The sequence below is a fragment of the Coffea arabica genome, chromosome 6c (genome assembly GCF_036785885.1).
Source record: "Coffea arabica cultivar ET-39 chromosome 6c, Coffea Arabica ET-39 HiFi, whole genome shotgun sequence".
In the NCBI taxonomy this organism is placed as follows: Eukaryota; Viridiplantae; Streptophyta; class Magnoliopsida; order Gentianales; family Rubiaceae; genus Coffea; species Coffea arabica.
In genome coordinates this window covers 45,790,053-45,862,141 of record NC_092320.1, presented here as the reverse complement: position 1 = coordinate 45,862,141, position 72,089 = coordinate 45,790,053, and the positions used below count along the sequence as shown (strand labels likewise).

Sequence of the window (72,089 nt, the reverse complement as noted above, 5' to 3'; positions counted from 1 at the left end):
CTCCGATAAGGAAAACGAGCGAGTGTGGCTACTCAATAGCCTTAGCACGCTAGTTTTGCCTTCTAATCAAAGGGAAAATAGAAGTCGAAAAGTTAGGAGTCAACCCCCGTACCCGACTTGTTGCATTCCTCTAGGGTCATACTTTCATTTTTTATCACCCACATACTCTTTTAACCACATTTTTTCACATTTCTCAAACCATACTTTCTCACTACATTTTTCCTATCACGCGCTCATTTTCACCTCACAAATGGAATTCCACTTTACCTTATATATCTATTATTCTATTTTCACACAAACACTTAGATTTTTCATACAATTTCACACATGCACCTTTTCATACACTTGCACACAAACACTTGGATTTTTCATACAATTTCACACGTTCACCTTTTTATACACTTGCACACTTGCACTTTAGCCATCATTTGCATTAATCGACCTCTATAAGGTTTTCCTTTATTGGCCGCTACAATTCATGTGGTTGGGACCAAAAACCTTGCAAGAGACATTTTAGAATTTAGGTTTGCATTTTTTCTTCATTTTGCATTCATGTAGTGCATCCAAATGTAATAAATTCTTTGATTAAAACAAGAAAATCTTTGATTAAATCATGCAACTAGCCTTGGCTAGGTCAAAGGGGTGCCTTGGATTTTATCCTTGCCTTCCCCTTTGTCAAATGTGACTCCCGAACCTTTTTCTTTGGTTTACGTGGGCTAGGAGTCGTTTAAAAAGGGTTTCTCACTACTTTTTTCCTATTTTTCTTAAAAATTCATTTTTTGGTGACTTGGTACACCTTAACTCATTACCAAGTGGCGACTCCGTATTTTGTTTTCAAAAAAAAAAAAAAACCCTTTTTAAACTATAATTTTGGGTCAAATCGTCGCATTCTCAAACCCCCATTTAGACCCATTTTTCTTTTAAATCACAATTCATTTTCCAATCACAAATTCAATCACAAGAATACATTTTTAAAACCATTTATTTATTTCATCAAAAATGGGGCGCGACAAGGCTTTGTACCTCGATTTCTATCAATGTAAATTATAAGCTTGAATTGCGGATATTATTTATGGTTCATGGATGTGTGTACATGACTCGATTGAGATAGTGAGTGAGTCCTGGCGAGAGCTGGGCAGGCGCTCCGCCGAACCCTTTGGTACGCCTTAGGGGGAGGTGGGGTCGTCACAGTGATTCTTGAAGGGGAGAGCTTGTGCTACTCTTGGTGACTTTTATTCAAGGTAAGAGAGTTTATCTCTCCAAGTTTTACTTCTAATCTTGTTATATTAAGCCTAGTAACTTGATTTTATGGTGAGATTATGGATGATGAGCATGTTTTAGTAGTTTTCCCCAATTTATTTGATGAACTAGGGTTCCTGATTTTCTGCTCAAGTTGATGTATGATGCATGAATGTTGCAATTAAAGTTATATAAGGTTGTTTAGTGGTGATTGGAACCAGAAATTTGAGGAAACTACACTTAGAGCTAAAAATTCCAGATTTCTGGAAAATTTCCCAAGCATTCTGTCCGAAATTGTATCTGTATTTTAGAGGCCGAATTGGCCTTTGGTCAAAGAAGGAAAGTTGTAGAGAATGGTGTTTTATAGGTGCCTACAAAATTTCAGCTCAATCGGAGCAACGCAGAACGTGAAAAGTCCAAAATACCCCTACTGCTTTAAGAATTTCCCAGTAGTCCGTTTCTTCAGTTCAGTCCAGTTTATTACGATTTTTGACCAGGATCCATTCTGATTTAGCTCTGGACCAAAACATGAAAGTTGTAGTGCTCTGAAGTATCTTTAAAATACCTCTAAGAACACCTGATTCGGACTTGTGTACACTGAGTTATGTCCGTTACAGTGTTCTGCATTTAAACAGCCGGTGAATTGATTTCTGGTTTGGTAATTGGAGAATTTGACCAATTTACATTAGAAACTGGACTAAGTGACCTTCATGAACATTGTAGCTCTGTGTCTTAGCTTCGAAACGGCATAGGTTACGCCTCAATCCGATAAGCGTAGCCTCGGATATGTCATTTCCGTATTTGTACGTCAAATCTGTTTTGTGCCACATTGAACTTCTGTACTTGCTACTGTTGTGAATCTTATTATTATGATATTGTGAGCCTATGGAACGGCTCTTGACATGAATGGCTGAGATGTATAATGTTGGGTTGTGTTTGAGAAAAACAATGAAGCCTAAAAGGCTGGAAAATTAGGTAAACACAAAGGGCATGCTGCCCAAATTTACGCTCGAAAACTAGAGAACTACTTGCAACTTGAGTAAGGGTTAAGAGTGATTACTGCTTGAACCATCTAGGGTACTTGAGTATTCTTGTTCCGAGGTATATAAGGAAGGACTTGGCCGAGCTTGTACCCTTGAGAAATGTAATAATGACTATTTGGAATATGTTTCTCTTGTACTTTCGACTCGTATGGCATTTTCAAGTATAAATGTTACAAAGTTTTACCGTTTAAAAAAGTGAGCAAGTGTTTCACGACTACTATCCGAGTGAATTTCAAATTCTTGATTTTATTGAACGAAACGTCTAAGTTTCGAACTCTAGTCATGTTTCAAAGTTCTCAAACTGAGTTTTATCGCAGATTTGGACTCCGAACTCGGAATATAACCTGAAAGTGACCAGTAAAGGCACTATATCTTTTGGTGAGTGCTTTCAAATACTGAATTGAACTTGATACTTGTACTTGATACGTGCCAATATGATTACATGCCACATGCGTGAATTGTTAGGGCAAGAGTGTACTTTATCACACTTGCCCTTACGTGATATACTTGTTTATTGTTGCAATTGACTTGATATACTTGTTTATGATGCGCGCACTTCCTGGAATTCCAGAAACCCTGTGGCGAGTTACTCTAGTCGAGCCGGCAAGGGCTTGGTCGATTGGGTAACGAACCCTGGGTCTCTTGTATTGTCGAGTGGAGTGATATCTCCTCGACTAATCGGTATACTCGAGTATTACCACCCGTGTTCTTGAGGATTTTGGGCCCAGTTGGGGGTTGAACGGTGGACGGAGAGTCGTTTAAGTGGTGTTCTACTGGATCGGTTTCTTTACTTGAAAGTTGACGGAGTGTCAACTACTACGTGATCAAGCTCCTGATGATGAATGGAAGTTGGCTCCTGAGAGCTATCCGTATCCTTATGCTTGAAATGATTATTGTTTATTGGATGATTGTTTCTTATGAAAAATTTTTATACTCGCTCATTTTGAGATTGCTACTTGAAGTGTTATTGCTCACTTTTATGAACTCTTCATGCTCGTTACCTTGCTAAATCGAAAACTTGTATTTATAAATAATGGTCAATTTGCTATTTGGAACCTCACTGGGCTTTTAGCTCATACCACGTTATTTGTTCTCCTTACAGGGGGTACGAGCGAGGCATAAGAGATGTAAAGGCTAGCGTAGTCTAGTTACTTTAGACTGTGTTTTGAATTTTGGTTTTGTACTCGCGCTATTCCTCGAATGGAACATTTGTACTTGGATTGTATATATTTTGAACTAGTTTAAGTATATCAAGACTTTGTACTTTGGTTTCTATCAATGTAAATTATAAGCTGGGATTGCGGATATTATTAATGGTGCTTGGGGTGTGTGCACATGATTTTAGTGAGTGAGTCCTGGCGAGAGCTGGGCAGGCGGTCCGCCAAACCCTCTGGTACGCCTTAGGGGGAGGTGGGGTCGTCACAGATGGTATCAGAGCTTAGGTTTCAGATCTCTATAGTGTATCCTAGACTTGAAGTTTAGGATGCCGGACTGTGGGTTTGGTTTGCAATAGTAGTGATTCTTGCGGGATGTCTTGACTTGATTGGTACAAGAGGGAATGTCGACGACGACATTCTTTTAAGGAGGGGAGATTGTGACGCCCCGGAAAAAAATGAGTTTGAGAACCCGAAAATTTTCTAATTTTCTAGGGTTTATTTATTTAATCGCCCGCCTTTTCTACATTTTCTTGATTAGAAAAATTCCCCAGATAAAGTTTATGAGCAAAGATAGTTTTAAAATGATTTTTCTAGTATCGGTTAGTTTTTGAGAAATTAAGAGCGTATTTTGAACGTGGGACCCGCAAGTGCGGTAAATGTAATATATTTTTGATAACTTGTTGGAGTTTTGTGCTAAGTGATATTTTTCTACAAGGTGTTAAGAGATATTTATGGATTGGTGTGAGAGGGAACAAAGAGATAGAGATTCATTATTTAAGTGACAAGTGTCGCTTGGCCATTGGGTGGAATTTTTGACTTTTATGCCATGTCTTACCATTTGACTTAATAAACTAAAACTTTACCAAAAATTTGCTCCATTTCCAAGCTTCATGGCCGAACCTCTCTCAAGAAAGGAAGAAAGGAAAGCTTTCATCTTACTTCTTCATTTCTTGCTTCAATCAAACAATTTAACCGATTAAACTTGGATTTGCTCCATAAAAACCTTTCTCTTGGTAGTATTAAGGTGTGTAGTGAAGTGGTTTGAGAAGCAAAGGTGCTAAGTTAGGTCTTTTCTTGGGTTTGTAAGGTAAGTGACTAAGGAACCTTTCCTTTGATCTTGATAATGTTCAATTAGTGATTGGTGGTGGTTGATGTAAGTCCCAAAGACAACCAAGAGGGGGGGTGAATTGGGTTGATTAAAATCCTAACCAAATTTATGCACTTTTTCTTTAATAAAAAATTTACCTTCTTTTCTAGTAATGATTAACCAAGTAGATTAGAAGACAGGAGCAATATTGATCAGAAAAATAAGTATAGAAAAGCAATGAGAATTTTATTAAACAGAAAAGTAAAATAGGGAATCAAACCAGGTGTCTACCAAGCTATCCTCAAACTTGAAGACCAAACACTAGGAAGAGCAACTTCTCTTTGATGAAAGAAGATCAACTAGATGTACAATGGAGGGAGCACTTCCTCCTCGCCCTAAGCCTCACTTAGTCAAGCTAGGAAGTTTTACAATCACTCAGAAAACCCTCAACAAAGCTACACTAAAGATCCTTTCAACCACAAAAGAAATGCTCAACAGAAATTCACACCACTTTAATACAAATCTGCTTTGGAGACTATTTTCTAGCTAAAATATCTCTTGAGAACTTGTAAACAAAGTGTGCAAAAGTTCCTACTTCGTTCAGACCAGTTTAATTTTAAAGGGAACCAGAAATGGGCTTCATCAATGCTTCCAACGGATAGAAGGCAGCTGAAGAGTCAACTAGCCGTTGGGGCTGTCGGACGTCCGACGATCGAATCATCGTCCGAACCAATCGTCCGATGATAGCCATGTTGAGGTTCGGACGTCCGATGAGTTTTTTGTCGTCCGACAGCACAGCGTCCGACCTTGGGCCGAGAGCTAGCAAGTTATCTTGGAATTTTTCGGACGTCCGATCTGGTTGATATGCGTCCGAGGTGTGCGTCCGATCCTTCCGGACGTCCGATGCTCCCATATGAGCGTCCGACAGAGCTTCCTTCCTGATGTTCTTCATCCTTTCGGACGTCCGACAGATTCCTTTCGGCCGTCCGACCTGATTGTCCTGTTTTTGCTTCACATTTTGGTTGTTTTGCTTTTGATGACATATTCGAACCTGATTCTTGGATAGACAAAAACACTTGTTTTCGAAGAAGGTTAGATAAACATTTCAAAGTGCCAAGAATGACACACAAGACACACTTAAAAGACAGTATCTTTGATCGGAACAAAACAATTACTAAATTCATTTATATTATTTCAATCTTGTTTGCCACATCCAAAGCATCGTAGACTGGAGTCAATCAGACATATGCTTTCCTTGTTCCATCAGGCCTGATCAAAGTGTTCACTTTCTTGGTCTGTATAAACGAACTTTTGTGATCATCAAAACCAAGAATAACATTCTCCCCCTTTTTGATGATGACAAAACAAAAGTTTGAAATGAAATTTGATGATTGCAATGAAAACTCCCCCTTTCAAAATAGACAAGAACTCCCCCTGCCTTAGTGAATCATAAAAAGTTTGAAAACCTCCCCCTCACTAGACTGCCCAACCGAGTTTAGACAATTATCCAAAAACATGACAATTAAGCAACTCACAACCAACATATCACCAATTCAATCCATCAGCAAAATCCAAATTTAATTAAACCATCAATCAATTCAACATATCCAACATCATCAAATCCTCATCAAATCCAACATATCAATCAATTAGTATATCATTTCCATTCTCCCCCTTTTTGTCATCACAAAGGGCAACCAATTACATCAACACATCAACACATCCACAAATACATTCATCAATGAAAACCAAAAAAAAAAATTCATTATATTCACACAATTAGAATAGACAAACAAACATCCATCAAGACAGTGCTTAAACATCCATCAAAACATAACTTAAACATTCATCAAAAACATACCAAAAGAAACTTAAAATATCCATTACATTACATATTCATTGTTGAATACCACAAACACATAAACGAGACAGACAACATGCAAATGTCCTAAATGATGAACTAAGTGGATCCAGGTGTCCTCCGAGAGAGCTGATATTGGTCAAGATCCTCCTCTTCAGTCTCTTCATCATCTTCAGCAGCCTCTTCAACTGGTGCCTTGCCTTTATCTAATGTAGAGGTGCCAAGAGGAGTCACAGGGGTTGAAGAACCAGGATCCGGAATTGATGAACTTGGATCAGTGGGGTGTGACTCTTTGTCATGGGAAACTTCCTCAACCACAGGTGGAGGAAAAAGAAGATTCTTTTTGTCAAGAAAGGCAGTTTGTTGCTCAGAAGACATGGTGAGCATTAGGCCATGTTCTAGAAGAAGAACATGCTGTTTGAGTTCATGAAGAAGCTCAATTACTTCATTACTTGAAGAGGAAGATGCTTTAGTGGCAGACTTCCTAGGGTGAATGGGAGTGAGTGAAATGGGTGAAGGATCATGTATAGTCTTAGACCTCTGTTCACTAGATGATGCCCCCTTATATGCCCACAGATTATCTTTAAAAACAAGATTTTTCCTTTCAAAATATGCTCTGGTAAAAGCATAAGAAGATGCTTCTTTGGGACAAACACCTAAAATTGGAACTTTGTAAAATTCAAAAATCTTTTGAAGAAACTTTCCATAGGATAGTTTTCTTCGAGAGTCAGTAGCATAGCGAAGTAAAAACTTGCACATGACAAAACCAAAATCAATCCGGATTTTTTCTCGAAAACAATAAAAGAGATACAACTCCATTTTGTTTGCATCAGTTCTGTGGCCATCAGTGGGCACAAGCAGGTTTGAAATGATAGAAAAGGCAATTAAATTCACAGGGGCCAGATCATTCAACTTAGCATCAGCAGGTGAGGAAAAACTTCTTTTGAAATAAGTTAACATTTTTGTCCCATCAAAATGATTTGCAGCAGTAGGGAGCTCTTCATAGGAAAAGAAATTAGCAACCTTATCTTTGCATAAACGTTCAATTGTAGTTTTTAAAATGGAATTCACAGTATCAGAATCAAAGATGAGGTCTACCCCATTTACCCTAGACATGATCTCAGTTTGGTCAGTTCCTTTCCTAAGGTTGGCAAAAAATTGATGCAGCATATCAGGATAGTAGACATTGGGCATGGAAATGAGATGTGACCATTTCTGGAAAGCAAATAGATTCAGAATGGATTCTAAACCTATGGAGCGAAATTCAGAGGGGTTTACAGTTCTTTGAGGGATGACACCCTTCTGGGATATCCAGGCGTATCTGTCTTTCGCAGCATCATCAAAGAATGGAGGGAGAGGGACTGATTTAGGAGGCGGTTGAGAAGAGGTCCCCTGTCCAGATTCTGGTTGAGAAGTGGGTTGTGGAGTAGGTCGTGATATCTGACCCTTGATAGCTCCCCTTTTGAAGCGCTTGGATGTCCGTTTGACAGTAGGAAGATCCTCATCCTCATCCCTGAGTGGATACTTGCGTCCGGCAGTAACTTTTCCTCCCCTTAGATTCACCATTTTTCTAAATGTGTGGAATGGAGGATGCAAATGATGCACACAGCAGTAGGGAAGTGAATCGCACAGAAATTTTGGGACAAAAACACCTTGAACGAGATTTGACAGAGCGGTTATGCAAGAGTAGGGTTGTGAGGAAAATTTGGGGATTTGCGAAATGTTATTCAGTTTGGTGAAATGATCAGGAGAAATGAAACGCAAACGATGGGGAAATGTTTTGGTTGAGTCAATTTGGGAATGGTAGCCACAAAATGGTACGAATTTGAGAGTGAGGGAAGAGAGAGTTTTCGTCCGAGAGGAAATAGGATGGGAAGAGTCTGAAGCAAATGCGGAAGAAAGTTGTTTTAAAAAATGAGCCGTTGCACTGTCGGACGGCCGAACGAAGTTGTGCGTCCGACAGTTGCGTCCGAACAGACGCAATCTGGAGAATGGCTGAAGAACATCATCGGACGTCCGTTCATCTTCTTTCGGACGTCCGAAGACCCAAAGAAAATTAAGATGATTTTTCGATTATTCCTAATTTTGATCTTAGATGAATGAACTGTTCTAATGGCAAAGCTTTCGTAAAAATATCAGCAAATTGATCTTTAGAACAAACATAATTTACACATATTTCACCTTTTTGAACAAGATCACGAATAAAGTGATGCTTTATATCTATGTGCTTTGTCCTAGAATGATGAATAGGATTTTTGGTCAAATTGATAGCACTAGTATTATCACAGAATACAGGCATGCAGTCATACAACAATCCAAAATCATTCAAAGTGTGCTTCATCCATAGAAGTTGAGCACAACATGCACTAGCGGCAATATATTCCGCCTCGGTGGTAGACAAAGAGATTGCACATTGTTTCTTGCTAAACCAAGAGACTAAACAATTTCCAAGAAAATGACAAGTTCCACTCGTACTCTTTCTATCCACATGACAACCTCCAAAATCAGCATCCGAATAACCATATAGAGCAAACTCATTAGATCTAGCATACCAAAGACCATAGTCTAATGTACCTTTCAAATACCTAAAAATTCTTTTTACAGCATTCAAATGTGATTCTTTTGGACAAGATTGAAATCTAGCACACAAGCAAACAGCAAACATAATATCAGGTCTACTTGCGGTTAAATAAAGTAGGCTTCCGATCATACCTCTATAATGCTTTTCATCCACATGATTACCTTCTTCATCTTTGTCAAGCTTTGTAGAAGTGCACATTGGAGTTCCAACTTGTTTTGAGTCCTCCATGCCAAACCTTTTCAGCAATTCCTTGGTATATTTTGCTTGATTTATAAAAATTCCCTCAAGAGCTTGATGTATTTGAAGTCCAAGGAAGAAATTTAATTCTCCCATCATACTCATTTCAAATTCACTTTGCATAGTGGTGGAAAACTCCTTACATAGATACTCATTAGTAGCACCAAAAATAATATCATCAACATATATTTGCACAATAAGAAGGTCATTCAACACATGCTTAGTAAACAGTGTGGTGTCCACAATACCTCTTTTGAAACCTTTTTCAATCAAGAACCCACTTAATCTTTCATACCAAGCTCTTGGAGCCTGCTTTAAACCATATAAAGCTTTAGAAAGTTTAAACACATGACTTGGAAATTTTGTATTTTCAAAACCGGGGGGTTGATCCACATACACTTCTTGATCAATAAAACCATTTAAAAAGGCACTTTTAACATCCATTTGAAACAATTTGAAACCTTTGAAGCAAGCAAAAGCAAGAAGCATTCTAATAGATTCTAATCTTGCTACGGGAGCAAATGTTTCATCAAAATCAATGCCTTCTTCTTGTGCATATCCTTTAGCAACTAATCTGGCTTTATTTCTTACTACAACACCTTTATCATCCAACTTATTTCTAAAAATCCACTTTGTGCCAATGATAGGTTGATTTTGAGGTCTATCAACAAGTGTCCAAACTTCATTTCTCTCAAATTGATTAAGTTCCTCTTGCATTGCCAAAATCCAGTTTTCATCCTTTAAAGCATCATTGACATTTTTGGGTTCATAAAGAGAAACTAAAGCAAAATTGTCAATCAATTTTCTAGATGAGGAACGAGTGTTTACCTTCTCGGATGGATCACCAATTATAAGCTCTTTTGGATGATTTTGGTTGAATTTCCAAGCCTTGGGAAGATCTTTGAGTGGATCATCATTTTTGTCTTCATCTTCCACTTCTTGATCATTATGAACTTCATTTTCCATTTCAGTTGCTGCTGGTTTAGAACTTCCTTCATTTCCAATTGATAGTTTTTCCATTCCTTCTCGAACACCTACATCATCATCCTCACACAAACTTTTGGAATTATCATCATTGGCTTCATCAAATGTTATATGTATAGCTTCTTCAATCACAAGTGTTCTTCTATTAAAAACTCTATATCCTCTTTTATTCTCACAATACCCCAAAAATATTCCTTCATCAGATTTTTTGTCAAACTTACCAAGATGTTCCTTTAGATTCAAAATAAAACATTTACAACCAAATGCTTTGAAGTAACCAACCGTAGGTTTCTTATCAAAAATCAGTTCATAAGAAGTTTTCTTCAAAATAGGTCTCAAGAGGATTCTGTTCATCACATAACATGCGGTGTTTACCGCTTCAGCCCAAAGATATTTAGGCAGCCTACATTCATTCAACATAGTTCTAGCAGCCTCTTGGAGAGTCCTATTTTTCCTTTCTACAACACCATTTTGCTGTGGAGTCCTTGCAATAGAAAACTCATGTGTTATACCATTATGATCACAAAATTCTGGAAAACCACAATACTTGAATTCTGTTCCATTATCACTTCTAATCCTAACAATTTTTAACCCAAGCAGATTTTGCACTTTAGCAAACATTGAAGTAAAATTCTTGAAGGCATCATCTTTATGAGCAAGAAATATCACCCAGGTGTATCTAGAATAATCATCAACAATTACAAAACAATATTTCTTACCTCCCAGGCTAGTGATTTGAGTGGGACCAAATAAATCAAGATGCAAGAGTTCCAAAGGTTTTGAAGTAGATACACACATTTTTGGTTTAAAAGAAATTTTAGTTTGCTTCCCAAATTGACATGCATCACATATTTTGTCCTTATCAAAACTAATTTTTGGCAAGCCTCTAACCAACTCCTTTTTCGAAATTTCCTTTAGTAAATCCATGTTAAAATGACAAAGTCTTCTATGCCACAACCAAGGATCTTCATTTGAAGCTTTGAGACATTTTAAGCTAGAAGAATCAACTTTATCGAGAATCACAATATATATGTCATTAAACCTCTTACCTTTGAACACAACATTATATTTGGAATCAAGTACAATGCATTCATGCTTTTTAAACAACACATACAAGTCTTTATCACACAATTGACTAACACTAAGCAAGTTATAACCTAAGTTATCAACCAAGAGCACATTATGAACAAAAGTTTCACCATCCTTACCAACATCACCTATTCCAATTGTCTTAGCTTTCACATCATCACCAAATGTTACCTTTCCACTTGATTTTGATTTCAGCTTTATGAACAAGGAAGGATCACCGGTCATGTGCCTTGAGCAACCGCTATCAATGAACCATTTGGACTTGTTTGAGCATTTTTCCTGAAAAGAAAAGGTGTTTGGTACCCTTTTTAATTTTTGGGTCCATAATAGTTAGCATTGTATCTAACTAACCACATGCACTTCATCCCTTTGTTCAGATTTCTTTTCACATAGCAATTACCTTTCAAATGCCCTCTTTGACAACAAAAACCACACATAATGGAAGAGTCCTTAACATGTACTGGTTTGATATATCTCAATCCACCTCTTCTATATGTTGTGAACCCATGTGCAATTTTGTTGTGTGCAAATGTTCTTTGAAAAGTAGTAGGATGGGTAAATAACATGTTCCTTTTGCTAAACTCCTGCTTTCTTGCTTTCAGAGTCTCATCCAAGTTGTCCATTCTTTTTTTCAAATCACCCTGTCTTTCCTTCAGCATTTCACAAATATTTGTCTTTCTATCAAGCTCATCTTGAACATTACATCCGGCTCTTACTAGACTTTCATTGTCGGTCTTTAGTTGTTTATTTTGTTGAAAAAGACTTGCATTTTCTTGAATGAGAAAAGCCATTTTCTGTTTTAACTGCTTGTTTTTATCATAAGATTCCTTCAAGGCATTATGCAGTTTTTCAACAAAGGATTCAAGATCATCATCTTCATCATTATCACTTTCAGATTGAGAGTGTGTGGAAGTTACCTCATTATTTCCAATAGCCATGAAGGCCATTTGAGCAGATTCTTCTTCTTCTTCAACTTCCCCTTCGGAGTTGCATTCATTCCAAGTAATCTGAAAATTGTTGAATCTTGGCTTTCGATCAGCTTTTCCATCTTTCATCTTCTTCATAGGGCATTCGTTTGCATAATGTCCAATCTGTCCACATTCGAAGCATTTGTCCAACTGTTTCTTGTTGAAATCTTGTTTACCTTTATACTTTGCGATAGATGGCTGATTCTGGAATTGATTGCTAGATCCTCCCCTTCTAAACTTTCTTTTATTCAAGATTCTTTTGAAGCCTCTGGTGATGAGAGCAAGATCATTATCGTCACCATCCGAGTCTTCATCATCCAGGTGAGCAGTATCATCTTCACCTTGAGTAGTCTTTAGAGCAATGTTTCTCTTTGCTCTAGCATCCTCTTCCTCCTGCACTTTAGATTTCAGTTTCAACTCATAAGAGGTTAGTGAGTTAATGATAGATTCAATAGGCACAGAACTTAAATCCTTGGCCTCCTCTATTGCAGTCACTTTATTTTCCCATTCTTTGCCCAAGGCATTGAGAATTTTCCTGTTCTTCTCTCCCAAGGTGTACTCTTTGCCCAACGCCTCGAGATCTTTGATCAAGTCAGTGAACCTGCAATACATTTTGTCAATATCCTCAAGAGGTTCAATTTTAAATGATTCATATTTCGTGACCAAGATGGCCTTTTTCTGTTCTTTCACATTGTCACCACCCTCATGGATTTCTCTTAGTTTATCCCACATTTCTTTAGCCGATTTGCAGCCTTTTACTCTGATTGATTCATTTGAATCTAGGGCACTATAAATAACATTCATGGCCTTGGCATTCAATGTGAGGTTAGTCCTATCTTGAGCATTCATTTCAACTCTTGTTTTTGGCCGAAGCAACCCTGTATCTGCATCAAGAAAGTTAGCTTCATGCGGTCCTTCACTCACAATAAACCATAATTCAATATCAATAGATTGCAGAAAGATAATCATTCGTTCTTTCCAGCTAACATAGTTGGAGCCACTGAACATGGGAGGCCTAGTAACAGATTGCCCCTCAACAAACATAGCATGACTGGTTGTCATCTTTACTCCAAGCCGTTAGAGCTTAATCTCAAGGAGACCAAGCTCTGATACCAATTGTAAGTCCCAAAGACAACCAAGAGGGGGGGTGAATTGGGTTGATTAAAATCCTAACCAAATTTATGCACTTTTTCTTTAATAAAAAATTTACCTTCTTTTCTAGTAATGATTAACCAAGTAGATTAGAAGACAGGAGCAATATTGATCAGAAAAATAAGTATAGAAAAGCAATGAGAATTTTATTAAACAGAAAAGTAAAATAGGGAATCAAACCAGGTGTCTACCAAGCTATCCTCAAACTTGAAGACCAAACACTAGGAAGAGCAACTTCTCTTTGATGAAAGAAGATCAACTAGATGTACAATGGAGGGAGCACTTCCTCCTCGCCCTAAGCCTCACTTAGTCAAGCTAGGAAGTTTTACAATCACTCAGAAAACCCTCAACAAAGCTACACTAAAGATCCTTTCAACCACAAAAGAAATGCTCAACAGAAATTCACACCACTTTAATACAAATCTGCTTTGGAGACTATTTTCTAGCTAAAATATCTCTTGAGAACTTGTAAACAAAGTGTGCAAAAGTTCCTACTTCGTTCAGACCAGTTTAATTTTAAAGGGAACCAGAAATGGGCTTCATCAATGCTTCCAACGGATAGAAGGCAGCTGAAGAGTCAACTAGCCGTTGGGGCTGTCGGACGTCCGACGATCGAATCATCGTCCGAACCAATCGTCCGATGATAGCCATGTTGAGGTTCGGACGTCCGATGAGTTTTTTGTCGTCCGACAATTACTAAATTCATTTATATTATTTCAATCTTGTTTGCCACATCCAAAGCATCGTAGACTGGAGTCAATCAGACATATGCTTTCCTTGTTCCATCAGGCCTGATCAAAGTGTTTACTTTCTTGGTCTGTATAAACGAACTTTTGTGATCATCAAAACCAAGAATAACAGAAAATTATTATTTATTAAAGCTCTACTATCCAATTGTTCAACTATAAGAGTAAATAAAGCTAGAAAATAAGGTTTTACACTTCGGTTTCAAGATTTGAGCAAAATTAGGGTTTTGTGATTTTTCCGCCGGATGAATTTTCGGTACTGGCCAAGAATCAATTTGATGATTAAAAGTGACTTTTAAGTGAGAAATAATATGTGAGTAGTAGCAATGAGGTAAGGTTAGTGAATGGAAAGTAAAAACTCTAGTACGGGTGTTTTTAAGAAAAACGGCGCGAACCGACGGGTCCCGCGCATTACCGATTGAACGCACCGCTTGACCACCATTTTTGCTTACCAAACAAATTTATTGAACTTGAACAAAATATCTTCCCCCTCATGATTATAGCTTGACCGAAATTGTGGCTCAAATACAAGGAAAGAAAGAGAAAAATTTTGTGGACAAGAATAGGCCAAGTGTTGGCCAAAAATTGTGGACACAATTACCCTTAACCTCTTACTTCCATATAAGACAAACCAAGCCTCATCTTCCTCCATATTTCCGCATAAGAACCGAGAGAGAGAGAGGGGAGGAACAACAAGAAGAAAAAAAAAACTCCTTCATTTCATCTTCAATCCAACAACTTAGGGAGAAATCAAACAAAACAAACCGATTAAACTTGTTCTTGAGTGACTAGCTAGTGAGTTGTGGTGTGATTCTTGAAGGGGAGAGCTTGTGCTACTCTTGGTGACTTTTATTCAAGGTAAGAGAGTTTATCTCTCCAAGTTTTACTTCTAATCTTGTTATATTAAGCCTAGTAACTTGATTTTATGGTGAGATTATGGATGATGAGCATGTTTTAGTAGTTTTCCCCAATTTATTTGATGAACTAGGGTTCATGATTTTCTGCTCAAGTTGATGTATGATGCATGAATGTTGCAATTAAAGTTATATAAGGTTGTTTAGTGGTGATTGGAACCAGAAATTTGAGGAAACTACACTTAGAGCTAAAAATTCCAGATTTCTGGAAAATTTCCCAAGCATTCTGTCCGAAATTGTATCTGTATTTTAGAGGCCTAATTGGCCTTTGGTCAAAGAAGGAAAGTTGTAGAGAATGGTGTTTTATAGGTTCCTACAAAATTTCAGCTCAATCGGAGCAACGCAGAACGTGAAAAGTCCAAAATACCCCTACTGCTTTAAGAATTTCCCAGTAGTCCGTTTCTTCAGTTCAGTCCAGTTTATTACGATTTTTGACCAGGATCCATTCTGATTTAGCTCTGGACCAAAACATGAAAGTTGTAGTGCTCTGAAGTAGCTTTAAAATACCTCTAAGAACACCTGATTCGGACTTGTGTACACTGAGTTATGTCCATTACAGTGTTCTGCATTTAAACAGCCGGTGAATTGATTTCTGGTTTGGTAATTGGAGAATTTGACCAATTTACATTAGAAACTGGACTAAGTGACCTTCATGAACATTGTAGCTCTGTGTCTTAGCTTCGAAACGGCATAGGTTACGCCTCAATCCGATAAGCGTAGCCTCGGATATGTTATTTCCGTATTTGTACGTCAAATCTGTTTTGTGCCACATTGAACTTCTGTACTTGCTACTGTTGTGAATCTTATTATTATGATATTGTGAGCCTATGGAACGGCTCTTGACATGAATGGCTGAGATGTATAATGTTGGGTTGTGTTTGAGAAAAACAATGAAGCCTAAAAGGCTGGAAAATTAGGTAAACACAAAGGGCATGCTGCCCAAATTTACGCTCGAAAACTAGAGAACTACTTGCAACTTGAGTAAGGGTTAAGAGTGATTACTGCTTGAACCATCTAGGGTACTTGAGTATTCTTGTTCCGAGGTATATAAGGAAGGACTTGGCCGAGCTTGTACCCTTGAGAAATGAAATAATGACTATTTGGAATATGTTTCTCTTGTACTTTCGACTCGCATGGCATTTTCAAGTATAAATGTTACAAAGTTTTACCGTTTAAAAAAGTGAGCAAGTGTTTCACGACTACTATTCGAGTGAAATTCAAATTCTTGATTTTATTGAATGAAACGTCTAAGTTTCGAACTCTAGTCATGTTTCAAAGTTCTCAAACTGAGTTTTATCGCAGATTTGGACTCCGAACTCGGAATATAACCTGAAAGTGACCAGTAAAGGCACTATATCTTTTGGTGAGTGCTTTCAAATACTGAATTGAACTTGATACTTGTACTTGATACGTGCCAATATGATTACATGCCACATGCGTGAATTGTTAGGGCAAGAGTGTACTTTATCGCACTTGCCCTTACGTGATATACTTGTTTATTGTTGCAATTGACTTGATATACTTGTTTATGATGCGCGCACTTCCTGGAATTCCAGAAACCCTGTGGCGAGTTACTCTAGTCGAGCCGGCAAGGGCTTGGTCGATTGGGTAACGAACCCTGGGTCTCTTGTATTGTCGAGTGGAGTGATATCTCCTCGACTAATCGGTATACTCGAGTATTACCACCCGTGTTCTTGAGGATTTTGTGTGACGGCCCCACCTCCCCCTAGGGCGTACCAAAGGGTTCGGCGGGTCGCCTGCCCAGCTCTTGCCGGGACTCAGTCGTTCACTACAGTCCTCAATTAAATTACAATATAAAAATCAAATATGTATCAAATTCTCCAAGAATTACATATCACGAACCCACTTAAGTCCAAACGTTCATACACTAAAAGCTCAGCGAGTAACCAATAAAATCGGTAAGCAAATCAGTTTCACAGTCGTTCATTTCAGTGATGTCATGATTCTAAGATCAAATGTACATTTATTGCTCTCGTGAGCCAGTGAAATCGTTGTACTTAAACACCCAACGCTCCAAACAAACATTTAACAGTAAACAGTCAGAGGGGGAGCCATTTGCTCCAGATGAACAGTACACAGAGGTGGAGACGTTGGTGTTCAGCACACGAATTCCAAGTACTCATTTAAGCCAAAACATGTCATGGGCCACATGCAAGCACTCATGATATGCAATCAAGTAAATAGTGCAAGAAACGGTTCATAAGTAACTTTGGAAAGAGTTTAGGGTCACTCACCTCCACGGCTCAGAAACTATCCATCATATATCATTACCTTGCCCGAGTCCAAGCTCTAAATCACAAACTCAAAGCAATCATACATTCTCAAAGTTCGGACAACATTTCCCCATAAATGCTTCATTTCCAACCTACAATATATTACCGATCACACATACGGTTAATAAGCAATAAAATATATCCAATTAGGCCACAATATCCCTCAATCAAAGCTAATTAGAAGCTTAAAAGCCACCACTAGAAAAACCCCCAATTAAACCCTAGAAACCGGAATTCATTCCCTCAAGCGTAAATTTGGGCAGCATGCCCTTTGTGTTTACCTAATTTCCAGCCATTTAGGCTTCATTATTTTTCCTCAACCAATCCCAAAGTCATATATATCATAAATGCAAGTCAATAGCCGTTCCATAGGCTCATAACAATACAAGGACAAAATTTAAGCTAACAACAAGTGTGGAAACGAAGTTTACAAAAGACAGTTTTGACGGGTTTTTGCGGAATGGGTACATCTGAGGCTACGCTTATCGGATTGAGGTGAAACTTATACCGTTTCGAAGCTAAGACACAAGGCTACAATGTTCATGAAGATCACTTAGTCCAGTTTCCAATGCAACCTAGTCAAATCCTCAATTTACAGAACCAAAATCTCACTCGTCGGCTGTCTAACCGCATTGTACTATAATGGTCATATCTCAGGTTACAAAAGTCCGATTCAGGTGTTCTTAGAGGCGTTTGAAAGCTAAGTAAGAATACTACAACTTTCATGTTTTGGTAAAAAACTAAATCAGTACGGATCCTAATGGAAAAACGTGATAAACTGGATAAACTGACCAAACGGACTGCTGGGGAAAAACTTAAAACAGTAAGGGTATTTTGGACTTTTCACTACCTACGTTGCTCCGATTGAGCTGAAATTTTGTAGGTACCTATAAAATACCATTATCTACAACTTTCATGCTTTGACCTAAGGCCAAATCGGCCTCTAACATAGGGCTACAAAACCGGACAGAACAGAGCTGAAAATTTCCAGAAACCTGGAATTTTTGGGATTCAATGAAACTTTCTTCATTTCTTGATTCAATCATCACTACAACCACTTATATAAGCTTAGATACAACATATATCATCCATATAGCAAGTATAGGCAGCAAATACCTCAACAAATGAAGCTTGCAAGAGTAATACTTCACCTCCTCTTGGAATTCTTGGTTCCCCTAGCTTCTCAAGCTCACAGCTCACACTTTAATCGGTTTAGAATTTTAATTCCTCACTTGGACGGCTCAACTCAAGAAGAAGGAAGTTGGTTTCTTGCTCTCTTTCTCTCCTCTCTTGTCTCAGCCAAGTAGCAGAAAAATGAAGAAGAAAGGTTGCCCAAGGTGATAAGAAGGTAAGACAAGTTGTCTTGGTCAAGGGCCCTTAGGTGGCCGACAAGTGTCCTCACCACCCTCCACTCATTTTTTTGTTTCTTTTCCTTGTTATTTTGGTCCATAATTTCGGTCAAAGCTAGCTGGAATTGAGGGGATATTTTGTTCAAATATTAATGAGCTCATGTGGTAAGAAAGTGGTGGTCAAGTGATGCGGTCAATCGGTAGTGATCGATACCCGTCGGTTTGCACCATTTTTCCTTAAATCACACATACTAGGGTTTTTACTTCCTATTCACTAACTTTATATCATTGCTTCTAATCACATATTATTTCTCACCCAAAAGTCACTCTTAAACACCAAATTTGATCCTCATTCGGTACCGAATAATTACACTACGGATACACGTGAAAACCCTAACTTGCTCCAACTTGAAAACGAAAAGTGAAACCCTACTTTCCAGGTTCATTTACACTTATCGTGGGGTGATTGAGTAGTAGGGTCATAGTAAAAGAATAATTTCCAAATAAAAGGTCATTTTTGAGAAAATATAAGGAATTTGCGAGTCCTCACACTCAACCTTTCGGGGCGTCACAAACTCCCCTCCTTAAAAGAATGTCGTCCTCGACATTCCATCTTGTACCAATCAAGTCAAGACATCCCGCAAGAATCACTAATATTTCAAACCAAACCCACAGTCCGGCATCCTAAACTTCAAGCCTAGGATACACTACAGAGATCTGAAGCCTAAGCTCTGATACCAACTGTGACGGCCCCACCTCCCCCTAGGGCGTACCAAAGGGTTCGGCGGATCGCCTGCCCAGCTCTTGCCGGGACTCAGTCGTTCACTACAGTCCTCAATTAAATTACAATATAAAAATCAAATATGTATCAAATTCTCCAAGAATTACATATCACGAACCCACTTAAGTCCAAACGTTCATACAATCCCTAATAACAACTATTACACAAGATGAAATCCAAAACTCAAACCATACATGAGATAATCCATCCGGTCACATGAATACGTGCTACAAGCACTTCCTTCGTCTCGAGCCCTGTGGAGGGGAATAAAACATTTTGGGGGTGAGCTAAAAGCTCAGCGAGTAACCAATAAAATCGGTAAGCAAATCAGTTTCACAGTCGTTCATTTCAGTGATGTCATGATTCTAAGATCAAATGTACATTTATTGCTCTCGTGAGCCAGTGAAATCGTTGTACTTAAACACCCAACGCTCCAAACAAACATTTAACAGTAAACAGTCAGAGGGGGAGCCATTTGCTCCAGATGAACAGTACACAGAGGTGGAGACGTTGGTGTTCAGCACACGAATTCCAAGTACTCATTTAAGCCAAAACATGTCATGGGCCACATGCAAGCACTCATGATATGCAATCAAGTAAATAGTGCAAGAAACGGTTCATAAGTAACTTTGGAAAGAGTTTAGGGTCACTCACCTCCACGGCTCAGAAACTATCCATCATATATCATTACCTTGCCCGAGTCCAAGCTCTAAATCACAAACTCAAAGCAATCATACATTCTCAAAGTTCGGACAACATTTCCCCATAAATGCTTCATTTCCAACCTACAATATATTACCGATCACACATACGGTTAATAAGCAATAAAATATATCCAATTAGGCCACAATATCCCTCAATCAAAGCTAATTAGAAGCTTAAAAGCCACCACTAGAAAAACCCCCAATTAAACCCTAGAAACCGGAATTCATTCCCTCAAGCGTAAATTTGGGCAGCATGCCCTTTGTGTTTACCTAATTTCCAGCCATTTAGGCTTCATTATTTTTCCTCAACCAATCCCAAAGTCATATATATCATAAATGCAAGTCAATAGCCGTTCCATAGGCTCATAACAATACAAGGACAAAATTTAAGCTAACAACAAGTGTGGAAACGAAGTTTACAAAAGACAGTTTTGACGGGTTTTTGCGGAATGGGTACATCTGAGGCTACGCTTATCGGATTGAGGTGAAACTTATACCGTTTCGAAGCTAAGACACAAGGCTACAATGTTCATGAAGATCACTTAGTCCAGTTTCCAATGCAACCTAGTCAAATCCTCAATTTACAGAACCAAAATCTCACTCGTCGGCTGTCTAACCGCATTGTACTATAATGGTCATATCTCAGGTTACAAAAGTCCGATTCAGGTGTTCTTAGAGGCGTTTGAAAGCTAAGTAAGAATACTACAACTTTCATGTTTTGGTAAAAAACTAAATCAGTACGGATCCTAGTGGAAAAACGTGATAAACTGGATAAACTGACCAAACGGACTGCTGGGGAAAAACTTAAAACAGTAAGGGTATTTTGGACTTTTCACTACCTACGTTGCTCCGATTGAGCTGAAATTTTGTAGGTACCTATAAAATACCATTATCTACAACTTTCATGCTTTGACCTAAGGCCAAATCGGCCTCTAACATAGGGCTACAAAACCGGACAGAACAGAGCTGAAAATTTCCAGAAACCTGGAATTTTTGGGATTCAATGAAACTTTCTTCATTTCTTGATTCAATCATCACTACAACCACTTATATAAGCTTAGATACAACATATATCATCCATATAGCAAGTATAGGCAGCAAATACCTCAACAAATGAAGCTTGCAAGAGTAATACTTCACCTCCTCTTGGAATTCTTGGTTCCCCTAGCTTCTCAAGCTCACAGCTCACACTTTAATCGGTTTAGAATTTTAATTCCTCACTTGGACGGCTCAACTCAAGAAGAAGGAAGTTGGTTTCTTGCTCTCTTTCTCTCCTCTCTTGTCTCAGCCAAGTAGCAGAAAAATGAAGAAGAAAGGTTGCCCAAGGTGATAAGAAGGTAAGACAAGTTGTCTTGGTCAAGGGCCCTTAGGTGGCCGACAAGTGTCCTCACCACCCTCCACTCATTTTTTTGTTTCTTTTCCTTGTTATTTTGGTCCATAATTTCGGTCAAAGCTAGCTGGAATTGAGGGGATATTTTGTTCAAATATTAATGAGCTCATGTGGTAAGAAAGTGGTGGTCAAGTGATGCGGTCAATCGGTAGTGATCGATACCCGTCGGTTTGCACCATTTTTCCTTAAATCACACATACTAGGGTTTTTACTTCCTATTCACTAACTTTATATCATTGCTTCTAATCACATATTATTTCTCACCCAAAAGTCACTCTTAAACACCAAATTTGATCCTCATTCGGTACCGAATAATTACACTACGGATACACGTGAAAACCCTAACTTGCTCCAACTTGAAAACGAAAAGTGAAACCCTACTTTCCAGGTTCATTTACACTTATCGTGGGGTGATTGAGTAGTAGGGTCATAGTAAAAGAATAATTTCCAAATAAAAGGTCATTTTTGAGAAAATATAAGGAATTTGCGAGTCCTCACACTCAACCTTTCGGGGCGTCACATTTTGGGCCCAGCTGGGGGTTGAACGGTGGACGGAGAGTCGTTTAAGTGGTGTTCTACTGGATCGGTTTCTTTACTTGAAAGTTGACGGAGTGTCAACTACTACGTGATCAAGCTCCTGATGATGAATGGAAGTTGGCTCCTGAGAGCTATCCGTATCCTTATGCTTGAAATGATTATTGTTTATTGGATGATTGTTTCTTATGAAAAATTTTTATACTCGCTCATTTTGAGATTGCTACTTGAAGTGTTATTGCTCACTTTTATGAACTCTTCATGCTCGTTACCTTGCTAAATCGAAAACTTGTATTTATAAATAATGGTCAATTTGCTATTTGGAACCTCACTGGGCTTTTAGCTCATACCACGTTATTTGTTCTCCTTACAGGGGGTACGAGCGAGGCATAAGAGATGTAAAGGCTAGCGTAGTCTAGTTACTTTAGACTGTGTTTTGAATTTTGGTTTTGTACTCGCGCTATTCCTCGAATGGAACATTTGTACTTGGATTGTATATATTTTGAACTAGTTTAAGTATATCAAGACTTTGTACTTTGGTTTCTATCAATGTAAATTATAAGCTGGGATTGCGGATATTATTAATGGTGCTTGGGGTGTGTGCACATGATTTTAGTGAGTGAGTCCTGGCGAGAGCTGGGCAGGCGGTCCGCCAAACCCTCTGGTACACCTTAGGGGGAGGTGGGGTCGTCACAGTCGAGATGGGGGTAGAGGGCGAGGACAAGGAACCGAAGAGGTAAAAAATGAAAATGTAAATAGACAAGCCGAAACCCAAGTAGCTATAGCCATACAGCGAATAGCTAATTTGTTAGAACAAATGATTAACCAACAGGGTCAAAACCAGGTACAGCATCTTGGAAATCATGAGGGAGAGGACCGTGCCTTAGAACGGTTCCAAAAGTTCCTACCGCCTAAATTTTTGGGTGGACCTAACCCTGATATAACGGAGAGTTGGTTGGATCGAATGTTAGATATTTTCGTTGCATTAGGATACCCGGAGGAACGGTAGATAGATTTTGCTGTTTTTCAGTTTGAGGGGGTGGCTCGTGCCTGGTGGAATGTGATTCGAGCCAAATAGGATAGAGAGCAGACCCCCTGGACTTGGGTTAATTTCACTCGTGAGTTTAATGAGAAGTATTTACTGCTACTTGTTCAAGAAAGGCAAGAGGATGAGTTCATACGACTACGTCAAGGGACTATGAGTGTGGCGGAGTATGAGACACAGTTTACCAAATTCTCTCGTTTCGCTCTGGATTTAGTACCAACAGACCAAAAAAAAATTCGTCGGTCTGTCCAGGGCTTGAATGTGGAGATTCAAGAAGCACTGGCGGCTGCTCAATTGGAGACATATAGTCAAGCTATTGAAAAAGCACAAAGAATCGGGAATACTAAGAGTCAAGTAAAGGCTTTTCATAATAGGAAAAGAAGACAACCTAACACAAGTAATTATATTGAGGGACAGGGCTCAAGGAGCGAGCCACCATCTAAGATAGCTCGAGGAGTAGGTAGTCCACGACCAATAGGGATCCCGAATCAAGGAAATTTTGAGAAAAGTCAGGCAGGAAGGGAGACCCAGAGGGGTACCTCACGTGGAGGTCCGACATCAGGACCCAGAATGACATGTGGGTTTTGTGGGGCAGCTAACCACATGGAAGATAATTGTTGGAAGAAAGGGCAAGTTCGAAAATGCTACCGATGTGGTAGTGCTGAGCACCTGATTGCTTAGTGCCCTCACTTGCCAAAAGAAGGAAATTTGCTAAGGGCAGAAGGGAACACTTCTAAGCCGACCAATGCAGCGGGTAATCGACCGAAAGTGCCGGCAAGGACCTATGCAATAAGACATCAAGAGGTGACAAACCCATTGGCAATCATCGAAGGTACCCTCCCTACCTTCCATTGTGTTGAGGTTTCCTTCTATTCATTTTAAAAGATTACTACCATTAAGGCCGAGTACAATGGAATTATTATGTTGTTAAGATCTTATGGAATTCGATCTATGAGACGTTCAGCGTTCATTAAGAATGCGTAAAGACCATTGAGACTTTGAGATAAGGATTACACGGTTGGTTCTTGGATTGGAATACATAGAGTGACAAACTTTTGAGGTGAATTTTATTATCAATGATGAACTCGTTAATGCGGCATTAAAGTATTCTAACCCTTAGCTTGTGAAAAGATTAAGAAGATTTGACTTAAAGGTTGCAATTTCGAGGACGAAATTCTTTTAAGGAGGGGAGATTGTGATACACCAAATTTTTTTTTAGTCTCAAAGAGGATATTACGGTTTCTTTATTTTATTTTTGTTTTAAGGCATTGTTTTGTTTTAAAGACTAGAAACCCTACTTGTACTCAAAACCCTAGTTTTACTTGAGACCAACAGGTTTTTTTTTTAAATCTCTCATATTTTAATCGAAACCCTAATTTTAATCTATGGAGTTGTAAAATTCCTCTTATTTTTCTTAAAATTCCGTTTTACTTGGAATCCATTATCTTATAATAGCTATACTACTCATTTACATCCCCAATGGTTGGAATAAAGAATAGAATTACGAGTTTTCCCTTTTCATTCATCGTTAGGGTAAACTAAGGTTTTTACGTCTTTTCGTAGTGTGAGTAGTTGGTACGGAGTGTGTACTAAATTTGGTGATTAAGGGTGACTTTTAGATAAGAAAAAGTGTGTGATTAGAAGTAATAATAATAAGTTAGTGAATGGCAATTAAAACCCTAGTACGTGCTAGTTAAGGAAAAATGGTGTGTACCATTCACTACCGACTGAACACACCACTTGACCACCACTGTATTAACTTAGTATATATCATTGTTATTAGTGCTAAAATATCAGCCTTTTATCAGCTTTCGTTGGCCGAAAATATTGACCAAAATAAAAGGGAAAAGAAGAAAAATTTGAGATGGAATCTCACGGCGACACTTGGCGAAGATCAACCCAACTTTGGCCAAACTAAAATCCTACCTTCTTATCTCTATTTGAGCTTCATTTCATCCTCCTTTTCTATCATTGTGGCGAGAGCAAGAGAGAAAAAAAAGGCAAGAAACACTTCATTTCCATCTTGAGTTTTGGCATGATTTGAGTGAAATCTAAACTTCTAAACCAATTAAACTCTCCCTTTAGTACTTAGGCAGCTTTGTGTGGCAAAGTTTTGGAGGAAAGGTTGTTGTTCTCTCTTGCAAGCAGCCTTGGTGAGGTATTATGGTTTCCTATCCTTTTCTTGCACTTAATCTTGTTAAAGTTTAGTTAGAAGCTCTTAATCTTGCCTTATAACGGTTAATTGGTTAGTTTTGATTGATATGGTGGATTGTCGAACTAGGGTTTGAGTTGTTCAGTTGTGTTTAGTGTTGTTTATATAGCATATGATGTTGATACGCTTTGATAGGGACTTAGTGTGGTGATTTATGACATAAATGTGAATTTCAAGCATTGAATCTTCAATTCCAGAACTGTGAATCCAATCTATCCTGCTTTTGACCTGCTTCATTCGTCCATGTTAGAGGCTAAATCTGTGATGACCCCACCTCCTCCTAGGGCGTACCTTAGGGTTTAGCGGACCGCCTGGCCAACTCTCGACAGGACTCACTCACTTATTGATTGTGATACCCCGACTTTTAGGATAGTGTTTTTTTAGTCTCTAAGAGGTACCTGTGACGATCCCACCGTATCCAGAGGTGTACCAAAGGGCTTAGCGGATCGCCTACCTAGCTCGCGCTAGGATTTGATTCCAAAATGATAAAATAAATTTCACGCTAAAAGAAAATTCTATGTACACTATTACATCTTCAAAAGTTATGTAAACTATTACATCAAGCCATACATGCCACTAGTACTAGAAAGTAAACCCTAGAAAAAGCTGATAACTATAACCACCAGAACAAATATATACATCTTAAACAAAACAATGTCTTAAAATAAAAATAAACTAAAGAAACTGTAATATCTTCTTTGAGACTAAACAAAAATATTATCCTAAAAGTCGGGGTATTACAATGGTATCAGAGCCTTCCCCGCATCGGCCCCTGCTAAGGAAAACAAATAGAACGGGGTAAGCTATATACTTAGTGAATAATCAGGGGTAAAAATGTAAACTCATATCCAAATAAACAAGTAAAACAGGATATTTCACATCAATAACAGAAGGGTAACAGAATGGTAGGATAGGGGTGGCTCCAAAATCAGTTCAATTTCTCGAGCTTGAAAGCCGGTTGACACTCCGTCAACCAAAGTACTCATGGTCCGTAGACTCTGCTTACTTTTCCCGTTCACCTTATCAACTCTAGCTGGCCAGTTAACAGCACACAGTAGCTCGAGCGAAACAAAATCACTTAGCTTTAACAAAGAACGAAATCCCAAGGTTATCATGGAACTATCTTCGACCAAACCCTGGCTGGCTCGAATAGTTCGTCTATCCTTGGAATCGGGTTGGAACCAAGCCCTGAGATATCCAATCTCTCAATAGATGATATCTCTCAACAAAGTACTTACCCCAACAGCACACAGCAAAAAGGGGTTCAACTCATGTTATGTAATCACCCCCATCAGCACACAGCAAAAGGGTGATACTCAATATAACGCATGTATTCTTACATATGAAATCAAAACAAAGGATAGGGTTAGGTTGAATGAGATAAAGTACACCCTCGTCTAAGTACCCATTTAACATATACAAAGCACTTTAATAATTTCACATCAGTAAACTGTGAGGACCCGCAAATTTTCTACATTTTTTCCTCAAAAATGCCTTTTATTTGAAAATTATTATTTATTAAAGCTCTACTATCTAATTGTTCAACTATAAGTGCAGATGAACCTAGAAAATAGGGTTTTCCGCTTCGGTTTCATGACTTGAGCAAAATTAGGGTTTTTCGATTTTTCCGCCGGATGAATTTTCGGTACTGGCCGAGGATCAATTTGATGATTAAAAGTGACTTTTAAATGAGAAATAATATGTGAGTAGTAGCCATGAGATAAGGTTAGTAAATGGAAAGTAAAAACCCTAGTACGTGAGTTTTAAGAAAAACGGCGCGAACCGGCGGGTCCCGCGCACTACCGATTGAACCACCACTTGATCACCACTTTCTTGCCATACAAGTTTATCATTAATGGAGCAAAATATCTTCCCCCTCTTAGCCCTCCTATTGGCCGAAAATTAGAGGTTAGAAATGCAACAAGAGAGAGAAAAATTTGTGGTCAAGATTAGTCCAAGTGTTAGCCAAACTTGTGGCTAGAATTAATCCTTAGCTTTCCAACCTTCTTATAACACAAGCTTAGCTTAATTTCCTTCATTAATTCTGCATCTTGGCTGAAATAAGAGAGAGAGAGAGAGACAAAGAGAGTTCATCTCATTCTCCTTCATTTCTTCTCCAAATCTTGAAAAGTTTCTTCTATTCGCGCAAATCTACTCCGATTAAGTTGTTATCTAGCACAAAGGCTACCAACCGGTGTAATTTTCTTGAGGAACAAAGGCCTTGAACACTTGTTTCTAGTCTCCTTGGAAAGGTATACATGCTGGAACCTTGACTCTCCGATTAAATTCGCGATTAGTTGCTAAATATGTCACATATGGTTGAATTATTGAGGTATGTGGTGAAATAGAGGCTTGGGTCATGATTTTCCATTTTATTGGAATATTTTTCAGCTTTCCTATGATTTCTCTAGTGCTTAAAATTTGGGGCTTTGATGTTTAAAGTTTAATATGGGAAGTTAAGATGGTGAAGCAAGCCAAAAACAAAGAAGTTAGCAATTGATTATAAGAATTCCAGATTTCTGGAATTTCATGTTTCACTTCTGTCCGGTTTTGTAGCCTTATCTTAGAGGCCGAATTGGCCTTATGTCAAAGAAGGAAAGTTGTAGAGAATGGTGTTTTATAGGTGCCTATAAAATTTCAGCTCAATCGGAGCAACGTAGGATGTGAAAAGTCCAAAATACCCTCACTGTTTTAAAAATTTCCCAGCAGTCCGTTTCATCAGTTAAGTCCAGTTTATCACGTTTTTTGACTAGTATTCATTCTGATTTAGCTTTTTGCCAAAACATGAAAGTTGTATTATTCTGAATTATCTTTCAAATGCCTCTAAGAAAACCTGATTCGGACTTGTGTACTCTGAGATATGTCCATTACAGTGTAATGCATTTAAACAGCCGACGAATTGATTTCTAGTTTAGTAATTTGAGAATTTGACCAAGTTACATTAGAAACTGGACTAAGTGACCTTCATGAAAATTGTAGCCCTGTGTCTTAGCTTCGAAACGGCATAAGTTGCGTCTTAATCCGATAAGCGTAGCCTCGGATAAGTTATTTCCGCTTTCATACGTCAAATCTGTCTTTTGCTAAATTGAATTTCTGCACTTGTTATTTCTGTATTTCTTATTCTTATGATATTGTGAGCCTATGGAACGGCTCTTGACTTGAATTGCTTATGTGTGATGTTGGGTTGTGGTTGAGGAAAAATAATGAAACCAAAATGGCTGGAAAATTAGGTAAACACAAAGGGCATGCTGCCCAAATTTTCGCCCGAAAGCTAAGGTTTATTTGAACTTGTAAAATACTATGACCGTTTTTCCATCTTAAAAACATGATCCTTCTTCAATTGGAAACTCCAAATGTTTACTTACTCTTACCAAATAAAGAGGAGTAGTTTAGGATTTTCTTGAGTATTTTGTCCTCTCTTTTTCATGAATTTTATTAAGACAATTAGTCTATAATATCTACTTGAATATAAGATAAGTTTCAACCACATAAACGATTCCGAAAATGGTATTTCCTAGTCTATCTAGTTGGATTTTGATTTGTCTTTAGTTCAAGTGTTTCCATTAGAAAATTTTATAACCCTTTTGAGTTGGTTTTATGTGTGGTCTATGAAACCCTAGTTATTTTTATCCACGAGTCCAAATGTCCACGTTCCACTTTAAAGTCTTTTTATACGTTCTACTCATCATGCGACGAGTCTCTTTGATTGCACCTAATTGGTTGTGACAAATGAGTGGTAATATTCTTTTCATTTAATCTTAGGTTTTCTCGGAGACTAAAGATAATATCCGGAAGGATATTTTGCACGTTGTTGTGCGTAAATAGGTGAGTGTTCTATATACATTTTGTTCCTATGACTATGTGGATTGTTGGATCTATGTGGTTATTTGTGACTATTTGATTACATGTTACTTGTTTTCTATGATTTTTAAAATGAACTTTTGCTAGGTGAGTGTGTACTTTATCGCACTCGACCTAAATAAATATGAAATTTTCGGTGATTAAATGTTGAAATACTAGTTGCGCATGAATGTAAGCCTTTTGGCTGAACTGGGCCCTTGCCCTTGTTACCGGTCGTCTCGAGCCAGAAGCGGACTCGGTCGAGCGATTAGGAACCTGGGTGAATTTGGTATACTCGAGTATTACCTTGTAGACCGGCCATGTCCGGGTAGGTGGAGTCCGGCCAACGTCCGGATGGGTGGAGTCCGGCCAACGTCCGGAAAGGGATGAATGAACGAACGCAGGCACGAGGGTTTTACTTCTCAAAAAGGAAATTTTCAAATAATTGGAGGAATAAGGGGAAATGTCAGGGGAACGAACGAACGAACAAAGAGCTCCTTGGGAGCCCGTATCCTTTTAATGAATGCATTATCATTGCTTTATATTGGACATGTTTTCTGGATTAATTGTTATTACATGACTACTGTTCCTTGTTTAATTACTTGTTTATATATATAGAACCTCACTGGGCTTTTTAGCTCATACCACGTCAATTGTTTTCCTTAGCAGGGGAAGGCGAGCAAGGACGAGCGTTCGGTATAGTCTAGTTGATCTAATTCTTTGGCCTTGTAATGGTTCTCGCCCTAGTGCTTGGCACGGGCTGGTTGTATGAGGAATGAGAACCCTTGTATATTCGATGGTTGTACTTGAATGGTAAAAACTTTGAAGACTTTTGGTGTGTAGAAGTTTCTTATCTCTTACTTGAGCATCTATTGTCTATGGATGTATATACATGATTCGAGTTCCATAGTGAGTGAGTCCTGGCGAGAGCTGGGCAGGCGATCCGCCGAACCCTTTGGTACGCCTTAGGGGGAGGTGGGGTCGTCACATAAACAACCTAATTACTCACTCAAAATAGTGAGCACGCAAATCAAGGCACTTTATACGGGTCCACCGACTCCGTCCGGTCCGTCACTACCTCAATAAAAGGCTTGCAAAAGATATCCTTCATCTCTCCTTGTAAAATTTTAGCTCCCCAAGCTTCCTAAACTCTCCAATTAGAAGTTAATCGATTTAGTTTGCTTGATTCCTCACTCAAACAAACTGAGCTCAAGATGAAATGGAGTTTTCTTCTCTTGCTCTCTCTCTCCTTGAGGTTTGGCCAAGCTGATGGAATGGAGGAGAAAATGAAGCTTCAAGAAGGTTAATAAGATGGTAATTAGTTTAGGTCAAAGTTAGGAGAATGATCGCCAAGTGTCACCGCAAGATTCAATCTCAATTTTTTTCTTTTTCCTCCCTTTTCTTGATCAATATTTTCGGCCATCTTGAGCTGGATTAAGGGCTGATATTTTGCACTAATATCAATGATATTTTATGGTAAGAAAGTGATGGTCAAGTAGTGTGTTCAATCGGTAACAAATGGCACCCGTCGGTTCAACCCGATTTTTCTTATTTCGCACGTACTAGGGTTTTCACTTATCATTCACTAACTTATTATTATTACTTCTAATCACACACTTTATCTTATCTAGAACTCATTCTCAATCGCCAAATTTTGTGTGACGTAAAAAAAAAATTTTATTATTTTAAAATTCCATTTCCAGTTTATTTAAATATTTAATTGCTCATTTAATCCGAATATTATTTTTTAACCTCTTTAGACCTAATTACATGGATTTATAGTTTCGTTATATTTTTAAAGTGACTAGTTTCAAAATTTAATTTTTGGAAGCTCGTTAATTGAAAATAGTAAATACGCGATTGGAGTCAATAATCGATTCGAGAATACAATAAGCTTGGAAAATTAGAGGCTTGTAGGATGGACTTAAGATAGGTATTTTATGTTTAAATACTCAAGTGATAGTTATTAGTACTATCGTTATAAGAAATTCTTGGAGGTTTCGCTTTATCGCGCTTAATTTGGAGATACGCGTTTGTACACGCGCGATTTAATTGAGGGACTTTAGACCCTTATTTTGGAACAATTAAGAGTGAATAATATTAATATGAATATGAGTGCCTTAAAGGTTTAGTGCACTAGTGAAATAAACTCGAAAGGAATCGAGCACAAAACGCGCGCGTACGCGCACTATTGAAGAGTTGACTTTTGCACCAATTCTAGCCACACAAATAAAGCTTTCTTAGGAAGCCAAATTAGATCAAAACACTCTCTCTCTTCCTCACAAAGTGGCCGGTCATCAGATGCAAAAATAACCCAAGGAGTTCTTCATTTTTCATCCCAAAATCTTGTACAAATCATCTCCAATTCCTTTCAAATTTCACACACACATAGCTTAATACTTGGAGATCATCTTAAGCTACAAAAGGGGGGAGCTTTTCATGGTTTTCTTGAGCTAAGAGAGGGCCAAATTTCTGCCTTGTTCACCAACACAAGTAAGTGACGATCAATCCTCAAATTCTTGGCCTATGGAAGTTGATTTGCACTTATGAGCTTAGATATTCATGTGGGTGGCTTGTTATTGTTGGAAAATTTTGAATGTGGGCTCTATGAACTTCCACTCTCGGATTGATGGATGATGTGATGCTTGATGATGGATTTAATGTTGGTTTAGTGTTCAAATTGGTAGATTAATGGTGCATAGCTAGTATAAACTTCAAGGAGTGCATGGATGTAAAGTTTCCAATTTTGCCCCTGTTATAATCATGCCTCTTTTTGCGAATTCTTGAGGTTTTAATGGCTTGTATATGATTTTTATATGTTGTATAGATGGTGTATAAAGTTTCATCGAAAAATATTGAGGTTTGGTTGGTTCAAATGGATTAATCTCACAAAGCTAGCAAACCTGGAAAAATTTTCCCGTAATGCTCAAACAGCCTTCTTGTTTTGTCCATAACTCGTTGCTCCGACGTCGAAATCATGTGCTATCACTGGAATTTGAAACTAGACATTCCCAGCTTTCCAGCGGTATAAAATACAACCCCTAATTCCACCCGAGTATCCCGTATCAACCGTTTAAAGATGACTGTCCTGTTTCTCTGTTTTCCTGGAACGAAGTTCAGAAGCGGCAACTTGAGGCTCGAATTTGAGCTAGTTGTGTGCTGAATTTCAAAATGATTTCTTCTGTGAAATTATATTTTTGTGAATGTATTTTCCAACGCCATCAACCATGCTCAATTCCGAGTTGAATTGAGTTATTCGTAATCAAAATACGAAACCTGCCCTGTTCTTGAAAACCCTAAATTTTGGGCAGAATTGATGCTAGACTTGGTGTGGACTTGCCAATTGAATTTCTTGGAGTTAAAACACTTACCAAATGTACCATGAATATTCCTTAGGCTTTTTCTACACAAATAAACCATGTTTGAAGGATTTTCCTTGGCCAAATGTTTGGAATGGAAAACAAAAAAAAAGCTCAAGGTAGTTTTGCCTTAGGATTTTTTGAAACTTTGGTTGTTTGGTTGACTACATTCCCGAAGTTATTTTTTTATGAAATTTGATAGAGGGATACCCTTTATATAGGAATATTATATTGCTGAATTTGGTACCAATCCGAGTCCATTTCACTGCTCAACTAAATTACCAAAGTTCATGACTCGAGTTTGGAAAACCCTTGTTTCACAAGGAATTTTGGTAGCTTTGAGTTGCCGTATCTTAGTGCTCAAAACTCCGTTTCTCGTTTCGATTGTTTTGTTGTAAACTTGAATTTTAACTCTAATAGAGTTCCAAATTTGAGCAGCTAGTTCCAATCAAGTGAATTTTTCTGAATTTTCAAAATTGGCCAAAAACCAACTTAAATCTGCCTTATGAACCAAAACAGCGACTTTGAGCTCATTTTTGAATATTTTTCATTTGGAATATTAGAAAAGTGTATTCTAGGAACTTTTAGTACTTTGGAAGAAGTTTCCAACGGTACCAAGTTTTCCAATTTTTGACATGTGGAACATGAGATACGATTTTTCTAATGTATCGCATCGAAACTGAAAATTTCCGAATATCAAGGAAATGGAGTTTTTCGAGTACTCCTTATTCCTTCGATATTACTTGAACGTTTTATACTTGATTTCCAAGACGAAAACTAAATTTCTCTTGTAATTTGAAACCCCACTTGAGAGCCTTGATTTAGGATAAATAAGGCTCGTTTCACGAGACTTTCTAAGATTGTACTATGGTACGATCTTCTTTAATACCAGGGGTTTGTAAATGATAGTCTATTGTTAATTGCTCAGGCACACAAGAGGACTTTCAAGAGGATCCCATAGTAAACGCCTAAAGCTCCGAGGGACATTTCTTCCTCATTTCTTATATTGGTGAGTGTCAAGTGTATGAATACTTGATACAAATTTAATTGTTATGATTGTTTGGAGATTTTGAAAATGGAGGCGAGCGTGTACTTTACCGCACTCGTCCTCATTTGAAATGTATGACTCATGATTCAAATGAACCAAATGAATTATGACTTAATTGAATGAAATGAGATGATTGAATGATTGAATGAAATATAATGGTATGCTATGGCTGCATACGTCGTTGGAGTGAATCTCTTCGACTCTCAATTGTAAATGGGGACGCCCAAACTCATAGGTCGACCTTGGACTCGAGCTGGCATGGGCTTGGTCGGGAACCTTGGCGAGTCATGAGATAATGAAGCTCGACCTAATGAGAGGTTTTGTTTGGCATACTCGAGGAGTATCGCCTTATAAATGTCTAGCGGGTTCGGGAGGTGCACGGTGGACGGATGGAAGTAAGTGGTGATCTAAGGAATGGAAATACCGATCCGGTTGATGGAGTGTCATCGCGGGGAGGTATACGAATGACATTGGCAAAGCAAGTGGAAATTAGCTCCTAAGAGCTCCGATATCCTTGAATTGTTTCTACTTACTTTTCCGCTCGAATTGTTATTTATTGCAATATTGATACTTTATTTGTTAAATTGGGATTGCTACTTGAACAATGTGCTTGCATGTGTGTTCTTGGCCTCACGAGCGTTTTGCTCACCCTATAGATTTGTTTTCCTTAATAGGTTTGGGCTTGGAATGATGTTCGGAGGAATTTCTCTTTTGTGTACTCATGTAATAGGGTTCCAACTCTTTTATCTAGACTTTTGGATATTATATATTTTGGGTTGTATTATGGAAAACCGATATAAGAATTGGGTGATTGTTATAGATTGTTAAGCTTGAACGCTTTCACGCTATTTGTTTGTATATGTTTTAGTTATCGACTTCTAGTATCGTTATAAGTTTGAATAGAAATTGCTTGAGTCCTGGCGAGAGTTGCCCGCAGATAACCTTTGGTTCGCCTTAGGGAAAAGTGGGGGCGTCACAGTTGGTATCAGAGCGCTAGGTTAGAGATCTATATGGGAGACATATTAGATACTCTACCGTTAAGACCTGAGACCGGATAATTAAGTTATACCTTAAGAGGTATTTGGGGCATACTAGTGATTTGGTTAGGCATGCATAAACGACATCCGAACTAGATAGTGATTTAATTTCTAACTCGAAAAGTGCTATTATTTTGCAGGGATAGAAAACGGAAATAGAGTTCCGGCAGCTAACGGGAATGGCCATGCGAATGGTCATGTAGTGCCTCCTAAGCCTATTTACTATCGAGCGCTAGGTGGGGGAGCTCGAGTATGCTATTTCCCATCTGACAAACGTCCCCGATGTTCGTGTAGGTTGACCTTCGCCTACCCGAACCACCTCGTGCTTGCTTTGGACGACGAACGTCGTTAGTTAGTGGATCTTAACCGGGATTTACAGGCAGAGGTGGACGAGTTTAGACAAATGGTTAGCGCTTAGGGAGAGAGGATTGCTAAGCTCGAGGAGGTACTAGAGGGCGAGGTGGCCACATCTGCAGTGGTTCGTGAGGAGCTTTAGAGTGCTAGGGCTCGACTTACTAGGTTGAGAGAGGAGGTCCGTAGTCGGGCTTCCAACATCTTGACTGATGCTACTAGGCTAGTGGATGAGGCGATAGAGGGAGTCCAGAGCCCTGAGGAGGAGGAGGATCCTGAGGAGGAGATTCCACCCGGTAGTCCTACTGTGGACTAGGTCTAGATTGATTGACCTTTCTTTTGACCCTTTTAACTAGTACAGTTAGAATTAGCAGGGGTGATGCTAAGTGCTGAGGCCATTGTATTTTGTATGACTGTGTGGCTTACTTTTGAAGCACTTGCTTTTACTTTAGTCTTCTGTGACTAAAAGTACTGTTGTGGCACCTGTGTACTATATTTTTGTGACTACCCCATGACTTGCTAATTGTATGAACTTGATATGCTAATGAATGTAAATTATTGTTATTTTCAATATTTTCTTGATTGGTTCCTACTTTCTAATTTCCATTGTAGACACCAAAATTTTAGCTTTTATTTATTTAGGTGATTTTTGTTTATTTTATTATTATTATTATTATTTTGTTTTGTTTTGTTTTGTTTATTTTATCTTATTTTCATATTTTGTTAAGAAAATTGCTTTATTATTATTTAATTCATTGAAAGAAAAAAATCAAAGGGACAAGAACAAGACACATAAGCCTATTTTGGGGTTTGAAATCTTGGCCTTTCACTTAGGTTTAGTTTTTGGGGGGGCCTTTAAAATGCAAACAGTCGCAAGCCCAAGGGATGGAACAAAACCAAAAACGAAAATGGAGGATAATAGAGTTGGCGGCTAGGGTATTAGGAAAGAAGCCAAGCAAGAGAAAGAGAGCATCTAATGACGGCTGAAAAATCTGGAGAGAAAAAAGAACGGCTGACGGCGAAAAGGTGAGTGATAGGGAGGTGGTCGGAAAAGAAAAGAAAAGAAAAGACTAAGGGAGAGCCAAGGCAAGAGGAGAGGCTACGGGGACAAAACTAAAAAAGGGAAAAACAGAGAAGGCCGAGAGAGAAAAGGAGAAGAAGACAAGGAGAAACGGAGGAAAAAGAAAACGGAAGGGAAAAAAATGAGGGAGCGGCGGACGGATTGAAGACTGGAAAAGCTACGGGAAACTAAGGAAAAAGAATCAGAAAGAGGGGAGATTGGTGAAGAAAAAGACGGAGAGAAACAAAAAAAAAAGAGCAGAGAAAGGCAGGAAGCGGCTAGGGTTTGGTTTTGGCAGAAAGGCTTCGAGAGGGAAAAGGGTAACAACGAAGGGGGCTGAAGAGAAAGGAGGGGAGAGCTAGGGGGTGAAAGAAGGAGAGAGAGCTTCGGCAGTAGAAAAATTAGAGGGAAAAGAACAAAAACAGAGGAAAGAAACGGGCTATGGAAGGAGGGCTCTCGGCGAAAAGAAAAAACAAGCGGCCAGGAAAAAACAGAGCGAAGGAGGAAATGCTGGAATCCACCGCCTTTGCCTGCAAGAGCATTTCAGTCGACTTCAGCTGTGGGACGGCGAGCTCCGCCTCTGGAGCTTTCAATCTGGCACCACCTTGACCTTCATCATCAGTCCACCATGACCACGCCGACAGCCGCCAATCACCCTAAACCAAACCCTCCGATGCTCAGATCAACGGAACCGCCGCTGCTCATAGCCGCCACCACCGCGACCGGAGTCCACCGTCGCCGCCGCTCAAGCAAAAGCGCTGTGAGTTGTACTTTTTCTTTAAAAAAATTCAGTTCTAGTCAAGCTCTCAAAGCAGTCTACCGGGCCTTTATTTATTGCAATTTTTTCTGTCAATTGTTCATGATTTTGGATTGTGCGTGCTTTCTGTGTCAATTGGACCAGAGTCCTTTTTGTTTTGATAATTTTGGGGCCGGTTATAACATAAATTGAGTAAAGATTTGTTGGAATTTTTACATGCCCATTCCCTGTTTGTTAAAATGCCCAAGTGAAACTTCTACTTGAAGGATGATTGATTCGTATTTTGTGTGTAAGGAAAACAGATGTTTGGTCAGTTTAACGCTTGACAAAACCTGATAGTTGATGATCAGGGTAAAAAAAAAAAGAGAGTTTTGAGAATTCTTGATGTGTTGTTGTTTTTGTTTTGTATTCTTGCCAGTTTTCTTTTGCGTATAAACTTGAGCTGCATTGTGAGAGGAGGTTTGTGCGAGTTTATTCTTCTTTTGAGGATGATAGATAGTTGGATTTTTGATATTTTGTCCGAGAAAAAACTGAGATGATAACTGATGTAGAGCTCAGTGCAGAAGATGATTATTTTGTCCAAATTGCTGCTCGCGTTCTCGTTTTGCATCTTTTCGATGGTTTTCTGCAGTTTACATCTATGTTAAATTTTGGTGGTTAGAGTTGCAAGGCCTTGTTGTTTTGGTTTGGGTGTTCGATGTGTGATTGGATGTTGTTTGCATCTGGTGTGAATTTCATAAGAAGTATAGTTGCAGAAAACGTCTTGATGGCATGCTCTTCCATTTTTATTCTTTGATTGACATTCAAGTGTTGGTCTCCTACCTGTTGTGTTGCGTTTTGGAGCTTAATGGAATGGGTTAATGAATTTGATGATTTTGGTTTGAGATGGCCTAAGTTGCCTTGGTTGTACATGCTGTAAATTTGTAGAAATGAGTAATGAAGAAGAGTTTCTGTGAAGAAAAGGCTTTCTGCGAAGTATGAAGCATAATTTTTGAAAATTGTGATTTAACCCCTCAATTTCTGTCTAATTTTATTGTGGCCCAAAATCTGGAAAAATCGAATTAGTTTCGTCCTTTTAAGTTTAATCCTCTGTTTGCATGTTTTATGTGTGACTTGTTTTGATAGATTAATTTTGGAATTTAATGCATAATCAAAGCTTAGTAATTTTAGTTGGGTTTTTATCTTGTTGGGTTTAGTATTATGGTTTAGGTTGTGGGTCATAACATTTGTTTGGGTTTATAAAATGGGGTTTAATTCATTTTTGTTTGGGTTTCTGACTTAGGCTTAGGAGGTAACAGCCCATTCTTTTGGTTGGGTTTATTTTGTTGTACAGTATAGGCTAGCCCGTTTGTTTTGCTTGGGTCTCGGTTTGGGGCTAAGAGGGGTTTTGGCCCAAGAAATAAATGAAATGGCCCAATGGCCTATTTGGTTGAGAACCAGAAGATGAAATTGCAAATCAGTCCCTGCATTTTTAAATAATTATACTATGACTCTAAAAACTTTTAGGGTTAAATACTAAAAACCCCCCTGTGGTTTGCTTAATATTCACTTTACCTCCCTATGGTTTGGAAACCTACAATTTGACTCCCTGTCGTTTCAACTAAAGTGTATTTAACGGAATTTCTGTTAGATTTTCACTTTAGGTGAAACGACAGGGAGTTAAATTGTATATTTTCAAACCATAGGGAGGTAAAGTGTACATTTGACAAACCACAAGGGGGTTTTTGGTACTTAACCCAAAACCCTTATAGAGGGGCAATTTTGACATTTTCCTTTCAGACGTTAGTTTAGATGTTTTCCGTTGGACTTTTACTTTAGTTGAAATGACAGGGAGTCAAATTGTAGGTTTCCAAACCATAGGGAGGTAAAGTGAACATTAGGCAAACCATATGGGGGTTTTTGGTATTTAACCCAAACTTTTAATCTCTTTTGATTAGGTCCTTAATTTAATTACAAATGGGTCCCTAAACTTTATTTTTCTTTAATTTTGACCCCAAAACTTTGTTAATATTTGCAATCAAGTCTTTTATTCTTTTGACCTCTTGAATGTGGGTTGTTTATATGATTTAACTGATTCAATTTTACGATTCATTTTTATCTTTTATGATTGTTTGTTAATTAAAGTGGTGCCTTGACCATTTCTTTGTTTTTTGAGGGTAAATAAGAGAGTAATCTCATTTCATTAGGAGGTACACCCTAATCCCTTATTTCTTATTTTATTTGACTCTACGTGCCCTATGTGACTTTACATGTTTGATTGTATGCTTCTTGAATGTTTTTTATTCATTTCATTTATTTATTTATTTGCTTTGTATATTTACTTTAGTTCGATTTGATTATTTGAAAGGCAATTCAATGCCAAGGTTGTAACAGCCAGGTTATTAATTATTTTATTCCTTTTCCCCCTTATATTGTAGTAGGGCCTTCCTAATGTAATAGATAGGGCTTTCTTTGCTTTATTTGCCCTGTGTGATTTGCATGCTTACTTGCTATGTGTTACTGTTTCCCTAGGATTTAACATCTAGATATGCATGCCTATGTGTTATGTGAATTACGTGCTCACATGCTTACTTGCTTTAACTATGCCCATTTATTTGTGTGTATATGGTGAATGCAAATGTACGATATAACCGTGTCTAGTCCAATGCTAGTCATGGTTACTTATCCCCTCGAGCCCTCACAAGTCCAATGCTTGTGAGAGAGCGTTAGTAAAGGGCTAGTCCAATGCTAGACCCAATAGGGCCGCCCCTTCTCGCTAGTACATACTCGCATGCCTTCACTACATTTCATTCATTTTTCTTTTTAGTATTTCTCATTTTTACATGCTCCCCTAACCCTTTTCCTACACATTTAGGGTTGCATTCTCATTTTAGACTAGCTCATTTGCTTACATAGGTTAGGGAGTTACCCCTTGGATATGGGATATGGACGAGTTTGGCTTTTCTAACCTTAGCACGTTCGTATTCCCTCTATTAAAGGGAACATTGAAAGTCATGAGTGCAAGTCCCCCGCACCCATTATGATGCATTCCTTTAGGACATACACATTTATATATTATTATTTTCTTTACTTTTTCTTTCTTTCGAGTCTCATGACTTGCATTATTCGTGACTTCTTCGAAGAGTCCACATTGGGCATCACAATTAATGTGATTGGCATCAATTGAGTTTTGAAGAGAAATTTCGACCCCCGATACCCTCTTAGGTCTAGGGTTTACATTCATATAGTACATTCAAATGTGATAAATCTTTAAATTAAAATAAGAAAATCTTTGACTAAATCGCGCAACTAGCCTTGGTTAGGTTGGAAGGGTGCCTTGGATTTTTATCCTTGCCTTCCCTTTTTTCAAATGTGACTTCCGAATCTTTTTCTCTGATTTTCGTAGACTTGGAGTCGTTTAAAAAGGGTTTTTCTATTTTTTTCTTTAAAAATTCATTTTTAAGTGACTTGGTATACCTTAACTCTATACCAAGTGGCGACTCCATTTTTCATTTAAAAAAACCCTTTTCAAACTATATTTTGGGTCAAATCGTCGCATTTTCAAGTCCCATTTAGGCCCATGTTCTTCATTCTCTTTTCAAATCAAAAATTCATTTTCTAATCAAAAATTGAATCAAAAAGCCATTTTTCTAAATTCGTCTTTTATTTTTTCTTATTAAAAAATGGGGCGCGACATCCATTGCATAATTGATTTATTTCCTGCACTAGGCATGCTTAGGTTATGGAAGGACTAAGAAGTGGTCGAGGTCGTGGGTGAGGGCAGGCCCAACCTCAGAGTGATGACCAGGGATCGGCAACTGGACCGACCCAGGAACAGGAAAATATTGAGGGTAATCAAGTGGCTACTGCCATTAATAGGATGACTGATATCCTAGAGCGCTTAACTGATAGACAAGGTCTTGGACCGCTTAACCAACTTGGGGGTCAGGAAAGAGGAGAGGATAGAGCCTTAGAGAGGTTCTTAAAGTTCAATCCGCCTAAGTTTCTTGGAGAACCCGATCTGAAATAGCAGAGAATTGATTAGAGAGGATGACTAACATATTCACCGCCCTAGACTATACTGAGGATAGGCGAATAAATTTTGCTACTTTCCAATTTGAGGGAGTAGCTCGTGCTTGGTGGGATATGATAAAAGGAAAATGGGAGAGAGTTCAAACCCCTTGGACCTAGGAGAACTTCACGAGGGAATTTAATGAAAAGTTTCTTCCACCCTTGATTCAAGAAAAGAGAGAGGATGAATTTATCAAGTTGAAACAAGGAGTCCTTAGTGTGGCGGAGTATGAAGGGAAATTCACTAAACTTTCTAAGTACACTCCTGAACTAGTAGTCAATGAACGGAAGAGGATAACGCGGTTTATACAGGGGCTTAATGTGAAAATTCAGGAGGGTTTGGCCGCAACCCAAATTTTTACTTTTACTGAGGCTTTAGAGAAGGTACAAAGGGTTGAAAGTGCAAGACTGCAAGTGAGGGACTTTCACAATAGAAAGAGGAATTTTTCTAGCTCTACGTCTGGGCAGGCTAGTAAAAGTGCACAACCTTCTAAGACGGGAAGAGGAATGGGAGGAATAAGGACCACTGGAGCTTCTAGGGGAGTTTTATCCAAAGGAGGTCGCAGTGGACCGGCTCAAGCTAGAGGAGCGCCTTCTATTGGTTCGGCCGTGACTCTTTTAGTTTCTTGTGGGTAGTGTGGTAAATCCAACCACTGAAAATGACTGCTGGAGGAAATTGGGGAAATGTTTGTTTTGTGGTAGTGCTGAACATCAAGTCGCCAACTGTCCGAAATTACCAAAAACAGGAGGTAACCCTCAGAGACCAGAAAAGTCAAATTCTAAGCAGACTAGTGCAGGGGAAAGTCGACCAAAAGTACCGGCTAGGGTTTATGCACTGGATTATTAACAAATCCCTGAAGCGACTGAAGTGGTTGAAGGTACAATTCCAATCTTTCATCGTTTAGCTAGAGTTTTAATTGATCCAAGTGCAACACATTCTTTTGTAAACCCTAACTTCATGAGTGGGATAGAATTGAAGTCAGTTAAGTTACTGTATGATTTGGAGGTTAAAACACCTACTGGGGATCAAAGTTTAATTGCTAACCTGGTGTATAAAGACTGTGAAGTTTGTGTTGGGGAGAGGAAATTATTGGCCGACCTGATAAGTGTGACGGCCCCACCTCTCCCTAGGGCGTACCCCAGGGTTCGGTGGACCGCCTGCCCAGCTCTCGCTGGGACTCACTCACTCATAAAACTAGAAAATAGATTCACGCCAAAAGAAAATTCTGTCTGAACGATTACATCTTCAAAAGTTGCACAACCTAGTACATCAAGTCATGCATACCACGAGTACCAGAAAGTAGACCCTAGAAAAGCTGATAACTACAACCATCACGACAACTATATACACCTTACTTGTCAACCTATAACAAGTACAAGTTCAACTCGTCTATAATCAAAACACTAAACACCTTCCCGAGTGATCCCCGCGTCGGCCCCCTGATAAGGAAAACAAATGGAAAGGGGTAAGCTATATGCTTAGTGAATAATCAAGGGGAAAAATGTAAACTCACATAATTAAACAAGTAAATCAGGATATTTCACATCAATGACAAAAAGTAACATCACAATGGTAGGATATGGGTGGCTTCAAAGCCAGTTCAATTCCCCGAGCTTGAACGCCTGTTGACACTCCGTCAACCAAAGTACTCATGGTCCGTAGACTCCACTTAAACTTCCCCGTTCACCTTATCAACCCCCGCTGGCCAGTCAACAGCACACAGCAGCTCGAGCGAAACAAAATAACTTAGCTTTCGTCAAAGCTTTAACAAGGAACTAAATCTCAAGTTTAGCATGGAACTATCTTCGACCAAGCCCCAGCTGGCTCGAATAGTTCGTCTAACCCTTGGAATCGGGCTAGAACCAAGCCCTGAGATATCCGATCTCTCAACAAAGTACACAACAAAGTACTTACCCCAAACAGCATACAGCAAATGGGGTTTAATTCAAGTCATGTAAACACCCCCATCAGCACACAGCAAAAGGGTGATACTCAAGTCACGTATTCACCCTCCTCAGCACACAGCAAGAGGGTGATACTCAACATAAAGCATGTATTCTCACATAGAAAATCAAAACAAAGGATGGGCTTAGGTCGAGTGAGATAAAGTACACCCTCACCTAAGTACCCATTTAACATACACCAGGTACTTCAACAATTCCATATCAATAAACAACCCAATTACTCACTTGATAAAGCTTGGCACGAAAAACGATACAAGTTACTGAGCTTGACCGTCACTGTCAAAAGCCACACAGTCTGTATAGACAGATTATATACACACATAAGTGAAACGGCTATACAATAGCAGTTTATAACTTAAACGATTGAGAACGGTCGAAAACGGTCAAAAATAATCAAAAAAAATGGTACAAAACGGGTTACACGATTTTGATCATAACTGGAGCTGTGGTTATCGGATCAAAATGTACTAGATAGTGTCTCAATACTTAGACAAAAGGTTACAACTTTCATGAACACCTCGACCCAGATTTTAGGGTATTCAAGTTATATTTGCAAAATACAAAACTAAAACTCCTAAGGCTAGTTTCTCTTTCTCGTGAAAATTTGGCGGCATGCCCCTTGTGTTTACCCATTTTCCAGCCATTTATGGCTTCAATATTTTCTTCAAACAAACCCAAAGTTACACACAAAATAATCTCATTTCAATAGCCGTTCAATAGGCTCAAGACAATACAAGGACCAAAAATCAAGCTAATAACAAGTGCGGAAATGAAATTCACAAAAGACAGATTTGATGGGTTCTTGCGTAACGGACACATCCGAAGCTACGTGTATCGGATTGAGGTGCAACTTATATCGTTTCGAAGCTAAGGCAGAGAGGTACAACTTTGGTGAAGACCACCTAGTCTAATTCCCAGTGTAACCTAGTCAAAATCCCAATTCACAGAACCAAATTCCAACTAATCGGCTAATTAACCGTACTGCCTTCAAATGGCCATATCTCAAGCTACCAAAGTCCGTTTAAGGCATTCTTGGATGCGTTGAAAAGATAAGACAAAGTACTAAAACTTTTATGTTTTAGAAAATGGCTACAAAGTACTAAAACTTTTATGTTTTAGAAAATGGCTAAATCAGCATGGATCATAGTGAATAGACATGGTCAATTGGATGAACTGTCTAAAACGGATCGCTGGATGCATCCTAGGGCAGTGAGGGTATTTTGGTCTTTTCACAGGTTACGTTGCTCCGATTGGGCTGAAACTTTGTAGGTAACCTTAAAATGTCATTATATACAACTTTTATGTTTTGTGATAAGCCTGATTTGGCCTCTAACATGATGAAATAAAATCGAGCAGAACTGAAGCTAAATTTTCCAGAAATCTGGAATTTTTGTTATCTCAAGCTATAATTCATATTTTCACCTTGAAATCACCACTACTTTCACCTTCACAAGATCATATACCATATATATACATCATACAACACCCAACCCACAAGAAACCCTAACTCAAAATCATCCATCCAATCATCACAATCACTTGAAACAAGCTTCACAAGCACACTACTAACATTAATACTCAACTTAATCATGATTAATGGAAAAAGAATGGTTGATCAGCCTTTATACCTCAAGATACAAGCTTGCAAGGATGATCCTTCACCTCTCCTTGAAATTTTTTGGTTCCTCAAGCTTCCCAAACTTCCACCTAGTGATTAATCGGTTTAGTTTTCTTTGGTTGCACTCAAATGGTTGGATTCAAGATGGATTGAAGGTTTTTCTTTCTTGCTCTCTCTCTCTCTCTCCCTTGCTCAGCCAAAAACAGAAAGAAATGAAGGAAAATAAGCTGAAATGATGGATAAAAGAACAAGGAAAAAAAATAATCAAAGAGCCATAGGGTGGTGACACTTGTCACCACCAAAGCCATACAAATTTCTCTCTCTTTCCCTTGCATTTTTGGCCACCAATTTCGGTCACATGGCTGAAAATGAGAGAGATATTTTACAAAAATATCAAGGGTATGTGGTGGTAAGGAAGTGGTGGTCAAGTGGTGGGTTCAGTCGGTAGTGATCGATACCCGTCAGTTTGAGCCGATTTTTCTTAAATCGCGTATGCTAGGGTTTTTAACTTCTAATCACTAACTTATTATTATCACTTCTAATCATATAATATTTTCTCATCCAAAAATCACTTTTACCTACCAAATTTGATCCTCACTCCGTACCGAATAGTCATACGACGGAAAAACGCGAAAATCCTAATTCACTCTAACTTAAAAATGGACAACGAAAACCCTTACTTCTATATTTATTTACACTTATTGTGGTGTGATTGGGTAGTAGGGCTATTATAAAATCATAAGTTCCAAATAAAAGGGGATTTTTAAGAAAAACGTGAGGGATTTTTCAATTCCATAAATTGAATTTAGGGTTTCGGTTAAAATGTGAGAAATTTGAGAAAACGGTTAGTCACAAGTGAAACTAGGGTTTTGAGTAGACTTTTAGGGTTTCTAGTCTTTGAAAACAAACAAGGTTTTAAATCAAACCCAAAGAAATAACTTTAGTATCTTCGTTGAACAAAGTAATGTTTTAAAAATAAAAATAAACTAAAGAAACCGTAATATCCTCTTTGAGACTAATCAAAAGATGATCCTAAAAGTTGGGGTATCACAATAAGTTTAGCAATTTCGGTCACATGGCTGAAAATAAGAGAGATATTTTACAAAAATATCAAGGGTATGTGGTGGTAAGGAAGTGGTGGTCAAGTGGTGGGTTTAATCTGTGACGGCCCCACCTCCCCCTAAGGCGAACCAAAAGGTTTGGCGAGTCGCCTGCCCGACTCTCGCCGGGACTCAGTCGTTCCTTAATCAAATCCAGAATAAATTACAAGAATAAATAGGGCATCAATCCAAACTTAAAGCGGAATTTATAGACATTGCTATCTCAAAAGGAAGTACAGCCATCAAATGTACAAAGGTTCTCACTTCACCATACAACCAGCCCGTGCCAAGCACTAGGGCGAGAACCATTACAAAAGAAACAAAATACCTAGACTAAGCTAGTCTATGCTCTCATCCTGCTCGCCGTCCCCTGTTAAGGAAAACAAAACTAAAGGGGTGAGCTAAAAGCTCAGTAAGGTTCCGAACAGATAATCAAACAATCAATTCAATACATTAAACATGGAGTATCAATAATTCAAGAAACATTTACAATGGAAAGCAATAGTAACATTCATTAAAAGGATACAGGCTCACATGGAGCTATTCGTTCTTTCGTTCGTTCCCCTGACATTTCCCCTTATTCCTTCAATTATTTGAAAATTTCCTTTTTGAGAAATAAAACCCTCGTGCCTTTGTTCGTTCATTCATCCCTTTCCGGACATTGACCGGACTCCACCCATCCGGACGTTGACCGGACTCCACCCATCCGGACGTAGCCGAACTACAAGGTAATACTCGAGTATACCAAATTCACCCAGGGTCACCATATCGCCCGACCGAGTCCGCTTCTGGCTCGAGTCGATCGGTAACGAAGGGCAGGGCCCAATTCAGCCAAAAGGCTTACATCATGCGCAACTAATGTTTCCATCATTAAATCATTGAAAATTTCACGTTTCATTAAGGTCGAGCGCGATAAAGTACACGCTCGCCTAGAAAACTCGTTTTCGAAATCCTTGAAAGCACTTAACACATTATCAACAACAACAACAAGTCATGAAGTCAAGGAGAATATAACGAACAAGGAATACTCACCTAGTTATGCAAAATAACGTGCAAAATATCCTTTCGGATATTACCCTTAGTCACCAATGAAACCTAAGGTTGAACAAGAGAACATATTACAGTTTATCGAGCAAAACATTTAAGGGAAACAAAGAAACCCGACTAATTAGGAGTAAAACGTGTAAAGATGACTTTCAAGTAAGAAGAGGGTTGTTTGAACCCAAGGATGAAAAATCATGTTTTAAAATGGAAAGCCGGTCATGGTATTGGCCAAACAAAAGTATACAAGTTCAAATAGAAACCTAGCCTTCGAGCGAAAATTTGGGCAGCACGCCCTTTGTGTTTACCTAATTTTCCAGCCATTTTGGCTTCATTATTTTTCCTCAGCCACAACCCAAAGTCACACATATCATAATTCAAGTCAAAAGCCGTTCCATAGGCTCATAATATCATAAGAATAAGAATCAAAGTAATAACAAGTGCTGAAATACAATCTAGCACAAGACAGATTTGACGTATGGATGCGGAAATAACATATCCGAGGTTACGCTTATCGGATTGAGGCGTAACTTATGCCGTTTCGAAGCTAAGACATAGGTCTACAATGTTCATGAAGGTCACTTAGTCCAGTTTCCAATGTAACTTAGTCAAATCCTCAATTTACAGAACTAAAATCTAACTCGTCGGCTGTCTAACTGCATTGTACTGTAATTGTCATATATCAGGTTAAAAAAGTCCGATTCAGGTGTTCTTAGAGGAGTTTGAAAGCTAAGTCAGAATACTACAACTTTTATGTTTTGGTAAAAAGCTAAATCAGTACGGATCCTAGTGGAAAAACGTGATAAACTGGATAAACTGACCAAACGGACTGCTGAGGAAAAACTTAAAATAGTAAGGGTATTTTGGACGTTTCACGACCTACGTTGCTCCGATTGAGTTGAAATTTTGTAGGAACCTATAAAATACCATTATCTACAACTTTCATGCTTTGACCTAAGTCCAATTCGGCCCCTAAAAAAGGGATACAAAACCGGACAGAAAGGAAGCAAAATTTTCCAGAAATCTGGAATTTTCAATTTTTCATGCAACCTTCCTCAAATTCTTACTTCAATCACTACCAAAACCCCTTATACAACCTTAATTACAACATATATGCATCATACATCAAATTGGCAGCAAGTCCTCAAACCCTAGTTCATCAAATCAAAAAGGGGAAAACCTCCAAAACATGATAACATCCATGATTCACCACGAATTAAGTTACTAAGCTTAATTTAAACAAGATTGAAAGTAAAACAATTAGAGAGATCATATTCCTTACCTTGATTAGAGTTCACCAAGTATATCCCTAGCTTTCCCTTTCCAAAATCTCACCAACAATCACTAACTAATCACTCAAAGGTAATTTTAATCGGTTTATTTCTTTTGTTTTCTCACTTAGTAGTTTGATTCAAGAAGAAATGGAGAGATTTCCCTTGGTGTTTTCTTCCTTCTTTCTCTCAGCCAAAGGGTGCAGAAATGAAGAGGAAAGTTGTGAAATTTTGGTAATAAATAGAAAGTCCTTGTCTTGGTCAAGAAGCCTGTCGCCACCACCACCTTTCATTTTTCTCTTTCTTTTCCTTGCATTTCTAGCCTTAGGATTTGGTCAAACCAGCTGCCAAGTAAGAAGATATTTTGCTCAAAAGTCAATAAGCTTGTTTGGTAAGAAAAATGGTGGTCAAGTGGTGCGTTCAATCGGTAGTGTGCGGGACCCGCCGGTTCGCGCCGTTTTTCTTAAAAACACCCGTACTAGGGTTTTTACTTCCCATTCACTAACCTTATATCATTGCTCCTAATCACATATTATTTCTCACTTAAAAGTCACTTTTAATCTCCAAATTTAATCCTTACTCTGTACCGAAAATTCATCCGGCGAAAATCGCGAAAACCCTAAATTCTCCAAACTTGAAACCGAAGCGTGAAACTCTACTTTCTAGGTTTATTTGCACTTATTGTGGAAAGATTGGGTGGTAGGGCTTTAATAAATAATAATTTCCAAATAAAAGGGGTATTTTTGAGAAAAAAAATACAAGAAATTTGCGAGTCCTCACACTCTCTCCCTCTTAAAAGAATTTCGACCTCGAAATTCATACCTTCCGTCGCCTCGGAGGACCCCAAAACTCGGTGCTGATCTACGGCATAAACTTGTGTCGATACTTTTGTTCGATTTCCTCTTTCATGAGTTTGTTTCAATTTGGTTCCTTCCACTTGTTGAGTACTACCCTCTCGTGGCTGTTTCTTCGGACAATTGCTAAGTTGATGATTGCTACTCCCACAAATCAAACATTTTCCCCTTTTCCGCCAGCAATCATTCTCAGTGTGATTTACCTTTCCACAGTATCCACAGGCCAATCGAGGAGCTACTGTTGGATCTTCTCGAGAAATGTCCTTTGATCCGATCTGACTTCCTTTCATAGACCTTTCATCTAATACTCTTAATGTCCAAGGTGGGCGAGGTGAATGGTTCACTTTTTGCACTTTGGAGGGCATTGTCTTTTCTCCGAATTCCTCAGGTGTGCTGCTGGATATATCTCTCTTCCGCGTTTGAAAGGCTTTTACTTGGGCTTTCACATCCTCAATTCTTTGGGCCTTCTCAAGAGCCTCTGTAAACGTATTAACTTGAACTGCCGCTAATGCCTCATGGATTTCCAAATTTAGTCCTTGTACAAATCGTCTTATTCTCCGTCGCTCTGTAACCACCAATTCGGAAGCGAATTTAGATAGTCTAGTAAATTTGGTCTCATATTCGGCCACACTTAGGGTTCCCTGACGCAACCCAATAAATTCATCCTCTCTCCTTTCTTGAACTAAAGGTGGGAGATACTTTTCGTTAAATTCCCTTACAAAGCGGAATAAATAGGGCATCAATCCAAACTTAAAGCGGAATTTATAGACATTGCTATCTCAAAAGGAAGTACAGCCATCAAATGTACAAAGGTTCTCACTTCACCATACAACCAGCCCGTGCCAAGCACTAGGGCGAGAACCATTACAAAAGAAACAAAATACCTAGACTAAGCTAGTCTATGCTCTCATCCTGCTCGCCGTCCCCTGTTAAGGAAAACAAAACTAAAGGGGTGAGCTAAAAGCTCAGTAAGGTTCCGAACAGATAATCAAACAATCAATTCAATACATTAAACATGGAGTATCAATAATTCAAGAAACATTTACAATGGAAAGCAATAGTAACATTCATTAAAAGGATACAGGCTCACATGGAGCTATTCGTTCTTTCGTTCGTTCCCCTGACATTTCCCCTTATTCCTTCAATTATTTGAAAATTTCCTTTTTGAGAAATAAAACCCTCGTGCCTTTGTTCGTTCATTCATCCCTTTCCGGACATTGACCGGACTCCACCCATCCGGACGTTGACCGGACTCCACCCATCCGGACGTAGCCGAACTACAAGGTAATACTCGAGTATACCAAATTCACCCAGGGTCACCATATCGCCCGACCGAGTCCGCTTCTGGCTCGAGTCGATCGGTAACGAAGGGCAGGGCCCAATTCAGCCAAAAGGCTTACATCATGCGCAACTAATGTTTCCATCATTAAATCATTGAAAATTTCACGTTTCATTAAGGTCGAGCGCGATAAAGTACACGCTCGCCTAGAAAACTCGTTTTCGAAATCCTTGAAAGCACTTAACACATTATCAACAACAACAACAAGTCATGAAGTCAAGGAGAATATAACGAACAAGGAATACTCACCTAGTTATGCAAAATAACGTGCAAAATATCCTTTCGGATATTACCCTTAGTCACCAATGAAACCTAAGGTTGAACAAGAGAACATATTACAGTTTATCGAGCAAAACATTTAAGGGAAACAAAGAAACCCGACTAATTAGGAGTAAAACGTGTAAAGATGACTTTCAAGTAAGAAGAGGGTTGTTTGAACCCAAGGATGAAAAATCATGTTTTAAAATGGAAAGCCGGTCATGGTATTGGCCAAACAAAAGTATACAAGTTCAAATAGAAACCTAGCCTTCGAGCGAAAATTTGGGCAGCACGCCCTTTGTGTTTACCTAATTTTCCAGCCATTTTGGCTTCATTATTTTTCCTCAGCCACAACCCAAAGTCACACATATCATAATTCAAGTCAAAAGCCGTTCCATAGGCTCATAATATCATAAGAATAAGAATCAAAGTAATAACAAGTGCTGAAATACAATCTAGCACAAGACAGATTTGACGTATGGATGCGGAAATAACATATCCGAGGTTACGCTTATCGGATTGAGGCGTAACTTATGCCGTTTCGAAGCTAAGACATAGGTCTACAATGTTCATGAAGGTCACTTAGTCCAGTTTCCAATGTAACTTAGTCAAATCCTCAATTTACAGAACTAAAATCTAACTCGTCGGCTGTCTAACTGCATTGTACTGTAATTGTCATATATCAGGTTAAAAAAGTCCGATTCAGGTGTTCTTAGAGGAGTTTGAAAGCTAAGTCAGAATACTACAACTTTTATGTTTTGGTAAAAAGCTAAATCAGTACGGATCCTAGTGGAAAAACGTGATAAACTGGATAAACTGACCAAACGGACTGCTGAGGAAAAACTTAAAATAGTAAGGGTATTTTGGACGTTTCACGACCTACGTTGCTCCGATTGAGTTGAAATTTTGTAGGAACCTATAAAATACCATTATCTACAACTTTCATGCTTTGACCTAAGTCCAATTCGGCCCCTAAAAAAGGGATACAAAACCGGACAGAAAGGAAGCAAAATTTTCCAGAAATCTGGAATTTTCAATTTTTCATGCAACCTTCCTCAAATTCTTACTTCAATCACTACCAAAACCCCTTATACAACCTTAATTACAACATATATGCATCATACATCAAATTGGCAGCAAGTCCTCAAACCCTAGTTCATCAAATCAAAAAGGGGAAAACCTCCAAAACATGATAACATCCATGATTCACCACGAATTAAGTTACTAAGCTTAATTTAAACAAGATTGAAAGTAAAACAATTAGAGAGATCATATTCCTTACCTTGATTAGAGTTCACCAAGTATATCCCTAGCTTTCCCTTTCCAAAATCTCACCAACAATCACTAACTAATCACTCAAAGGTAATTTTAATCGGTTTATTTCTTTTGTTTTCTCACTTAGTAGTTTGATTCAAGAAGAAATGGAGAGATTTCCCTTGGTGTTTTCTTCCTTCTTTCTCTCAGCCAAAGGGTGCAGAAATGAAGAGGAAAGTTGTGAAATTTTGGTAATAAATAGAAAGTCCTTGTCTTGGTCAAGAAGCCTGTCGCCACCACCACCTTTCATTTTTCTCTTTCTTTTCCTTGCATTTCTAGCCTTAGGATTTGGTCAAACCAGCTGCCAAGTAAGAAGATATTTTGCTCAAAAGTCAATAAGCTTGTTTGGTAAGAAAAATGGTGGTCAAGTGGTGCGTTCAATCGGTAGTGTGCGGGACCCGCCGGTTCGCGCCGTTTTTCTTAAAAACACCCGTACTAGGGTTTTTACTTCCCATTCACTAACCTTATATCATTGCTCCTAATCACATATTATTTCTCACTTAAAAGTCACTTTTAATCTCCAAATTTAATCCTTACTCTGTACCGAAAATTCATCCGGCGAAAATCGCGAAAACCCTAAATTCTCCAAACTTGAAACCGAAGCGTGAAACTCTACTTTCTAGGTTTATTTGCACTTATTGTGGAAAGATTGGGTGGTAGGGCTTTAATAAATAATAATTTCCAAATAAAAGGGGTATTTTTGAGAAAAAAAATACAAGAAATTTGCGAGTCCTCACACTCTCTCCCTCTTAAAAGAATTTCGACCTCGAAATTCATACCTTCCGTCGCCTCGGAGGACCCCAAAACTCGGTGCTGATCTACGGCATAAACTTGTGTCGATACTTTTGTTCGATTTCCTCTTTCATGAGTTTGTTTCAATTTGGTTCCTTCCACTTGTTGAGTACTACCCTCTCGTGGCTGTTTCTTCGGACAATTGCTAAGTTGATGATTGCTACTCCCACAAATCAAACATTTTCCCCTTTTCCGCCAGCAATCATTCTCAGTGTGATTTACCTTTCCACAGTATCCACAGGCCAATCGAGGAGCTACTGTTGGATCTTCTCGAGAAATGTCCTTTGATCCGATCTGACTTCCTTTCATAGACCTTTCATCTAATACTCTTAATGTCCAAGGTGGGCGAGGTGAATGGTTCACTTTTTGCACTTTGGAGGGCATTGTCTTTTCTCCGAATTCCTCAGGTGTGCTGCTGGATATATCTCTCTTCCGCGTTTGAAAGGCTTTTACTTGGGCTTTCACATCCTCAATTCTTTGGGCCTTCTCAAGAGCCTCTGTAAACGTATTAACTTGAACTGCCGCTAATGCCTCATGGATTTCCAAATTTAGTCCTTGTACAAATCGTCTTATTCTCCGTCGCTCTGTAACCACCAATTCGGAAGCGAATTTAGATAGTCTAGTAAATTTGGTCTCATATTCGGCCACACTTAGGGTTCCCTGACGCAACCCAATAAATTCATCCTCTCTCCTTTCTTGAACTAAAGGTGGGAGATACTTTTCGTTAAATTCCCTTACAAAGTTCGCCCATGTCCATACCATCTGTTCTCTTTCCCACTTGGCTTTAATTACATTCCACCACACGCGGGCTGGTCCTTCGAATTGAAATACAGCAAAATTTACTTGTCTTTGCTCCGTGTAATTCAAAGCCGCGAAGATATTAATCATTGCCTCCAACCACTGCTCAGTTATATCCGGATCAGGCCCTCCTTGAAATTTCGGAGGTAGAAACTTTTGGAATCTCTCAAGAGCCTTATCCTCTCCGATCTCAGGATTTCGGGGTTGATTCACTGGCATTTGACCCTGTTGATCTACCAGTCGTGCCAGGATATTTGTCATTTGTTGCATCGTCGTTGCCATTTGATCTCCAGTCTCAACCCTCGGTCCCTGTTCTTGCTCGACCACTGTTTCTCTTTCTTCTCTCGTTTCTTGAGCTTGCCTAGCTCTACGGCCACGACTAGCTCCACGTCCATGACTACGTCTCCCGTCCATATATATGTTTTCCCTCTCTCTTTTCTTTTATTTTCCCCAAAAAGGTAATTTAGTAAATAAACACAGTAAATTGACTACAGTAACAAATTCTAGCATTCCAAATACACCAATAAACATATACGCACATAACATGCCATATCAGGAAGACGGATAAGCAAATACACAAATACATATCAAGTTGGACAGATAACCATGTACACATGTATACTAACGTCATGTAGTAACAATATACAGGTAAATCAAAAGGAAAAGGTGAAGTCGTCCCAATATCAGCCCGTCCAGACCCTCACATCACTTACTATCCAAACTAGATGTCCCTGTCCTCTTGTGCTCATTCTAGTCAGACAAAGCCTGTTCATGTTCCCAAAATGCAAGTCTCAAGTACTTAGCAGCGCCTTAACTCTGGAGTACTCAAGCACAAGAATCCGAAATAAGATAATTCACATCTCGAGCTGCAGTCCCAAGAGTAAACTATCTACAATCGGAATTCGTACCTGACATACCTATCTATGATCCTCAGATACCATGAGAAAGATTTAAGGCCTATAACATTCGCAATTCATAGTTTCACTTAGTCCCTCATACTTATTCACCACTTAGTCCAGGGTCACTCCGCGCCGAGACCACGCGAAGCAGCTATAGGTTTTATCCCTCAATCGCTTAACTTTCAAGTCAAATCGAATCAAATCAAATCCCACAGTCCGGCATCCTAAACTTCAAGCCTAGGATACACTACAGGAATCTGAAGCCTAAGCTCTGATACCACTTGTGACGGCCCCACCTCCCCCTAAGGCGAACCAAGGGTATAAACTAGTTTCCTGCAAAATTTCAGCTTGATCCGACCACTGTAGCATGTGAAATGACCGAATTACCATTGACTGTCCATGAAACCTATTTCGCGCCCAGAATCCTATTTTCGCAATTCATAGTTTCACTTAGTCCCTCATACTTATTCACCACTTAGTCCAGGGTCACTCCGCGCCGAGACCACGCGAAGCAGCTATAGGTTTTATCCCTCAATCGCTTAACTTTCAAGTCAAATCGAATCAAATCAAATCCCACAGTCCGGCATCCTAAACTTCAAGCCTAGGATACACTACAGGAATCTGAAGCCTAAGCTCTGATACCACTTGTGACGGCCCCACCTCCCCCTAAGGCGAACCAAGGGTATAAACTAGTTTCCTGCAAAATTTCAGCTTGATCCGACCACTGTAGCATGTGAAATGACCGAATTACCATTGACTGTCCATGAAACCTATTTCGCGCCCAGAATTCTATTTTCGTGTAGTTTTTCCATTTTTGATCCTGAAAATACATGATTTGGCCTTGGGTTAAAACATGAAAGTTGTAGGTAATGATATTTTAGAGATGCCTACAAAATTTCAGGTCAATCGGAGCAACGTAGCTTGTGAAAAGACTGAATTACCCCTGCTGCCCTGTTTCTATCCGAATTTGATAATTGCATCGGTAATTGGTTATTTTGGTTGGGAATACTTCGGAATTGGTTGTTGAGGTCTTCTGATGAATTGTAGCCGTGTATCTTAGCTTTTGGATGGCTTTGGAATCACTTGATTTGGACTTGGATAGCCTGATTTATGATGTTTCCGCTAGAATGCGTTCTGTGAATCTGTTTTTGTGATTCTGGTGTAGTATCTTGCATTTTTGACCTGGTTACACTCGAAACTGGGTTGAGTGACCTTTTGTAATATTGTAGCCCTATCTCTTATCTTCGAAACGGTGTGTCTTGCACCTTCATCCGATAATCGTAGTGCCTTTGGTGCCGTTACCGCAAAATGATGTCAAAACCTGTTTTTCTGGTTTTGAGCTTAACTTTCATTTCCGGACTTTTCCCTATCTTGACTTGTACTTGTACTGCTGGGAGCTTGCTAAATGGTTATTGAATGAACTTATTTGTATGACTTTGGGACTGGCTGAGGAAATAATGAAGCCTTGACGGCTGGAAAAGTAAGCAAATTTAGTGGAAGTGCTGTCCGAACTTTGAAAGGGCTTGATTGCATTGAGTTTGTAATCTAAGACTTGAATTTGAGCAAGACAATGATATGTGATGGTTGGTTCCTGAGCCGTGGAGGTGAGTGACCCTAAACTGTTTCCAAAGTTACTTATGAACCGTTTCTTGCACTATTTACTTGATTGCATATCATGAGTGCTTGCATGTGGCCCATGACATGTTTTGGCTTAAATGAGTACTTGGAATTCGTGTGCTAAACACCAACGTCTCCAGCTCTGTGTACTGTTCATCTGGAGCAAATGGCTCCCCCTCGGACTATTTACTATTAAATGTTTGTTTGGAGCGTTGGGTGTTTAAGTACAACGATTTCACTGGCTCACGAGAGCAATAAATGTACATTTGATCTTGGAATCATGACATCACCGAAATGAACGACTGTGAAACTGATTTGCTTACTGATTTTATTGGTTACTCGCTAAGCTTTTAGCTCACCCCCAAAAATATTTTATTCCCCTCCACAGGGCTCCAGACGAAGGAAGTGCTTGTAGCACGTATTCATGTGACCGGATGAATTATCTCATGTATGGTTTGAGTTTTGGATTTCATCTTGTGTAATAGTTGTTATTAGGGATTGTATGAACGTTTGGACTTGAGTGGGTATGTGATATGTAATTCTTGGAGAATTTGATGCATATTTGATTTTTATATTGTAATTTAATTGACGACTGTAGTGAACGACTGAGTCCCGGCGAGAGCTGGGCAGGCGATTTGGATGGCCTATATTTTGTACAGTTTAGATTTGGAATTCCTCCTGTATAATAGCTGGTATCAAGGATCAGAGTGGCGCAGCGGAAGCGTGGATGCTTCGCTTATGATTTGTAAATTTGTAGAACATCTGATGTATATTTGAGATTTACATCATAATTTGTTTGAGGACTGTAGTGAGTGAGTGAGTCCCGGCGAGAGCTGGGCAGGCGACCCGCCGAACCCTGGGGTACACCCGCCCTAGGGGGAGGTGGGGCCGTCACACAATCGGTAGTGATCGATACCCGTCAGTTTGAGTCGATTTTTCTTAAATCGCGTATGCTAGGGTTTTTAACTTCTAATCACTAACTTATTATTATCACTTCTAATCATATAATATTTCCTCATCCAAAAATCACTCTTACCTACCAAATTTGATCCTCACTCCGTACCGAATAGTCATACGACGGAAAAACGCGAAAATCCTAATTCACTCTAACTTAAAAACGGACAACGAAAACCCTTACTTCTATATTTATTTACACTTATTGTGGTGTGATTGGGTAGTAGAGCTATTATAAAATCATAAGTTCCAAATAAAAGGGGATTTTTAAGAAAAACGTGAGGGATTTTTCAATTTCATAAATTGAATTTAGGGTTTCGGTTAAAATGTGAGAAATTTGAGAAAACGGTCAGTCACAAGTGAAACTAGGGTTTTGAGTAGACTTTTAGGGTTTCTAGTCTTTGAAAACAAACAAGGTTTTAAATCAAACCCAAAGAAATAACTTTAGTATCTTCGTTGAACAAAGTAATGTTTTAAAAATAAAAATAAACTAAAGAAACCGTAATATCCTCTTTGAGACTAATTAAAAGATGATCCTAAAAGTTGGGGTATCACAATAAGTTTAGCAATTAAGGGATATCATGTGATTTTAGGAATGGATTGGCTAGCCCGTTATAATGCCCAATTAAACTGCCGAACAAAAATTGTAGAATTGTACATTCCAGGGGAGGCAACCCTGAAGTTGGATGTAAGAGGTAAATTGGCTTCATCCGCACTTATCTCAGGGATTCGAGCTAGAAAATTATTAAGGAAAGGAACTAAAGGGTATTTGGCTTTTCTTATTAACACCCCAAGTGATAAGGTGAAATTGGAGGACGTGCCTGTAGTGAAAGACTTTCCAGATATTTTTCCTGAAGAGTTAGAGTCTTTACCTCTGGAACGAGAAATAACTTTTAAGATTGATGTAACTTCGGGAGTAGCACCTATCTCTAAGACACCATATTGAATGGCATCAGCGGAATTGAAGGAGTTGCAATTGTAACTGTAGGACTTGTTGGATAGGGGTTTTATAAAGAAGAGTGATTCTCCGTGGGGAGCCCCGGTTTTGTTCGTTAAGAAAAACGATAGGAGTTTAAAACTATGTATAGACTATAGAGGCTTGAATAATGTCACAATTAAGAATAAGTACCTGTTGCCCCATATTGATGAATTGTTTGACCAATTGCACGGGGCGGTAGTATTTTCGAAGTTGGATTTGAGACAGGGTTATTACCAATTGAGGATTTTGGAAAAGGACATACCCAAGACTGCTTTTAACTCGAGGTACGGGCACTTTGAATTTACAGTGATGCCATTTGGGTTAACTAATGCTCCTGCAGCTTTCATGGATTTAATACATAGGGTTTTTGAGTCTTATCTAGATCAATTTGTGGTGGTCTTCATTGATGACATTTTAGTGTATTCTAAGAATGTGAAAGATCATGAGAAACACTTGAGAATTGTTTTACAAATCCTGAGAGAACACCAGTTATATGCTAAGTTTAGTACGTGTGAGTTTTGGTTAAAAGAAGTGACTTTCTTGGGACACATAATTTCTAAGGATGGGATTAAAGTAGATCCAGCTAAAGTTGAAGCTGTTTCGAAGTGGAAACAATCGGAAAATCCTACTGAGGTTCGGAGTTTTATTGGATTCGCAGGGTATTATTGGAGATTTATCTAAGATTTTTCTAGAATTGCTGGACCAATGACCGAGCTAACCAAGAAGAGTTGGAAGTTTATTTGGAGCCCTAAGTACGAAGAGAGTTTCCAAGAATTGAAAAGACGTTTAACCAAAGCCCCAGTGTTAGCTCTACCCAATGGGAAGGATAGTTTTGTGGTTTACACAGATGCCTCTAGGGAAGGATTGGGATGTGTTTTGATGTAAAATGACAAGGTGATAGCGTATGTCCCTAGGAAATTGAAACCGTATGAAGGGAATTACCCGACCCATGACTTGGAATTGGCAGCGGTGGTATTTGCTTTAAAGAAGTGGAGACATTATCTGTATGGAGTGACATTTGAGGTTTTTACTGACCATAAAAGCCTTAAGTATCTGTTTTCTCAAAAGGAGCTGAATTTGAGGCAACGTAGATTGATAGAAATTTTGGAGGATTATGATTGCACTATAAAGTACCATCCAGGAAAGGCTAATGTAGTGACCGATGTTTTGAGTCGTCAAGTGCAAATGTGTAACAGTCCCACCTTCCTCTAAGGCGAACCAAAGGGGTTAGCGGACTGCCTGCCCAGCTCTCGCCAGGACTAACGGTGCAGATTAGAGCTATCTAATGCGTTCCGGAACTTACCAACGAGCGTAAGCAAGTCAAAATAGCAAAATAACCCACAATAAGAAAAATGAAATCCGGAGTCGGCCATGATAGTAACCGACCCGTCAGAACCCAACCGAAAGAGCACGCAAACATTCACATCTGAACTTTAGCGATTACAATCCAAAATGACATACAAAAGTTTTCAAAAGTTAATACATATACACGGTTTGCCAAATCAAAAGAGAAAACACCCCAAAAGTACACTTAGGGTTTTAATACATGAGCTATACAAAAGATATGTTCAACTAGCTCAATTTGGCAGCCATTTGTCAAATCCAAACCAAAAGGGTTTATTTTCCTGTAAGGAAAACAAAAGGGAACAGAAAGGGGTGAGCTTGCGCTCAATGAGGTACCAAACAGATAGCAATAAAATCATGGCATTTCACGTTTAGCAAATGAAGTACACATGCCAGATGTAAAGCAAAGGAACCAATGATTCAAATCAGAAGGATACGGGTGGCTCTCAGGAGCCAAATTTCCAGCGCAGTACTCGATCCAAACCAGTTGACTCTCCGTCAACGTATATAGAACCAACGCGTCCGTAGACCCCTCTTTACACCGAATTCCGTCCACCAAACACCCCTTTACCGGGCCCGCTCACCGTAACCGAACAGAAATGGTAATACTCGAGTATACCCGGAATCAAGGGTCTCAATACCCAAAATCCCCGAACAGACTACCGTGGTTCGTTATCTAATCGTCCAGGCCCTTGCCGGCCCGACTCGAATAACTTAGCCACAGGACTGAGCTTATAAGTCATAGAAATCCGAACAGATGCAGACACAGAAAACAGATTCAAATTTTGCATAGTAAATTGGCATATGAACAGACAAGAGAACGAGTGTGATAAAGTACACCCTCATCTCAAACAAATAAACAGATTGCAGAGCAGAAATAAAGTTAAACAGCAATGGAGGGGAGTGGTACACTCACCGGCTCAACTTCAAAAGTTTTCACTTCAGATTGGCCTTAATCGCCAAGAAACCCTAAAATAATCAAAGTAAACTAATTGAAGGTTTCATATCCAAAATCGAGTAAACGGAATGCACAAGTGAGGCTCGACTACACGTCGTACGCCTTGCCAAATAAATACTAATGCAAGGGTGGAAAACATGATTTTCTTGGAAACGAAAAGGTAACATGGAGACCTAGGCGCAAACAACCCAAAAGCCCTTTGCTCAAATCACAAGTAAATCCAACTAGCCTTCGAGTAAAATTTCAGCAGCATCTCCCTTGTTTTTACCTATTTTCCAGCCATCATGGCTTCATTATTTCCTCAAATCAGTCCCAACATCTCACACAAAATTCATCTTATTTCCCAAAAGCCGTTCACTAGGCTCAAAGTAGTACAAGTACAAAAGTTAGCTAGGAAATGACCGGAATAAGAGTAAGCCTTAAAACATGTAAACAAGTACAATGAGACTCGATAACTAATCATAAATCAATGCCAAATATGACCCCAATAGGGTTCCATAAGCATATACAATCATTAGAGAAAACCAGAAAATTCGGAAATGCAATTAGCTTTGGCCCTGAAAAAATAGTTTTTGACTTCTTTTTGCGGTAATGGCACCAAATGCCCTATGATTATCGGATGAAGGTGTAAGACCCACCATTTCTAAGCTAAAAGACAGGGCTACAACATCACAGAAGGTCACTCAACCCAGTTTTGAGTGCAAACAGGTTAAAAATGCAAGATACTACATCAAAATGTAAAACAGATTCACCAAAACGCATTCTAGCGGAAATATCATAACTCAGGCTCTACAAGTTCAAATCCAGAAATTCCAAAACCATTGGAAATATAAGGAATAGGGATAAATTCCATCAGAAGGTCTCAACAACCAATTCGGAAGCATTCCAGACCAAAACAACCAATTACAGTCGCAAATCCCAATTTCGGGTAAAACCAGAACAGCAATAGTAATTTCGACTGATCTCATTCTACACTACTCCGATTGACCTGAAATTTTGTAGACCCCTTTAAAATGTCATTCCCTACAACTTTCATGTTTTAAGCCAAGGCCAATTCGGCCTCTAACTAGGACCTAAAATTTCGGACAGAATGAAGAACAAGGAACCCTAGGTTTTTGAAATTTCTTCCAAACCAGAAATTGATTGCAATTACCTATCATTCACACCTACTAGAGTCATTATAGGCCATTGCCAATCATCATATAAGGCCACAACATCATGATCACATTAAACCAGAAAAATCACCATTAAATTGAAAACTTCACCAAGTCTTCCAAAAGCAAGAAATAAACCAGAAATTTCAGCACTTTAGCTACCACTAAGCACAACTTAAGCTTCATTAAGTGTAGGAGGAAGTTCATACACCACTTACCTAGAACACAAGAGAGGGAGAGTTGCTTGGCACCTTAGCTTCTCCAAACACTTCACCAATCAACTCACCACCACCAAAAGAAGGATTTTTATGGAGCAATTCTAAGTTTAATTGGTTGGAATGGAAGATTGAGCTAGTTGGAAGCTTGAAATTTGGAGAAGTTTTCTTTCTTTTCCTAGAGAGAGAGCCAGCCAAGAAGATGAAGACAAGAGTGAATTTTGTGTGATTTTTGAGATATTTAAGCAATTGGTCAAAAAAGTCAAGAAAATGAATAGTTGTCCTACAAGTGCCACCACTCACCAAGTGACACTTGTCACTACATTTAAAGCATTTCTATCCTTTAAGACATTCTCACATCAATCACATCTCAACCTCTACTTATCTCTTAACACCCGATAAATTTCAACCAGTATCCAAAACTTAACCTAATTAGCCGAATTTTTCCGAACTTTTCACACTAGCGGGTCCCACGTCCGATATACGCTCTTAATTTTTCAAAAACTCTCCAATGCAAGAAAAATCATCTAAAAACTATAATTACTCATAAAATTCACCAGGAAAATTTCCTAAGCCAGAAAATGCAGAAAACATGCCATTAAAGGGGATAAACCCTAGGAAAATTATTAAGAGGAATTTACGGGTTCTCACACTCTCTCCCCCTTAAAAGAATTTCGTCCTCGAAATTCCTTATCATTGACTACTCCGGGATTAAATTGAGCGTTATACTTAGCTAACCGATCTGTACCCCTTCACTGGCCAAGTTCAGTAAATTCTTACCTTCCATGAGTTTTACTTGGTCTAGGCAATAATACTAAACCAAAATAAGCACGATGCATGTGAGTAACACTCAAAACTTTTATAGTAACACACATTTATACATTCCAAACAAGATCAAAACATATATATACAAGCCGGTCAAAATTAAGCCACACACATATATACAGCCAGTTAAGTCTAGTACAAACATAAACGATCCACCGAGGAATGGCCTTTCTAGTTCACCAAATCCTTTCTAACCTAGGCCCTCATATCTTTCGTATCCGCGCGCAAGAATCCCATCTAAGATAATTCACAACTCGAGCCGGCCGGTCCCAAGAGTAAACCATCCTTATTAAAGATTCCTACCCGACATACATACCTAGCTTCCTCGAGTCCCATGATAATGATTCGCACACTTATCACATGCCCGGTTCATAACTTATGCTCAAACGAGCACTTAGACATATTCATGAAATTAGGACCACAACACCACTTGGCCCAGTCTCACTCCGCGCAGAGACCACGCGAAGTGGCTCTGATACCACTTGTAACAGTCCCACCTTCCTCTAAGGCGAACCAAAGGGGTTAGCGGACTGCCTGCCCAGCTCTCGCAAGGACTAACGGTGCAGATTAGAGCTATCTAATGCGTTCCGGAACTTACCAACGAGCGTAAGCAAGTCAAAATGGCAAAATAACCCACAATAAGAAAAATGAAATCCGGAGTCGGCCATGATAGTAACCGACCCGTCAGAACCCAACCGAAAGAGCACGCAAACATTCACATCTGAACTTTAGCGATTACAATCCAAAATGACATACAAAAGTTTTCAAAAGTTAATACATATACACGGTTTGCCAAATCAAAAGAGAAAACGCCCCAAAAGTACACTTAGGGTTTTAATACATGAGCTATACAAAAGATATGTTCAACTAGCTCAATTTGGCAGCCATTTGTCAAATCCAGACCAAAAGGGTTTATTTTCCTGTAAGGAAAATAAAAGGGAACAGAAAGGGGTGAGCTTGCGCTCAATGAGGTACCAAACAGATAGCAATAAAATCATGGCATTTCACGTTTAGCAAATCAAGTACACATGCCAGATGTAAAGCAAAGGAACCAATGATTCAAATCAGAAGGATACGGGTGGCTCTCAGGAGCCAAATTTCCAGCGCAGTACTCGATCCAAACCAGTTGACTCTCCGTCAACGTATATAGAACCAACGCGTCCGTAGACCCCTCTTTACACCGAATTCCGTCCACCAAACACCCCTTTACCGGGCCCGCTCACCGTAACCGAACAGAAATTGTAATACTCGAGTATACCCGGAATCAAGGGTCTCAATACCCAAAATCCCCGAACAGACTACCGTGGTTCGTTATCTAATCGTCCAGGCCCTTGTCGGCCCGACTCGAATAACTTAGCCACAGGACTGAGCTCATAAGTCATAGAAATCCGAACAGATGCAGACACAGAAAAAAGATTCAAATTTTGCATAGTAAATTGGCATATGAACAGACAAGAGAACGAGTGTGATAAAGTACACCCTCATCTCAAACAAATTTAACAGATTGCAGAGCAGAAATAAAGTTAAACAGCAATGGAGGGGAGTGGTACACTCACCGGCTCAACTTCAAAAGTTTTCACTTCAGATTGGCCTTAATCGCCAAGAAACCCTAAAATAATCAAAGTAAACTAATTGAAGGTTTCATATCCAAAATCGAGTACACGGAATGTACAAGTGAGGCTCGACTACACGTCGTACGCCTTGCCAAATAAATACTAATGCAAGGGTGGCAAACATGATTTTCTTGGAAACGAAAAGGTAACATGGAGACCTAGGCGCAAACAACCCAAAAGCCCTTTGCTCAAATCACAAGTAAATCCAACTAGCCTTCGAGTAAAATTTCAGCAGCATCTCCCTTGTTTTTACCTATTTTCCAGCCATCATGGCTTCATTATTTCCTCAAATCAGTCCCAACATCTCACACAAAATTCATTTCATTTCCCAAAAGCCGTTCACTAGGCTCAAAGTAGTACAAGTACAAAAGTTAGCTAGGAAATGACCGGAATAAGAGTAAGCCTTAAAACATGTAAACAAGTACACTGAGACTCGATAACTAATCATAAATCAATGCCAAATATGACCCCAATAGGGTTCCATAAGCATATACAATCATTAGAGAAAACCAGAAAATTCGGAAATGCAATTAGCTTTGGCCCTGAAAAAACAGTTTTTGACTTCTTTTTGCGGTAATGGCACCAAATGCCCTATGATTATCGGATGAAGGTGTAAGACCCACCATTTCGAAGCTAAAAGACAGGGCTACAACATCACAGAAGGTCACTCAACCCAGTTTTGAGTGCAAACAGGTTAAAAATGCAAGATACTACATCAAAATGTAAAACAGATTCACCAAAACGCATTCTAGCGGAAATATCATAACTCAGGCTCTACAAGTTCAAATCCAGAAATTCCAAAACCATTGGAAATATAAGGAATAGGGCTAAATTCCATCAGAAGGTCTCAACAACCAATTCGGAAGCATTCCAGACCAAAACAACCACTTACAGTCGCAAATCCCAATTTCGGGTAAAACCAGAACAGCAATAGTAATTTCGACTGATCTCATTCTACACTACTCCGATTGACCTGAAATTTTGTAGACCCCTTTAAAATGTCATTCCCTACAACTTTCATGTTTTAAGCCAAGGCCAATTTGGCCTCTAACTAGGACCTAAAATTTCAGACAGAATGAAGAACAAGGAACCCTAGGTTTTTGAAATTTCTTCCAAACTAGAAATTGATTGCAATTACCTATCATTCACACCTACTAGAGTCATTATAGGCCATTTCCAGTCATCATATAAGGCCACAACATCATGATCACATTAAACCAGAAAAATCACCATTAAATTGAAAACTTCACCAAGTCTTCCAAAAGCAAGAAATAAACCAGAAATTTCAGCACTTTAGCTACCACTAAGCACAACTTAAGCTTCATTAAGTGTAGCAGGAAGTTCATACACCACTTACCTAGAACACAAGAGAGGGAGAGTTGCTTGGCACCTTAGCTTCTCCAAACACTTCACCAATCAACTCACCACCACCAAAAGAAGGATTTTTATGGAGCAATTCTAAGTTTAATTGGTTGGAATGGAAGATTGAGCTAGTTGGAAGCTTGAAATTTGGAGAAGTTTTCTTTCTTTTCCTAGAGAGAGAGCCAGCCAAGAAGATGAAGACAAGAGTGAATTTTGTGTGATTTTTGAAATATTTAAGCAATTGGTCAAAATGGTCAAGAAAATGAATAGTTGTCCTACAAGTGCCACCACTCACCAAGTGACACTTGTCACTACATTTAAAGCATTTCTATCCTTTAAGACATTCTCACATCAATCACATCTCAACCTCTACTTATCTCTTAACACCCGATAAATTTCAACCAGTATCCAAAACTTAACCTAATTAGCCGAATTTTTCCGAACTTTTCGCACTAGCGGGTCCCACTGTGAGAACCCGTTTTGCCCTAATATTTTTCCTAGGGTTTATTTCCCCCTTAATTGCATGTTTTCTGCATTTTCGGGCCTAGGAATATTTTTCTGGTAGATTTTATGAGTAATTATAGTTTTTAGATGATTTTTCTAGTATTGGTGAGTTTTTAGAAAATTAAGAATATATTTTGGACGTGGGACTCACTAGTGCGAAAAGTACGGAAAAATTCGGCCAATAAGGTTAAGTTTCGGATACTGGTGGAAATTTATCGGGTGTTAAGAGATAAGTAGAGGGTGACATGGCATTGATGTGAGAGGAACCAAGTGATAGGAAGGCATTAAATGAAGTGCCAAGTGGCACTATGTGATTGGTCCACTTGTTGGACATTTTTGACTTTTCTTATCATGGATTAAATATCTCAAAAATTGACTAAAAATTCATTCTTTCTTACCTCTTGTTGGCCGATTCTCTCTCTTGGACAAGGAAGAAAAACTTCTTCAATTTACAAGCTTCAAACTATCTCAATCTTCCATTCCAACCAATTAAACTTAGATTTGCTCCATAAAATCACTCCATTAGGTGCTAGTAAGTGACTTGGTGAAGTTTTTGGAGAAGCTAAGGTGTTCCACCACAATCTTTCTCTTGTTTACTAGGTAAGTGGTACTTGAACTTCCTCCTACACTTAATGATGTTTAATTTGTGCCTAATGGGAGCTAAAGTGATGGATTATGTGATTTATTTCTTGGTTTGTGATGAATTGGTGAAGTTTTTATTTTTTTGAGGAATTTTCTGGTTTAATATGATCATGGTGTTGTGGTTGTTTATGATGGTTGATAATGAGGGGTAATGACTATGGTAGGTGTGAATGATAGATAATTGCAACCAATTTTGGATTTGGAAGGAAAAGTGAAAGTTAGGGTTCTATCATCCCCAATTTCTGTCCGGTTTTATATCATGTGGTTAGAGGCCGAATTAGACTTTACTCAAAACATGAAAGTTGTAGGTATTGATGTGTTTGAGGTGCCTGTAAAATTTCATGTCATTTGGATGAGTGTAGAGTGAGTTATGCCGTTTTTACTGTAGCTGTTCTGCTTTGATCAGAATGCGAAAACTGAGATAGTAATTGTCCCTTTTGACTGGAATTGGTTTGGATTTTGAAGTTGGTGTCTTCTGATGAAATGTATCTGAATGCCCTAGCTAACATATGCCTTTGGAATTTCGGCATTTGGACTTGTATGGACTGAGATATACCGATTACAGTTTTCTGTGTTTTGCAAACCTGTTTTGGGAATTCTGGGTTAGTATTTGGCATATTTGACCTAGTTGTGTTAGGAACTGGATTGAGTGGCCTTCGAAATTGTTGTAGCTCTGTTTCATAGCTTCGAAACGGTGCATCTTGCACCCCCATCCGATAACCGTAGTGAAAGTGGTGTCATTACCGCATTATGAGGTCAAATACGTTTTTTTTGTTAAGGCCTAAGTTAAAGCCATTTCTTAATTTCTGGTTACCTATGATACTTATTTATGCATATAAAACCCTAGTAGGGTTATAATTGGTATGGCTATATGACTCGTTATCGAGTCTCTTTTAGGGCTTGCTTTCATTTCGGTTGTTTCCTAGCTAACTTTTGTACTTGTACTGCTTTGAGCCTAGTGAACGGCTTTTGGGAAATGAGGTGACTCTTGTGTGAAATGTTGGGACTGATTTGAGGATATAGTGAAGCCTTAATGGCTGGGAAAAGTAAGAAATTTAGGGGAAGTGCTGCCCGATTTTCTAGGCCGTTTGGTTCCTTTAAGTTGGATTTGCCTTTTGGTGGAAATGAAAGGCTTTTGGGTTGTTTGCGCCTAAGTCTTCATGCTACCTTTTCGTTTCCAAGGGAATCATGTTTTTGCATTCTTGCATTAGTATTTATTTGGCAAGGCGTACGACGTGTAGTCGAGCCTCACATGTGCATTCTGTTTACTCGATTCTGGAAGTAAAACCTTCAATTGGTTTATTTTGATTATTTTAGGGTTTCTTGGCGATTAAGGCCAATCTGAAGTGAAACTTTTTGAAGTTGAATCGGTGAGTGTACCACTCCCCTCCATTGCTGTTTAACTTGATTTCTGCTCTGCAATCTGTTTATTTGTTCGAGACGGGGGTGTACTTTATCACACTCGTTCTCTAGTCTGTTCATATGCCAATTTACTATGCAAAATTTGAATCTGTTATCTGTTCGGATTTCTATGACCTATGAGCTCAATCCTGTGGCTAAGTTATTCGAGTCGGGCCGGCAAGGGCCTGGACGATTAGATAACGAACCACGGTAGTCTGTTCGGGGATTTTTGGGTATTGAGACCCTTGATTCCGATATACTCGAGTATTACCATTTCTGTTCGGTTACGGTGAGCGGGCCCCATAAAGGGGTGTTTGGTGGACCGAATTCGGTGTAAAGAGGGGTCTACGGACGTTTTGGTTCTATATACGTTGACGGAGAGTCAACCGGTTTGGATCAAGTACTGCGATGGGAAATTTGGCTCCTGAGAGCCACCCGTATCCTTCTGATTTGAATCATTGGTTCTTTTGCTTTACATCTGACATGTGTATCTGATTTGTTAAATGTGAAATGCCATGATTTTAATGCTATCTGTTTGGTACCTCATTGAGCGCAAGCTCACCCCTTTCCGTTCCTTTTGTTTTCCTTACAGGAGATTAAACCCTTTTGGTCTGCATTTGACAATCGGTTGCCGACTTGAGCTAGTTGAACATATCTTTTGTATAGCTCATGTATTAAAACCCTAAGTGTACTTTTGGGGCGTTTCTCTTTTGATTTGGCAAACAGTGTATATGTATTATCTTTTGAAAGCTTTTGTATGTCATTTTGATTTGTAAACGCTAAAGTTCAGATGTAAATGTTTGTTAGCTATTTCGGTTGGGTTCTGACGGGTCGGTTACTATTCATGGCCGACTCCGGATTTCATTTTTTTTGTTTTGGGTTATTTTACCATCTTGACTTGTTTACGCTCGTTTGTAAGTTCCGGATCGCTATTAATAGCTCTACTCTGATCCGTAGTCCTGGCGAGAGATGGGCAGGCAGTCCGCTAACCCCTTTGGTTCGCCTTAGGGGAAAGTGGGACTGTTACAAGTTGTATCAGAGCCACTTTGCGTGGTCTCTGCGCGGAGTGAGACTGGGCCAAGTGGTGTTGTGGTCCTAATTTCGTGAATATGTCTAAGTGCTCGTTTGAGCATAAGTTATGAACCGGGCATGTGATAAGTGTACGAATCATTATCATGGGACTCGAGGAAGCTAGGTATGTACGTCGGGTAGGAATCCTTAATAAAGATGGTTTACTCTTGGGACCGGCCGGCTCGAGTTGTGAATTATCTTAGATGGGATTCTTGCGCCCGGATACGAAAGATATGAGGGCCTAGGTTAGAAAGGATTTGGTGAACTAGAAAGGCCTTTCCTTGGTGGATCGTCTATGTTTGTACTTGACTTAACTGGCTGTATGTATGTGTGTGGCTTAATTTTGACCGGCTTGTATATACATGTTTTGATCTTGTTTGGAATGTATAAATGTGTGTTATCATAAAAGTTTTGAGTGTTACTTACATGCATCGTGCTTATTTTGGTTTAGTATTATTGCCTAGACCAAGTAAAACTCATGGAAGGTACACGAAGTGGACGGGGCCGTGGGCGTGGAAATAGGCAACCTACACCTGAAAGGGGTACTGGGGAAACCTCATCTGGACCAAACCCTGAACTTAGGGTTGACCCCAATGTCCAAATAGCTGCTGCCATGCAGCAAATGACTGCTTTGCTAGCCCAAGTGGTGCACCAACAAGGTCAAAACCTTAACCCTAACCCTGGGAATCCTGGTCATCACATGGAGGGTGATGATAGAGCCCTTGAGAGATTTCAGAAGTTCTCCCCACCCAAATTTCTTGGAGGCCCTGATCCTGACATAGCTGAGAAGTGGCTGGAGAAGATGATCGATATTTTCGCTGCCTTACACTATACCGAGGAGAGACAGGTGACATTTGCTGTCTTTCAACTAGAGGGAGCCGCCCGTTCCTGATGAAATGTCATTCGAATGAAATGGGAAAGAGAACAAACTCCGAGGACGTGGGCGAACTTTATGAGGGAATTTAATGCCAAGTTTTTCCCTCCTCTCATTCAAGAAAAGAAGGAAGATGAATTTATTCGGCTTCGCCAGGGAACACAAACCGTAGCCGAGTATGAGAGTCAATTCACTCGGTTGTCTAAGTTTGCGCCTGAACTGATCATAACCGAACAAAGACGGATAAGGCGTTTTATTCATGGGCTAAATGTTGAGATTCAAAAGGATTTGGCTGTAGCTCAACTTAGTACCTTAAGTGACGCTGTGGAGAAAGCTCAACAGGTTGAAGATGCGAGGCTACAAGTTAGAAACTTCCAAACCAAGAAAAGGGGCTTTCCTGGGAGCAGCTCGGAACAGGAAGATAAGAGCACACCCCCTAAGAGTGGAAAAGGGAACGGGAGAGTACGACAACCGGGGGTGGCCAGTGGTGTCTCATCGGGAGGATCGGGCACTGCTACTCGAGGTCCCTGTGGATACTGCGGAGGGCCAAAGCACACGGAGGCAAATTGTTGGAAGAAAGAAGGAAAATGCCTGCGCTGTGGTAGCGCCGAACATCGAATTGCTAACTGTCCAGCACGACTGCGCGAAGGGAGAGGAACTCCGCCACCAACCAAGACTAACTCTCAGCAACCAGCTAAGACCAACCCTGGACAGTCGAAAGGAGAAGGGATTGGAGCGAAAGTACCGGCTCGAGTATATTCCCTGGAGCATCATCAGGTCCCTGACTCGTCTGAGGACGTAGAAGGTACGATCCGTTGGGTACCTTAGATTTGATGGATTCCGCTGATAAGGAATTTCGAGGACGAAATTCTTTTAAGGGGGAGAGAGTGTGAGAACCCGTTTTGCCCTAATATTTTTCCTAGGGTTTATTTCCCCCTTAATTGCATGTTTTCTGCATTTTCGGGCCTAGGAATATTTTTCTGGTAGATTTTATGAGTAATTATAGTTTTTAGATGATTTTTCTAGTATTGGTGAGTTTTTAGAAAATTAAGAATATATTTTGGACGTGGGACCCACTAGTGCGAAAAGTACGGAAAAATTCGGCCAATAAGGTTAAGTTTCGGATACTGGTGGAAATTTATCGGGTGTTAAGAGATAAGTAGAGGGTGACATGGCATTGATGTGAGAGGAACCAAGTGATAGGAAGGCATTAAATGAAGTGCCAAGTGGCACTATGTGATTGGTCCACTTGTTGGACATTTTTTACTTTTCTTATCATGGATTAAATATCTCAAAAATTGACTAAAAATTCATTCTTTCTTACCTCTTGTTGGCCGATTCTCTCTCTTGGACAAGGAAGAAAAACTTCTTCAATTTACAAGCTTCAAACTATCTCAATCTTCCATTCCAACCAATTAAACTTAGATTTGCTCCATAAAATCACTCCATTAGGTGCTAGTAAGTGACTTGGTGAAGTTTTTGGAGAAGCTAAGGTGTTCCACCACAATCTTTCTCTTGTTTACTAGGTAAGTGGTACTTGAACTTCCTCCTACACTTAATGATGTTTAATTTGTGCCTAATGGGAGCTAAAGTGATGGATTATGTGATTTATTTCTTGGTTTGTGATGAATTGGTGAAGTTTTTATTTTTTTGAGGAATTTTCTGGTTTAATATGATCATGGTGTTGTGGTTGTTTATGATGGTTGATAATGAGGGGTAATGACTATGGTAGGTGTGAATGATAGATAATTGCAACCAATTTTGGATATGGAAGGAAAAGTGAAAGTTAGGGTTCTATCATCCCCAATTTCTGTCCGGTTTTATATCATGTGGTTAGAGGCCGAATTAGACTTTACTCAAAACATGAAAGTTGTAGGTATTGATGTGTTTGAGGTGCCTGTAAAATTTCATGTCATTTGGATAAGTGTAGAGTGAGTTATGCCGTTTTTACTGTAGCTGTTCTGCTTTGATCAGAATGCGAAAACTGAGATAGTAATTGTCCCTTTTGACTGGAATTGGTTTGGATTTTGAAGTTGGTGTCTTCTGATGAAATGTATCTGAATGCCCTAGCTAACATATGCCTTTGGAATTTCGGCATTTGGACTTGTATGGACTGAGATATACCGATTACAGTTTTCTGTGTTTTGCAAACCTGTTTTGGGAATTCTGGGTTAGTATTTGGCATATTTGACCTAGTTGTGTTAGGAACTGGATTGAGTGGCCTTCGAAATTGTTGTAGCTCTGTTTCATAGCTTCGAAACGGTGCATCTTGCACCCCCATCCGATAACCGTAGTGAAAGTGGTGTCATTACCGCATTATGAGGTCAAATACGTTTTTTTTGTTAAGGCCTAAGTTAAAGCCATTTCTTAATTTCTGGTTACCTATGATACTTATTTATGCATATAAAACCCTAGTAGGGTTATAATTGGTATGGCTATATGACTCGTTATCGAGTCT

General features: G+C 39.1%; 2 long non-coding RNA genes across 2 annotated transcripts; both read left to right on the top strand.

Moving 5' to 3' along the window:
• The first annotated feature begins 2,488 nt into the window (after positions 1 to 2,488).
• Positions 2,489 to 3,592, top strand: LOC140008070 (uncharacterized). Its single transcript, XR_011815484.1, has 2 exons — positions 2,489 to 2,660; positions 3,385 to 3,592. It is a non-coding gene; the product is annotated as an uncharacterized lncRNA (long non-coding RNA).
• Positions 3,593 to 14,911: 11,319 nt separating this feature from the next.
• On the top strand, positions 14,912 to 22,691 carry LOC140008069 (uncharacterized). The gene is made up of 3 exons (XR_011815483.1): positions 14,912 to 15,002; positions 16,361 to 16,421; positions 22,484 to 22,691. It is a non-coding gene; the product is annotated as an uncharacterized lncRNA (long non-coding RNA).
• Positions 22,692 to 72,089: the final 49,398 nt, after the last annotated feature.